This window comes from Maniola hyperantus, chromosome 2 (genome assembly GCF_902806685.2).
Source record: "Maniola hyperantus chromosome 2, iAphHyp1.2, whole genome shotgun sequence".
In the NCBI taxonomy this organism is placed as follows: Eukaryota; Metazoa; Arthropoda; class Insecta; order Lepidoptera; family Nymphalidae; genus Maniola; species Maniola hyperantus.
Window position 1 is genome coordinate 11419245 of NC_048537.1, and position 59092 is coordinate 11478336.

General features: G+C 35.8%; 2 protein-coding genes across 2 annotated transcripts; one reads left to right on the forward strand and one right to left on the reverse strand.

The window, feature by feature from the left end:
* Nucleotides 1-6592: 6592 nt before the first annotated feature.
* LOC117989721 (myrosinase 1-like) lies at nt 6593-25748 on the forward strand. The gene is made up of 7 exons (XM_034977136.2): nt 6593-6828; nt 15898-16016; nt 16938-17513; nt 19263-19357; nt 20597-20902; nt 22593-22834; nt 25477-25748. Exons 1-7 carry the CDS (start codon nt 6785-6787, stop codon nt 25682-25684), a joined length of 1590 nt encoding a protein of 529 aa, XP_034833027.1. The 5' UTR covers nt 6593-6784; the 3' UTR covers nt 25685-25748.
* On the reverse strand, nt 25419-55412 carry LOC117989741 (facilitated trehalose transporter Tret1-like). Its single transcript, XM_034977155.2, has 4 exons — nt 54940-55412; nt 29869-30266; nt 27781-28542; nt 25419-26810 (listed from the first exon to the last, which is right to left on the reverse strand). The coding sequence occupies exons 1-4, from the start codon at nt 54989-54991 to the stop codon at nt 26622-26624; spliced, it is 1401 nt and encodes a 466-aa protein (XP_034833046.1). The 5' UTR covers nt 54992-55412; the 3' UTR covers nt 25419-26621.
* Nucleotides 55413-59092: the final 3680 nt, after the last annotated feature.

Genomic DNA, 59092 nt, shown 5'->3' on the forward strand with positions numbered 1-59092 from the left:
TTGACATCTGTGAAGGTTGGCCAGCGATTTAGTTCAACAAAATCCACGCACAATTAAACAATAAAAGTAAATTAAAAATTCATAAATTTCTGATGGAAGGCTTTGACCGTGTCTTACATGGTTCCGGTACCGACAACGACATTTTAAGCGATGACAGCCTAGCAAGCGGTGATAGCCTAGTGGTTAAGACGTCGGCCTCTAATGAGAGTCCGAGGTTATATTCCGCGCACGCATCTCTAACTTTTCTGAACCATGTACGTTTATGTCAATCTTACTTGCTGAAGATGATACAATAATGAATCCCATCACATTTGCTCATCTTGTTCTATATTTTAGATGTAAGTTAACGTAGTGCCCGTAATGCCTCGGGTATGCCCATATAACCCCGGGCACGGGGCATTATGAGCAGAATCCCATTTTTTGATTAAGTTAACTTACTGAGAGAATTATTAAGTATGAGTTGATTATTCTTTTACACAATTGAAGTTTATAATATATCTGATATTTCACTTGAATCCGAAAATTATCACGTCGTATCCTCAAGGGGCCCGGGCTGCCCCGGGTTCCCCTACCTATTTAATTTCTTTTGGCATGACCCTCGTTTCGTGGCACCCGAGTTGGAACTTGGAATAAATATGTTGATTATAGTCTTTCTATTGTTTAAAAAAAGTTTGAGTCTCTAGGTGCCTTAGCTTATAAGATGGACACTATTTAAGATTAGGTATTTAGCTCTCAATGAAAAAAAAACCAGCCAAGTGCGAGGTAGGTACCTATACTTAAGGCAAACTTACCTACTTTGTAAGATGAAAATACTTAAATTATTTGTACATTTTAATTTGTGTTTACATTTTAATATTTTTGTGATCCTAACCACAAATTCACGGTTTTTGGATTTTTTCCTTTACTTGTGCAATAAGACCTACCTACCTGTCTTTCAAAATTCTAGGTCAACGGGAAGTACCATGAAGGTTTTCTTGACAGACACGACAGACAGACAGACAGACAACAAAGTATTCCTATAATCCATTTTCTAAAATGAGTCAAATTCTGACAATAAGCAGAGCATACCTTATACCTACCTATAAAATTTTGTTTTAGATTTCTTATCGTCCATAGACCTACTCGTAAGTTGTCCATAGACGGCCTTGTAGATAGAGACACTTTGTTATTGTAGGCAAGTTCTTAGGTATTGCCTAAGAACTTGTTTATTGGTATGCACCTAAAAACTTACTTAGCTAGGTAGAGTATTTTATCTTTACCCTACGTAAATTAAAACTAGAGCTAGCAAGATACACATTCCAATGTTTAGAGATCGACTAAGGCATCAAAGGGGAATTTACTTCGCGGCGCTGAAGAGCGCGCTAGACTAAGGTTGAGTTCTATAGAGCGCACTTTGAATTTGATATGCAACATCTGTCTCGTTTTAACTCTGTCTTAAGTCTAAGCTAAGTCTAAGTGGACTCTATTTAGAGTATGACTTGGCGGGATGCGATGGGACGCGACAGGAGGTAACGGCACGTTGCAACGGTACGTTTTGGGACGCGAAAGCATGCGACGGCATGCTGAGGGACGCCAACGCATACTACCTACCTATGCTCTGGAGTTCACTTACATAGGCAGCAAAATGCCCTGCCCTATCGTCCCTGGCGTGCACTGGCCCTCCGCAGTCCGCATGGCGCGGGATGTCTCGATACTCACTTAACTCAGTAGCTACCACAGAGTACTTTGTAATATATGAAGTAGCTACCGGCATGCCATACGGTAAATAGGCCGCTGACGACATCAGTGTGCGCTGGTCGGTGCTAAAATCTTCTACCCTGCCATCTCTAGTGTACGCTGGCCTAACTTATTCGTAATATTTAAATTGTATAGCGCACGTATGCTTAGCGTGTATAGGTACAAGATTACTATAATGATTTTATTACAGTTAAATAGCAATAAGGCAGCTGAGCCGGCGAGGATTGCGTCCACGTTTACGTATATAAGTTATGGAGGGGTTTTTTTTTTTTTTTTGGGGGCGGAAACGCCTCGCACACCCGCATAGCCCCCGCGCTAACCCGATGCGGGTGAGCGCGGGTGACGGGTGTGCGGGGCGTCCCCCTGCCTCATACCCCAATTGCTATCTCAACCTGTCGCGGACGTAGATACTAGGTACTTAAATATTCATATGTAAATACTGAAGCCGTGATAGCCTAGTCGTTAAGACGTGCGCCTCCTATTCTGGAAATCGGGGGTTCTAACTTTTCTTAGTTAGGTATTTATGCGTTATAACTTATATATATATTAAATATCACTTTCTTAATCGGTGAAGGAAAACGTCGTGAAGAAAACTGCATGTCTGAGAGTTCTCCATAATGTTTTCAAAGATTTGTGAAGTCTGCCGATCCGCATAATGATAGCGGGTAGACTATAACCGAAGCCTTCTCATTGTGAGAAGAGACCCGTGCACAGTAGTCGGCTGGTGATGATGATGATGATGATGACTTATTTATAAAAAAATATTAGTAGGTATTCTTTATTACATATTTATTATTACATATACCTACATATAAAACAGTACCGTGACTGACTGACTGACAAACTACGCACAGCCTAAATCAATGGACCAAGAGAATTTGGCTTCAGGCCAGGTCAAAGGATCCACTAAGGAAGGATTTTGAGAAGTGCCTTTATAAAACTTAAATCTACGCGGATAAAGTCGCGGAAATAAGCTAACAATAAATAATTATTGTTGTGAAACCGTGGAGTAAAACATTTAGAACCGATTTTACCTACTTGGCTCACTATAAAAGACAAATTGTTATGCAGCCATTAGGTTCAATATTAATGCGAGCTCGTAACATTTAATTGTCTGTTATACTAAGGTACAGCAGCTTTATATCTACAACAATTCATGTCCTGTATGTATTTTAAACATCCGGAACTCACGATAGAATTAATAAAAACTTAATTATACTAAATAAATAATTTATCTTATATGTGTCTGTTACGAACAATGTTCGCGGGGCGTGCAACGTTGATACTTCCCAGCTATGTCAATTTGTCCACTTTGCAAAGAACTATCAGACGCGATTCTGCGCTTGCAGAGAGCAGCGTAGATCTGTGTCTGGTAGCGGTAGCTAACGCTGGAAGCCTAACCGAACCGTACAAAAAATATAATTTTGATCGCTGTTTTTTATAAGTAAAAACAAATGACAATTTGTTTTTACTTATAAAAAGTTTAATCGTACCTGGTACTAGTTTAAAGGAATTCTGTCATGAAAGAAAGTAAAGGAATTTTTTAGCAATTATTTAGAACTAGCTTATGCTCGTGACTTCGTCCGCGTGGACTACAAAAATTTCAAACTCGTATTTCACCCCCTTAGGGGTTGAATTTTCAAAAATCCTTTCTCAGCGGATGCTTACGTCATAATAGCTATCTGCATGCCAAATTTCAGCCCGATCTGTCCAGTAGCTTGAGTTGTGCGTTGATAGATTAGTCAGTCATCTTTTTCTTCTATGTATTTAGACTAGCTTATGCTCGCGACTTCGTCCGCGTGGACTACACAAATTTCAAACCCCTATTTAACCCTCTTAGGGGTGGAATTTTCAAGCACCCTTTCTTAGCGGATGCCTGCGTCATAATAGCTAATTACATGCCGAATTTCAGCCCGATCCGTCCAGTAGTTTGAGCTGTGCGTTGATAGATCAATCTGTCAGTCAGTCAATCAATCACCTTTTCCTTTTATATATTTAGATGGAAGGAATCGAATTTGAAATTTCTGACTTTTCCTGCACAAAGGCGCCTTAGTCCGGGCAGTATCACCAATGCCCCATCCCGCAAACGAGGCCCGTAACATAATACCGATAGCTATAGGTTGCGTGCCATTGAAATACATGGTTGAGGTCGTTTGTTCGGAAGATTTAAATGTTCATTCATACCATAAAAATCACTGAAATGGATTACCTGCATAGCTATAGTAAATAAGTGCAGTAACACAAAAAATTGAGTTACTAGCTATCGATCGATCGTTCGCAGGTAGGTATTAAGGATTTAATGTAATTTGAATTCAAATAATTATGATAGTTACTTAATTTATGTAATAACAAAAATGTGAGAATTGAGAAATACTGTCACGTTACGAACCTAGCTCACATCTCGTGCGTTGCAACTGACTTGAATTTTTCAGTGAATTTATTTTCCATTAGCTAAGATTAGGTTGTTCTATCGGTTTTTACGAACTAGGTATGTATATGTACCCTGCCCATTGCCACTTCAGCTTCGCAACCCGATGAGCTAGGTAGGTATGTCGGTTATTCTAGTTCTCCTACGGATCTCCTCATTTCTGATTCGATCACCTAGAGAAACTCCAAGCATAGATAGGCTCTCTCCATCGCCCTCTAGACTTTTATAATTTATACAGCTAAACCGTTTCAAAGAATCTGTTAGGTACATTGATGAAAACCCTATGAAAATCCATAAAATAAGTAATTTCTGTTTTTGTTTTTTCTTTGTAATTATAATTATCAACTTATAAAATAAGTTAATAATGTAGTTTCGGAAGTTCAAAATACAGAAGGGAGATAATAAAATATATCTAGCAAACAGGTAGTATTAATTACGTTGATAGGTATGTTTGCGTTTGCACTTGACCAGATTTTTCTTATTATCAAGGTTGTAGTTATTATTCACGCAACCAATGAGTGGGCCATGAACATTATAACCTCAATTCTACATAGTGTAAGTTCAAAGAATCTTGCGTATTGCATTCTATAAATTTCATTATTCCAAATTAGTTTTTTTAAAGTTTTTTTCACATCCTTGGTTTTTGTTATTGATAGGTGCTCTACATGATCTACATGATCTCTAGCCAAACATACCTAAGTTCAAATAAACGATATACATAAGCAAAATTCTTAAATAATAAAAACTCATGTTCAATTGTTTAGATTCGTTTTATTAATTAAATTTAAATAATAAAATAAATAAGTGTTCCGGCTTTTCTGTCCCCTGTGCATGATATAAGAGAGCATAATTCTCAAATCAAATTTAGTTTCATTGACCTAAGTGCATACCACAGAGCTAGAGAGTTCAAAGGTCAGGTGTCCCAATGTCGACATCTCGAAGGAACGTAGGTACCTAACCCACAAATATTTTGGTATTTGCCATTGGATCAGCTGACATATTCGAATTTTCGTCCAAATCATACAAGTGACAGAGATCGTGCCCTGCTTCTATACCTGAAAGGGATTCTGGGTATTAGCTTCATGCCTTGTTATCAAAAAATCTCGGCACGCTTTTAGATGACGAAAGTTTTTGTGCGGCTCTAGGTTTCAGATTGGGAACACCACTGTTGTAAATGTGAAAAGAGGTTTTGATTGACTTTCTAGGCAAAGGAGCGCTGGTAGGGTATTTTGACATGGCCGTCTTAATGGCGTCATAATATGGTGACAGAAAGGCTGGCACAATTGGTACGCAAAGGATCAGCCTGGCTGTCCAGCGCGCAAATGCAGGCTGTATTATTGAGTCTTGACGCTATTCAATGCAAACATGATAAGTATTTTGTACAGTAGGTACCTAATTAGATAAGCTTTTCAATAAAAAAAAAACACTAACTAGGTACGTGATATAATATCGCACTATTACTATACGACTAGTAAAAACTACTACGAAACGAGAGTTTGTATGTGTGTGTGTGTGTCACGCTAAAACTAATGTCGTATTTGGCTAAAATTTGAAATGGAGATAGATGGATGGATTAACACATAGGTTACTTTTATCCCAGAAAGTCAAAAAGTTCCCACGGGATTTAGTAAAACCTAAATCCACGCGGACAAAGTCGCGGGCATCAGCTAGTAAAAAATAATTTACGAGGGACTATGACTATACCACAGAATACTAAGTATTCAGAATACATTCATGATGACTGATGAGTGATGGAGCTATTTAATAATAACTTTCCTGCACTATAGAATCGGGACTCCCAGAATACTTAGGCGATTGTTTCGTTTGAGGAAATTCCACAACCCCACAGCGTCATTATTTAGCTAGGACATTCATTTATCTTCTTAGAAATAAACCAAAAAAGTTGGTCGTGCACGGGCGCGGCATGAGCATACAACACTAGCAAACCCGCCCGCCCCGGATTCGCTCGGGAGCGGGAATTTACTTACGTTACCTATGGCTAAATTAAGTGTCAGAGCGGCTTGTACGTTGATGTCGGTCTGTCAGTTTATTTAATTAGGAACTTAAAAGTTAGAAGTGCTTGCCCAGAATCCCCGACTTCCCGAATAAGAGGCCGACGACGTCACCGAAGACGTCTTATCCATAAGCGCAATTAAATACTAATAGTATAGTATTCATTTAAAATAATATATAAATAATTTAGTAAGTAGATAGTTAATATTAAATAGTAGATACTACAGTAGGTTATAGCGTGAACACGGGAAGAAACTTAACCCCATGTAAAGGAAAAGTCGAAGGATATCCATCCGGTGACTATTTCAAGTGTGGATTCTGAAACAGCTCAACCGATGGAGAGTTCCCCATATTCATTGCTATTTACATTTTATGATAAATATACTAATCTAAAGGACTGCTGAACAAAGGCAACAGTGCGCGCATGTCTGGCGCGCGCATTGCACGTCAAGTCGACCATAAAAGAGATCAAATCAACGACTCTACAAACGAAAATTATAAAGCTACGTTTGTAGCGATGCGTCGATTGTAGTTCTTACTTAACTTATAACACATTCCATAAGTGATATTTTTATTTATTAAATAGGATATAGTGTAGAAATCAATATGTACAAATATTTACTTTGTTTTGCGGTTTTAATTTGCAATGGGTAAGTTTTTATTTTTACATAATATTATATTTTGCGATAAAAGCCAATAGGCTTTTATAATAATTATCTAGTGACCACAGCAGGGTGGAAAATCTAGCGACCCTTTACGGCTTCGCACGGGTAGCCAAAGTATTTAAATATTTTCAATTTTAATAGATCTTAGAGATTTTTAGAACTATTTTTAAGAGGAACATTTCCATAGTAGGTACATTGTTGTCATAAGTATATAACCTAAATCTAAAGTTTGAAGAAACTTTCGCTAAGAAAGCTCTCAGAAGCGCGATTTTCGTCAACTTATTCCAGAACTTATCATAGTTCTGCCAATTTACACTAATTAATTACACACTTTCACATATCTACGTGAGATATATCACCTTTTCGCTGAATCCGATTATTGGTAAAAACGTATGAAAATTCCAATAGTACATTCTGAGATTAGAGCGCACAGACGGACAAACTGGGCGAGCGCATTTGTTTTATTATAAGTAGGTATGTACTTGTAGTGTGTGAAAAATATACATTTAAACTCAGGATTTTTATTTAATACTAATGTTATTTCAGAGTTCTATTTTGCGTTCCATGGTGTGTTTTTAGAATGTTTGCTATTACCCATCTATTACCATGTTTCATAGATACTGCTGTCTGCAACATACTTTAACTGACTGACTGACTGATCGTTCAACGCACAGCTCAAACTAAGTACTGGATCGGGCTGAAATTTGGCGTGCAGATAGCTATTATGACGTGGGCATCCGCTAAGGAAGGATTTTTGAAAATTCAACCCAGAGGGTTTGAAATAATTTGTGTAGTCTACGCGCACGAAGTCGCGGGCATTAGCTAGTTACATTTATCATAAAAGTTAGTGTTAAGATAGTTTAAGATAAAATTCATAGCTGCACCTGCTTTTATAGGAACTGACTAAACTTAGCTGTAAAAATGTAATTTTAGACTCACGAATAAAAAAAAAATGCACTTTGCAAAGTATTTAAGACAGGTACTTAGGTAGGTACAGTATATTTGCCTCTCGGATCTGCATTTTGATGTGCAAATAAAACATGCAGGTAATAATGTTCTGATAAAGAACCGGCCAAGTGTGAGTTACATTCCGAGAAGTAGATGGTTCCGTAGCTAGGAATGAAACATAATTATTATAGTACTTAGTTATTTATTTAAATTAATCTACTGTCACGAACATTTGGGACAGCAAAACAAAGTTTGTAAAAGTTTATAATTACAGAGACTTAAGTTTTAGTATTCCCGTAATGTTTTCATAAACTTGTATCATTTGTCAATTAATTACGTCAGATTTTTCGCTTTGCAAACTTTGTATAGATAAGGGGTTGGAAAGGGGTGGGACCATGGATGTAGGAAGTAATAATTCTTATTGTACGAAGTTTTTGTAATTTTTCATCATATTATATAAGTCAAAAACTAAGTACGAGTAAGTAAAATATAAATAAAAATGTACCTATTTCAGAATGTGCAAATAAAACCCGATAGAAATATATAGGTAGGTACTTGTAAGAATTAAGGACAAAATTACTAAAATGTAAATATGTAACAATATTTTTCTCGACCAGGTAGGTCTGTAGGTAAGTCCCTTGAACGAAAAGAACGAAAATCTCTATTATATGTATAAAAATGAATCGCTGAATGTGTTGCTGATCGCATATCTCGAGAACAGCTGAACCGATTTCGCTAATTCTTTTTTCATAATATTCCTTGAAGTACGGGGATGGTTCTTACGGAAAGAAAAATTAAAAAAATCCTGAAAAAGAATCGGCTGTTGGGCGGTAAGCGGTACGAAGTTCGCCGGAGCAGCTAGTATTTTATAAAATCTCTAGTCGAACTTAATATTTTCCTCAACATACCTACCTACTTACGTAATGATTCATATCATGTGACTCTATGAACACTTTTCCTTTTAAAATCGATAAAGATTTATCTTTAGATATAAACATACCAATACATGTATTAGGTATCTATATTCATCTTTTAAACTTGCATTAAAAAATCGGCCAAGGGCGAGTCATGACCGCGTACCGAAGTGTTCTGTATCTGTACCTCGTACGTACAAATGGGGCTATTTTTTTACAATAACAGCAATGGATCAGCCTGGCTGGTCCAGCGTAGAAATGCAGCCAGTATTTTTGGCACCATTCCATTCCATTTTGAAATTTTCCTCCCTAAGGGTGCGAAGGGGGGGGGGGGGGGGGTGGGTCGAAGGCTGTATGAAAGTCCTATGTTTTTTAAGTTAGAGAAATAAAAATTGACATTTAGGTTATTAGCTTTAAATAATAAAAATCTGTATAAGTCAATTTGGGAAATTCCCCCCTCAAGGATAGTAAAATAGAGGGGGAATTTTTTTATAGAAAAGTTTTAACTATTGTTATTTTTACTTGAAATTTGAAACGTAGGTAGGTATAGGAAGGTAGGTATTTTGCGTTCCGTGCCTTAAGGTGAGGCTGAGTGAGTAGGAAAGTGAGACCTTTTGCAGCGGGAAAATTTCAGATCTCATGAGAAACCTGAAATGTTACGCTGACGAAGTCGCGGGAACTCCTAGTAAAACATTATATTGATTGTAGTTTACTCGATAATCTATATAGCCATTGCCCACATGCTAAGGTACCCAGGTAAGGACAGACAGACAGAGAGACGGACAGACAGATGGACGGACGGACAGACAGACAACGAAGTGATCCTGTAAGGGTTCCTTTTTTCCTTTCAAGGTGCGGAACCCTAAGAATGTGCTAGTAACCCTAAAAAAAGTAAAAATTGATAAGAAAAACGTCAAGTGTGAACTGTGCCAATAGTAGTGCTAATAGGTAATTTAAATTAAATGACCTTAAATTATAATGTTTTTTTTAATGAAAATATTACAATAAAACTTAATATTTAATTATAATGTAATTCATTAATTAATATTATAATGATAAATTGAACTAAGTAGATACATGTTATTTAATAATAATAAAAAATACAAAGTTATTCGAAATCTGCAGTTTGCAATAGTAAAATCGTGAAAGAAATCTCATAACCTACTTAAAGCTACAAGCGTACTTAAATTAATTATTTATATATAGCGAATTATATGTATATAATATTATATATATATTATAATAATATAATAACACCTCATTGTTTTACGACCAGTGCAAATTACTGGCTTTAGCCTGCGGATGTGCATCCGATGCTTCTTGATATAAGTAAAGGTGTAAATTACTGACTGACATAATCAACGTACCTATAGTCCGCGGCATGTCGAGATGGCTATCGGGGAGGTAACCCTAGGTAGCCCCCGCACTAACCCGGTGCGGGCGAGTGCGGGTTACGTATGCGTGTGCGGGGCGTCCCCCCGCCTCATACCCCTATTGCCATCTCGATCTGTCAAGTACTATATACGTACGTAATCAGATCTCGTCATCATCATCAACCCATTGCCTACATCATACTGAGCACGGGTTACCTCTCAGAATGAGAAGGGCCTTAGTTTACCACGCTGGCCAAGTGCGGATTAGCAGACCTTACACACCTTTGGGAAAATTATGGAGAACTTTCAGGCGTGCAGGTTTCCTGAGGATATTTCCGACCCCCTCGAATGCGTAGGTGGCCGAACGTCTTTACCATTAGTTAACTATCACCGCTACTAAATCTGTGACTACTGACTGTACCTTATTCATCATCAAGATCATCATGATCAACCCATCATCGCCGCGGCTCACTACAGAGCATGGGTCTACTCTCAGAGTAAGAACGGTTTCGGCGCTAGTCTACCACGCTGGCCATGTGCGGATTGGTAGACTTCACACACCTTATGCAGAACTCTCAGGCATGCAGGTTTCCTCGCGATGTTTTCTTAGCAACACATAACTCCGAAAAGTTAACAGGTGCGTGCCCGGGATCGAACCCCCGACCTCCGATTAGAAGGCGGACGTCCTAGCCACTAGGCTATCAGAGCTTTCGATTTGCCTTGCATTACCAATATTGTGCTCTAGGTACCTACCTACTTAATCTTTGCAAAGCGAATTTATTTATTTATATAATTTTATTTTACGTAGGTATAGCTACGTCATTTAAGGTCCTTAATTAAGTTTTTGTCAGTTTGAACTTTGAAGGTCTTTTTATAACAGGAAAAGATACAGACCTATGTTTATTTTACTTAAGTACCTAGGTAGTTGATCAAATACCTAAATAATATTAATTAATTTGTCTCCTTGTAGTCCGTCCGTGGGTAAATCTTAATGCTATTGTTATCATTATATTTGTGTTAGATTTTCGGTAACATTTTTGAACATAAAGGTACTGCCTCAAAGATTCATATTTTGAGGTGCGGAACCCTAAAAATAGAGCAACTATGTATCTACTATTGGTGCATAGGTAGATTATTTTTAAGTACATACCTAGAGATACGTGAGTCTGAAGTACTGTATAATGCACAGCCTTATCAGTATCACCAAGAAAATGATTTAAAGCCTTGTATTCCTTTAACAAATAACTTATTTGATCGCTGATAGCGAATGACGATTATCTATACATAGTAAAGAGCCAATTTTAATTACCTACACTACAGTAACTAAGTAGGTAGGTAACTGGTAAGGTGATTGATATGCGATTGTAACTTTCTCTCATAGATTATGTTCCACGCATAAATAATATTATCATAGACCTACACCACCTACTATAATTCAGGTTACAATCTTACAGCCGTACTCAGAGTCACTTAACCGTTACTTAAGTTTAGTTAAAACGAGACAGAGCTATATCTCTCACATAAATCTGTCTCGTTTTTACTCAATCTTAAGTAACGATTAGCGACTATGAGTAGATACGGCTGTTAGGGATTTTTTTTTAATTTTAATTAAATCGTAACGGTTCCGTTTTAGAAAAGATATTATGTAACCTATTATAATATAATAGATATTGTAATGGTTTTTTATAATTCACCTCAGAATGCTTAAAACTGCATCAGTATTATAATAATATGATTTAGGTATACCTAATTCATATTATTATAATATGAATATACTTAGTATACCTATAGGTAGATTACTAAGTATTTTCGGTATAATCACGCATCCTCAATCATTTTTCAGGTATCTTTTATATCGTTTTTTTCTGCTTCTTTTTTGCTCCTTATACCTAATATTATTCCAACTCGTGTAATATACCTTTACCTACCTATTTACATCTACATAATATACTTATCTATCTACTGTGTTACACTAACCGCGTAATGATTATAGCTAATAGGAACAATCGTAATCGATATAAAATTAACAGACAATATAACCTTAAGTTACGAACGTGTGTCATACGACATTTAGGTACCTACTCGTATTTTATTTCCCGCAAAAGTACGAGTAAGTCATGACAGCAGAAGGTTTTCCTCCCGGAAACGAGTTACAATTTCTCGTTCCAATGTCATTTTGCTCTGTATCTTATATTGTAGCCAAAATACTATGTTAAACTGTTAAATAATACCTAGACAATCGTATGACCTACATAAGTCTACTTCCATGGTAATCTATCGTACTGATAAGTTGTAATCAAGAATAGCAAAGAGATATTTATTCGTAGTGCACCCAAAACAAACTCAATGAAATTTTGTAGATACGTTCTAGGAGTAGGTACCTATGTCTGTGGTTTTCGTGGTTTTTCCGTTAAATATTTAAATTTCTTACAGCAGCAGGACTGAGAAGTTGGGTCTACGAGTTCAAAAAGTCTTTACTTGGTAGGTACCTCCAATATCAATTTATGTGTAACCGAGACAGTTTCTAAACCCGTTTTGGTGCTCAGGTCCCTTACAGCATCAGTAAATGTCTAAATATTGAGTTAAAATAATTAAAATGACTTCCAACAACGTTAATTAATTTATTAATTAAATAAAAAATATAACATTTTATTTTTAAAGTAGTTTATAGTGTCAACGATTTTCATAACGACTAAAAGACCGGCAATCAAAGTGCTTAAAAGTTAAAAGTACCGGTAATTAAACGCCAAGTCAATTAATATTACATAAGTCCCTATCTACCTAATGTAATTAATAAAGGACAAACGAGTAATTAATTACCTGCTACATTTTATGGCAACATAACCTATTTATCGTATCCATCGAGGATTTATTCAATTCTTATTATTACAGAGTTTATTGTTATTGATTGACTAAGTACCTAGTAGGTAGTACGTATGCAATAAAATCTTGATCTCCTTTAAAAAAAAAGTCTAGACCACAGACTTTAATATTGCAACTGCAAATTACATATTATTATAGATTATAGGTGCTTACTTCTTAGTGATAATAGACTAGACGTACTTATAATATAAGGCGTTTTTTTTGCGAAAATATTTAGCATCGACTTTTTTCATTAAGTCTAATATTAGTAAGGAACAGTGAATTACGAACATAATATCTTTGATTGAAGACACGTGCCCGTTATAACTACCTACTTAGTTTTAAAAGACTGACTGAAACTATTGTTATTATTTAGGGTAAACGATCTATTCACAATACAAAGCGGACGTGCTTATTGTCCAGTATCATTGAGAAATGGATTTATTAATGTTCAGAGACGTCCTTGCTAAAGGACACTAATGTCACATGAGTAGATACTCTGTGCTAATGTTACACGATACACTCTAGCTCAAATCTGAATAATATTAATATATTTTGCTGAGACTTTACATAGATTTTGCATTGTAAGGAAATAGTTTATTATAGGTAGGTAACTAGGTAGGTACCTATCGTTTTTATATCGATTCCATGCTGTCCAGAGCCGTGAAAAGTACGGATTTCCGATGTCTTTTTATGAGGACGCCGCCTTATCGAGTACCCTTATTATGAATGCAAAAGTGTGTTTGTTTGTTGGTTTATTGGTTTGTTGGTTTGTCCTTTAATCACGTCGCAAGGGTGCAACGGATTGACGTGATTTTTTGGATGTGGGGATAAATATCTGGAGAGTGACATAGGCTACTTTTTATCCCGGGAAATCAAAGAGTTCCCACGGGAATTAAAAAAACCTAAATCCACGCGAACGAAGTCGCGGACATCAGCTAGTTTGTAATAACTGAAATTTTAAGTAAATACTTATTTAATACGGTAAGCGCAGTATACATAGGTCTGTGGTAGGACGACCTCCAGCTCGCCGCGCTGGACCGATGCCCTGAAGAAGGTCGCAGGCCGCGGGTGGATGAGGAAGGCGGAGGACCGTGTTTGGTGACGCACTCTTGAAATAATCTAAATGACCAATTGTGGAATCAGCAGTCTTCAAGAAATATAACAGTAGATTTTACCCCCTCAGGGATTGAATTTTCAAAAATCCTTTCTTAGCGGATGTCTACGTCATAATAACTATCTGCATGCCTTTATGCCCAATCCGTCCAGTAGTTTGAGCTGTGCGTTGATAGACCAGTCAGTCAGTCAGTCGACTTTTCTTCTTATGTACTTAATATATTGCTTATTGTACCAACTTGTCAATGTTTTCCCAATAACACATTAAAAAATATAAACGACAAAGTGTTTATTTTGTGGTTTCTTGCAATGTAATTTGTTGGCATGATTGCGTCAATATCAGAGTAGGTAAGTAATAATCGTAGGTATTAACCATAATATTATCGAATCACACTTAACTTTTTCTGGTTCCGTAGTAAAACAAACAAGCCTTGTACTTAGGTTCGTCCAGTTTATCTGTCCGTCTTTCCGCTTATTTGCCACAGTCATTAATAAACTAAGAAACTAACAAAAAAAATTAAGCTGTAAAGTTGCTTAGCAATTTTAGGAACAGGTAACCGGTACTCAGAAGCATATTAAAATTTTGAAATAAAAAATATTTTTCCTACTGAACATAGTTTTGAACTAATGACCGCCAAAGTTTTTAGCAACTATAGTATGGACGCGGAACCCTATGCTGTATGTATGTTCTGACATGCACTTGACCATTTTTAGGGTTCCGTACCACAAAAGGAAAAAGGAACCCTTGTAGGATCACTTCTGTGATCTGTATGTCTGTCTGTCTGTCAGTCTGTCCGTCTGTCACGGTGTCAAGAAAACCTATAGCGTACTTCTTGTTGACCTAGAATCACGAAATTGGGCAGGTAGGTAAATCTTATAGTACACGTAAAGAAAAATATCCGAAAACTCCGAATTTGTGGTTACATCACAAAAAAAATTTAAATGTTCTTGAACAAATATTTTCAAATTTCGAAGTAAGACGCCTATGTCAAGTGGGGTCTCATATGAAAGGTACGAGTTTGACTCGCACTTGGCTGGGTTTTTTTTATTTTACGAGACAGAGACTTACACGGTATCTTTGACTCTTAAAAAGACAATATCTTACCTTACCTTAGCAAAAAATCCACGTTTACGTTCCAGAAGTCAATTTGCTTTTTTTAATTTTAAATACGCGGTTTATAATATAAGATGATTTATTATAAAAACGATTTTTAATAAATTATGTATACTTTTGATGGTGTCCATAAGAATATTCTAACCTTGAACATATGGACGTATAAACTACGTCCATGTTTGATAAGAAATCAAAAAAAAAATAAGAATAGCGACAAACGAGCAGGCGGGTCGGGTCACCTAATGATAAGTGATTACAGCCGCCCATGAACATTTGCAGTACCAGAGGAACCACCAAGCGTTGCCAGCTTTTCAGGAATTTGTTGGTTGAACATACTCCCCTTGAATAACACATAAATTATATTTTTTGTCCATTTACATAGGTACCTATACTTATTATTTTTAGGTAGGTACCTATATGAACCAAGCTTGGACGATCTAACCTAAGGAACCAAGTGAATTATTGTGGTGACGCATGATCACTTTTTTATTAAACTGCTCGCAAACTCGAAATTTATAAAATAAAGCCTATTTTAGCAAACAAGCAAGCAAGCTTTTTATATTGCCTTTTCTCACACGTTCTAGGAGATAAATCTTTAAGCGTAGCGCCTTTAAATATTTATTATACCTTGGTCTACTTAATTTAATTTACTGGTAAAGGATAAGCCTTTGAATGCTCAGAATGTGTGTGGTATTTACTAATGAATGAAATATTTGTCGTTTCACAGATATGCCGAAATATTAAATTTGGCGGGTGGCTCGAAGTCCAATTATACATTCCCGAAAGACTTCCTCTTTGGAGTCTCTACCGCTGCTGTACAAATCGAAGGGGCATGGAACGTAGATGGTAACATATTTTTATTTTTTATGTAATTTTCATCCGGGTTCCGTACCACAAAAGCAAAATGGAACCCTTATAGGATCACTTCGTTGTCTGCCTGTCAATTTGGGGGAATCAAAACCTATAAGGTACTTCCCGTTGACCTAGAATCATGAAATTTGCCAGGTAGGTAAGTCTTATAGCACAAGTAAATAATAGTTTAACTAAATCACATCAAGATCTGTAGCCGCATACTGGTTTGAAATTTTTGTACGATGCATGGTGCGTGTGCGAGTCCGATTCGCACTTAACCGGTATTTATTTTGTATTGTTGTATTGGACACTAGCAAATAACTAATGCTATAAAATACGCTGCTGTGGTAGCCTAGTGGTTAGGACGTCCGCCTTCCAATCGGAGGTCAGGGGTTCGATCCTGGGCACGCACCTCTAACTTTTCGGAGTTATGTGCGTTTTTAAGTAATTAAAATATCACTTGCTTTAACGGTGAAGGAAAACATCGTGAGGAAACCTGCATACCTGAGAGTTCTCCATAATGTTCTCAAAGGTGTGTGAAGTCTGCCAATCCGCATTTGGCCAGCGTGGTAGACTATAATGGCCAAAACCTTTCTCACTGTGAGAGGAGACCCGTGCTCTGTAGTGAGCCGGCGATGGGTTGATCATGATGATGATGATGATGATGATAAAATACGAATGTGTCCACCTGTTACCTGGGATATGTACCTATTATATTTGATCTTAAGAAAACACATGCTTCAACGACATTTTAAAAACAGCTAAATCTAGTTTTAAACAAGTAATAAAGAGGCTGTTTAAGGTAGCCGGTTTTATAGAAAAAGGATTCACTTAACCCCAGAATGAATTTTATAAACTTCACAACACAATAGGTACTATAATATTATACTTAAAAGGTTTTTTTTTAATTTGCAGGAAAAACTGAAAGCATATGGGATCGTTTAGTGCGTGTAGATAAAAATTTTACCAAAGACGGTTCCACGCCTGATGTGGCAGCTGACTCTTACCACTTGTACAAAAGGGATGCTGAGATGATCCACGAGCTCGGCGTGGACATCTACAGGTTCTCGATATCCTGGCCGAGGATACTACCAAGCGGTTTAGCCAACTCAGTGAACCCGCTCGGTATAAAGTATTATAAAAACCTAATAAGTGAACTCGAGAGGTATAACATAACTCCGATGGTGACTATATACCACTGGGACTTGCCTCAGAAACTTCAGGATATCGGTGGCTGGACGAACGCTCACATAGCCGATTATTACACTGATTATGCTAACGTGCTGTTTGAGAACTTTGCTGATAAAGTAAAGTACTGGATCACCTTCAACGAGCCGATGCAGACTTGCCTTGAGGGCTACGGGAGTACGTACAGAGCTCCTGCTTTGAACCGCCATGGTGTTGCCGAATACCTGTGTACTCACAATCTACTGAAAGCGCATGCAAGCGTGTACCATTTGTTTGACAAGCAGTATCGTCCACTGTACGGAGGTAAGTTTTTTTTAGTATAAGGTAAATAGTTAAAAACTTTACTCATCATAATCAACCCTTTTACATGGGTATCTTTTCAGAATGAAAAGGGTTTGGCTATAGTCCACCACGCAGGCCCAGTGTGGATTGGCGGACTTTACATACATCTGAGAACATTATGGAGAACTCTCAGGCATGCAGGTTTCCTCAACATGTTTTACTTCACCGTTAAAGAAAGTGATAGTATAAGTAAGAGGTGTGCCTCACACCACACACTATACAAGTGTATTCGTAGTGTGTGAGGACGAATCCCGGACGCTCGGATACGAGGCCGACGTTTTAACCACTAGGCTATCACCGCTTATCTTTACTATGCCTTAGAATATGTTAGATACCCATGATTGATGGAATGCTAATACCAAGTACCTAGAGTTCCCATGTTGTAAACAACTTGTTTGTTGTTTTGATGAATTATTAATTTAATGTGTACACTCTACTTCTATTCATTTTTCAAATGGTTATTATAATATCTTAATGATTATTATAATAATAATAAATGCATGAAATTTGCGCTATGATAATTGTACTTACTTAATAATACAAACTAGGTACACCAAGGAAAATATTACTCTCTGTTACAAACATTGCGCAAATTATTATGATTTTTATTATTGACATTAAATAAAAAGCCACTTTAGATTATAAAAATATAGATAACTAGCTTATGCTCGCGACTTCGTCCGCGTGGACTACACAAATTTCAAATCCCTATTTCACCCCTTTAGGGGTTTAATTTTCAAAAATCCATTCTTAGCGGATACCTACGTCATAATAGCTATCTGCATGCCAAATTTCAGCCCGATCCGTCCAGTAGTTTGAGCTGTGCGTTGATAGATCAGTCAGTCAGTCAGTCAGTCAGTCAGTTACCTTTTCGTTTTATATATTTAGATAAAAAATAAATAAATAAGTAAAGGGTAGGTTTGCGTATCTTAACCTAATAAAATATATTTTATTAGGTGTAAGATACGCAAATCATTAATTTTATTCGTATTTATTTCATACTCCAATGCAATCGTTTGAAGTCATAATATCATATACTTACTTATATCATAATGTTCACAATAGATAAGTAGGTCAGTAGTAGGTAAGGTAGGTAGGTAGGTAGGTAAGGTAAGTAGTAGTACATGGACTGGTAAAATTTGAAAGTGTTACTAAGTAATTTGTGTGTTACCAACTTGATGATCAAAACCACTTTTAAAAATTTCTGAATGCCCATTATCCTCGTTACTCATGTTCGCCTTACGGGGACAGCGGTAGTTGAATTTACCTACCTACTCATTCAAAATTCTTCGTGTGGTCCCGATACTCTGTCCCCTTGATATAGATACGTATTTTTATAATAAAATATTCAAAATTATAAATGGGTGCAATGAACGTTTCACATCGGCAGCTTAAAGAAATCATCATCATTCAATGTCTAGCTTTTCAACTTGAAAACATACACTTAAAAACTTTTACAGACCATGAAAAGGCACGCCCAGTTTTTGTTAAGATTAATTTTGTCTTACAACCACAAGATATTGTAAACACAGATTTAAAAATCCTAAATGAATTTTTGCTCAGGGGAACATTTCCATTTTTTACGAAACATATGCAAGTTTCTTCACTATCTATGCCTTCAGCGAGGAGTGAACTCTGAAAGTTCAAAGTTATTAATATTATACTTGCCTAAGTACTTAGCTAATAGAAAAAATGTGTTTGTTGTTCCAGGTAAAATCGGCCTGTCATTAGACTCAAATTGGGCAGAACCCAAAACGAATTCTTCGAGTGACAAAGAAGCGGCAGAACTTTACCTAAGGACCCATGTGAGTATATAATTACTGATATTTTAATATAAAAATATGATTATCCATACCAATATTATAAATGCAAAAGTGTGTCTGTATATGTCTGTCTGTCTGTGTCTGCTAGCCTTTGACGGCCCAACCGTTAAACCGATTTTGATAAAATTTGGTACAGAGTTAGCTTACACCCCGTGGATGGACATTGGCTACTTTTCATCCCGGAAAATAAAGAATTCCCGCGGGATTTTAAAAACCTAAATCCACGCGGGTGAAGTCGCGGTCATCATCTAGTATTCTATAAATGTTCCTACCTTATATCTACTGCCTACCCATTTTGCGTAGGTGTACTAACTAAAAAAAAATTAAGAGCGCCTAGCTCTTGTAATAAGTACTAAGATAATGGTGTAGTATAACTTGTAATTAAAAGTTAGCTTTTGAATTAGCGACTTTCTCTGCGATATACCTATAATTTATAGCCATAACTCTGTTTTTTTGTGTTTCTGTGTTTTTTTACAATGTACCTAGCTTATCTATCTATCAGTGAAATAATTATCAAAATCGGATCGTTAGTTCTTGAGATTGCCACCTACATCCAAACTTAAAAGTGTACCTCTTTATAATTATTAGTGTTTTAGCTATCCTCTCTTATGAGATCCAGTAGTTCCTTGTTGACATGACCTTTTAAGACCTAAGTACTATTAAGAGGATTTTTATCTTCTAACGTCGTCATAATTAAATAATTATCTTAATAATTATCGCCGTTTTTATTTTCGAGTAATTATTTTATCTACAAAGTATCACGAGGCATGAACCCGCTTTACCCACCTATTTAACGTAGAGTATGTATGTGCAACAGTCAAGCTGAAAACTTAGTAGGTACAAGCACCTAAATACCTAAATATGTATAATCCGATCTTATTTATCAGTTCTTTAATCATTATTGATAGAGTTCGATAGCCACGTACGACCAAGTCTACTATTACATTGGCTTGTATTATTTGTAAATCGCAAATTTTTTGAAAATTTATACTAAAATACTATATAGCTAAGTATACACAACAAAAATCATTAGGCACTGTTTCTGACTGAAATAATAAGTCATGATTTTGTAAAGTAGGTAAGTACCTCTTACATACAATATTTTCAATTGATGTAAGGTAGGTAACTTATTTGTCCAAAGAGTTTTTAAATTATGGACTACCAAAGTAGTATAATCCGATGATAGTCGCATCCTTAAAATATTAAATTTGCTATTTACAGCTGGGATGGTACGCACATCCGGTATATTCAGCAGAAGGGAACTATCCACCTGAATTGATAAAGCTCGTAGACGAGAAGAGTCGCCTGCAGAACTACAGCCGTTCCCGCTTGCCCAAGTTCACCCCTGAAGAGGTCACATACATCCGCGGTACCGCAGATTTCTTCGGTCTCAACCACTACACCACTTACATGCTCAGTATGGCCGATCGTGAAGTAGGAAAAATACCCTCACATGAAAATGACGTTGGTATCGTCCGAGTTCAAGACCCGAAGTGGCCTTCGAAGAGTTCATCGTCTTGGCTTAAGGTAAATATATGTATCTATAATATGTATGTGATATAGGAGGCTAGTATAAGCTGTGATAGCCTTCTAATCGGAGATCGGGGGTTCGATCCTGGGCACGCACCACTAACTTTTCTCAGTTATATCTGCGTTTTAAGTAATAGATATCACTTGCTTTAACGGTGAATGAAAACATCGTGAGGAAACCTGCATGCCTGAGAGTTCTCCATAATGTTCTCAAAAGTGTGTGAAGTCTATCAATCCGCACATGGCCAGCGTGGTAGACTATGGCCAAACCCTTTTCACTCTGAGAGGAGACCCGTGGTCTACAGTGAGCCGGCGATGGGTTGATCATGATGATGATGATGAGGCCAAGGAAATTGTTTTGTGATTAAGACGATAGAATGGCATCAATGCTCACATTGCTGACATGAATTACCATAGGAATTGATAAGTACGTAGGTATAGAAGGACGTTGAACTATGCGGATAAATAGTGCAAGTTGACCCGGCGAAGGCTATTTATAGCCTTATCGGACGATAAGTATGGTCTAGCAGACAGTTGTACTTCGGATTTTGTTCGTCCAGACCTAGGATGGAACTAGGATGCACATACACATATTATCGTAAATATAGCAATTTTCTTAGTTCAGACAGAGTAATCAACGTCAAAGGCTGCTTTTCCATTAGGCCTCAGGGATTTGCCTGATACGTAGCGTGGAGTTTCATAGTATTTCATTTAACTCATTGTATAGTAATGTTAGGATTTATAAACTAAGCTATGAAAATGCAATCCCATTGGTGAATCTCACAGATAGCCCATCTGCACATACAAACCCATAGACCATAGATTAATTATTGGTCTCGCTATGCCATAGACTTAATATCACTGTACAAACCAGATAAAAGGCTGCCAGCTGCAGGTACTACGTACGCTGTCACTTAAGTCGCTCCTAAAGACTACATCACTATTCACTACCCCTATTATAATTGCGTAAGTGTGTTTTTTTGGTTTGTTGGTTTGTCCTTCAATCATGTCACAACGGAGCAACGGATAGACGTGATTTTTTGCATGGATATAGTTTAAGACCTGGAAAGAGACATAGGCTACTTTTATCCCGGAAAATCAAAACGTTCCCACGGGATTTCAAAATCCACGCGAATGGAGTCGCGGGCATCAGCTAGTACTTAATATATTATACTCAAAGACAATGGCCATCGCTAACCAAGCTACAAGAAACATAATCAGTCATCTAAATATACTTATAAAAGGTGACTGACTGACCTACCAACACACAGCTCAAACTACTGGACGGATCGGGCTGAAATTTGGCATCCACATCGCTATTATGACGTAGACGTAGAAAGGATTTTTGAAAATTCAACCCATAAGGCTGTAAAATAGGGGTTGGACATTTATGTAGTCCACGCGGACGAAGTCGCGGGCAATAGCTAGTGTTTTAAAATCACACTAATATTATAAAGGCGGAAGTTTGTCAGTAGGTATGTTTGTTATTCTTCCAAGCAAAAACTACTGAACGGATTTGGTTGAAATTTGGAATGGAGATAGATTATATCGTGGATTAACACAGACTATTTTTTATCCCGGAAAATCAAAGAGTTCCCATGGAATTTTGAAAAACCTAAACACACGCGGACGAAGTTGCGGGCATCAGTTAGTTAACGTACTACAAACAGTAGACATTGTTCTCCAGGTGGTACCATTCGGCTTTCGTCGCCTTCTCCAATGGATAACCAGAACCTACGACAAAGTGCCAATCATCGTGACAGAGAACGGCTATGCTGACTTCAGCGGCGTGGATGATGACGCGCGCGTGTCGTATTACTCGCACTATCTAAACTCCTTGCTTCACGCGATACACGAGGACAAGAGTAATGTGCAAGGTTACTTCGCGTGGAGTTTGATGGACAATTGGGAGTGGGACGACGGTTTTGTGTAAGTACCTAGTTTTATATTGATATTTTTCGTTTTTCGTCTTTTTAGGGTTCCGTACCTCAAAAGGAAAAACGGAACCCTTATAGGATCACTTTGTTGTCTGTCTGTCTGTCTGTCTGTCTGTCTGTCTGTCTGTCTGTCTGTCTGTCCGTCTGTCTGTCCGTCTGTCTGACAAGAAACCTACAGGGTACTTCCCGTTGACCTAGAATCATGAAATTTGGCAGGTAGGTAGATCTTATAGCTGACATTTGGGGAAAAATCTGAAAACCGTGAATTTAGGGTTAGATCACACAAAAAAATCAAATTGTGGTCATGAACTAATAATTAGTATTTTCAACTTTCGAAGTGAGTGACTATATCAAGTGGGGTATCATATGAAAGGTATTCACCTGTACATTCTAAAACAGATTTTTATTTATTTTTATGCATCATAGTTTTTTAATTATCGTGCAAAATGTCGAAAAAATACGACTGTAGTACGGAACCCTCATTGCGCGAGCCTGACTCGCATTTGGCCGGATTTTTTTTAAAGATGTACCTAATCATCTAACAAGACGAAAAAGCAGTGATAGCCTAGTAGTAAAACGAGCCTACTATCCGGGAGCTCGGGGGATCGATTCTGAGTACGCACCTCTAACTTCGTAGATATGTGCGTTTTAAGAAATTAAATATCACTTGCTCTAACGGTGAAGAAAAAAAAACCCTGAGGAAACCTGCATGCCTGAGAATTTCTTTAAGAAAAGAAAAGGAAATGTTCCCCATTTTGAAAGGAGAAAATCAGAAGGAAACTCTTCAGTGTACCACTACATTCTGTCGCACTATATTAGGACGGCGATGACGCCGTGATGTTAATTGTGTTCTAGATATTAGTATCAACCCATTGTAGGTCCACTACTGAGGACGGGACCCTGTCTGAATAAAAAGGGGTTAGGCAATAGTCCACCACGCTGGCCAATGCGGATTGGCAGACTTCACAGTTTGACAGCATTACGAGGAAAACCCAGGCAAGCAGGTTTCCTCACGATGATACCGTTAAAGGGAGTGATGTTTAATTTCTTAAAACGCACATAACTCCGAAAAGTTAGAGGTGCGTGTCCGGGATCGAACCTCCAACCTGCCGAATAGGAGGCGGACGTCATAGCCACTATAGGCTATCATGGCTTGTAGTAGTAGATATACCTACTTACCTGTTATATAATATTATATTATGTCACGCAAACAAAGCACGTTCCTTAAAACGCAACGACGATTAGCCAAGGGCGTTCATTAGACTTTTACCTTTAATCGTTGATTTAATTTAAGATTTTCTGAGAAAAGAAGTCAAAGTATTAGGTTTTTATACATTTTACGAATTTAGAATCTAATATTAGGGTGCTCATACTTCACTAACGTTATTATGAAACGTTTTTATCAGTTTATATCAAACAGATAATAATAATATCTACGCTATTATAGTATTATACGCTATATCTATCTGTTTTAAATAAAAATCTACGATAAAAATCATATCAAATGACTATTGTTGTGTTAACACGTATTTTTACAAGCTCATATGCCACATAATATTATATCGAAAATAATTTTAATTTTTATCCTACTCATATCTGGTTCGTTAGCATATATTAATTCTATCTCGATCTTGGCTACGTAAAAAAAATATAGTTTTTTAGAAAGAGTTTAATTAGATAGATTCTTGTCAAGACTAAAATTAAAATTAAAATTTGATATTGGGGCCGATTCTCTAGTACACAATCTCTAAACTAAACTAAATTAACAGGTCTAAATTTAGTGCTTTCCTTTGTCGCAAGCAACATTATGAAAGGGATAGCAATAGATTTAGACGTGATATTTTAGTTTAGTTTAGAGATTGTGTACAAATGAATTAGCCACAATGTCAAGATAATTTATTGCACTTATTAATTAATGTTATAGAACAGTGATCTTATAATTTCTTTGTGTTATGTTAGTAGGAGTGAATCCCATGTACGCTTACCCTTTCCAACGTACGTGTTCCATCTTAAATGACAAATTATTGTGTGTTTCATGTCTTAAATTATAAGACATTAAAATACAACCAACGGCGTCCAAACGGCGTGTTATACTTATGCGAAGCACGCAGAGGTGCCGCGCTTCTGTGTGACATCCTTCATTCAATTCCTAAGTATAAATAGATTATCACGTTCTATACCTACATATATCTACGGTTCAGTAGGTAATCCTAGTCATACATGCTGCATGCCCTATGGGGGTGGCTGTTGTCTAATGCGTCTTTCCGCCGCTCTTTGTCCCAGCGTGGACCGATGAGTTGCAAAAAAGGCTTTGGTCTGTAGCCTCCAAAGATATTATATTAAACTACTATTAGCATTGGGTGGTCTTTCTTCCCTCATACTCATATTGGTATAGTACGAATCGAGGTATGAGAGGGGGGGCGGATGATACGCACATCCGCACGTCACCCGCGCTCGCCCGTATCGGGTTAGCGCGGGAGCTGTGCGGGTTTGCGGGGCATTCCCACCCCGTTTGCCATCTCAACCTGTCGCGTACTATACAAGTAAGTACTGAATGAAATGGAAAATAAAACACATTTGGTACTCTCAAATCATGTTTAATTCCACTCTTCATGTTTGTAAATGCAATTGCAGGTCCCGCTTCGGTCTTTACTTGGTCGATTTCAACAGTCCCAACAAGACTCGGACACCGAAGCGTTCGGCGAAGTTGTACGCTAGGGTCGTCTCCTCGCGAGGCCTGCCTCCGGACTACGACCCTGAGGACTTTACCGCCTTCTCCGGCGCCTCGATGCTCGTCCCCACGATACTACCCATGTTACCTCTCTATAGGCTACTTGTATGACATGTTACATAACTAAGTACGTATGTAAAACTATTATTACAATAATAATTATTCAACATCTTAATTTTCATTTTAACTTGATCTCTGATAGATAGAGAGACGGGGAAGTTTTCCTATGGATCACATACATACAATGAAACTGTTGTTGTGACTTAGTAGTGGCAGGTAAGAAATGATATTATTGTACCAACCTAGCTATTATTTATTGAGTTTTAATTTGTTTTATGAAATTTGTAAATTCTTAACAAAAAAAAATAACTCTCCGTAGTCTGATGGAAAGAGTGATCAGTGTGCAACTTTAATTTTGAAAATCTCTATTTATTATATTATTGAAATCTCTATTTAATATACATACGAAATAAATTAAATAACGGTTTTATTATTCATTGTTTTACTTAATCAAATCGAAATTTAAAAAAATAATAGAAGTATTTTAATTTCTAGATATAAAAGATTGTTAAATACCTAGAAATTTAATTATACCTACCTATCACGCAAGGTAAAATTTTATAAATAAAATTTTGCTAACAACTTAATATTTTATTTAATATTCAAAACTTAAATACTTCTTAGTAATAATAAACGTATATAAAGTAAGTACTATTTATAAAGTTCAGTCCTTTGTACAAACTATTTTATTTTCACACCCTAGTTCATAATAATATCATCATAATAATAAATTATGTTTAAAACAAAGTCGCAATCCGCGATTTTTTGCGTTGGGTTTGCTTATAACTTCTAAACGTCGTAACTGATTTTCATGCAGTTTTCATCATTACACGAGAAAAGTTTATAATTTATATGTAGGCACATTCACATTTAGTCTAATTAAGAGCGTCCTTCGTGTTAGTACTAAGATCTGAGCCACACCGAACATTAAGTATTCAATGTATGCCATCCATTAGAAATCTTTCACCGGTCTCTGAGGCTAAAGTACCTAATACTCGACAGTTATAAGTTTCCTAGCATTGTCTTTCGCGACGTCCCTTCTGAGCTGCGCTTGGATGCAGGCAAAAGACTTGCCCTTGGTTTCTGGGAGTACGATCAGCATAAACATCAGACCCAGTAGTGAGAATATGGAGAAGCCCCAGAATACTGTGTAAATACCCCAGGCGTCCTTGACGACCTGAAACCAAAAATGAATCGTATGAATAACACTATCAATTAAATAACATGCTTCACTCGACTAAGGGAGAGTTATGCGTTTAGCGGTCTGTACGTGTTTATTAGTTCATCGGTTCACCTATAGTACGCGACAGGTTGAAATGGCAATCGGGGAGGGAACGCCGCGCACAGCCCCAGCTCAATAGATTTTGATAAGTGAGGTGTCGTTGGCTTTGTCTTATGCAACTGTTTATGTCGGCGACAACCGCCTTAACTTCGTAAACATGGCATAAAACACACAGACCTCTAAACTTGTCGCAGTAATTTGATGAATCTTATTTTGATCCCAACTATAGGATTTTGATCGAAAGCCAAAGTATGAGTTCTCTTTTTGACTCGATTTGAATTTTCATCATAATCTTGAGCAGACCGAGGACTTTTATCAAATACCTGAATCTTTTTAGGATTATGATGAATTGAACGAAAATTTACCTACGTCGCAGGTGTATGATAAACTGGTCATCCTAAGATTCCAAGCAGTCTTGTCTGCTGTACTCTGTTAGATTGTTTTTATAAAGCGCGAAGCCAAAAGCTCGCGAAGTAGGTAGGTCCTGAATGAAGTGTTATTTGATGTGATATTTGTTTACAAAACCTTGTAAGTATTTACCCATTGTTAATGAATCATTTTGTTAAATTGCAAGCAACCTCTCTTTTTGATAGAATTGAACATTTGGGGCTGGGCTTGAACAATTTGGGACTGGGCTTGAACAAAAAAAGTTATTCGTGTCATTTACAAGATCTTTATGGTCTTGTAAATGTCACGACAATCAAGCACAACTTTTTTGTGCTAGTTCCGCAACTCGCAATAGCTCCAAGAAGCGCATTTCTTGGTGTCGAAAATACCCATTTTCATTATTGAAAAAAAGCGTCTATTGCGCCTGTTGTGGTTTTGCAGGTCGTTTCATGGCAAATAAAATAAAAAATTCAATTACCTGGAACAGCTTTTGGACCGTGAACATAGAGATTCCGGTATAAATATGGGCGACACAAGATGCGTACAGTTTGACATTGGTCGGGAACATTTCTCCAATAATCACGTAAGGCACTGTCGACAAACCAATAGCATAGCATACGATGTAGATCAGAATGGCTGTTATTGGCAGCCAGTGAAGGTGCGCTACATCTTCTTTATTCTGGGCGTAGAAATAGAAGTAGGTGCCAATTGTTCCGTTCATCAATCCCACCCCGAGTGATGATAGTACTAAGAGCGGCTTTCTGCCGAGGCGATCTACGAGGACAACTGATAGACAACATGTAGCTACTTGTACACATCCTAGGATAATAGATTCTTTGTAATCCTCTATTTTACTTCCTGTAACCGAGAAGATGTCTTGAGCATATGCAACGACTGCAGCGCTGCCGCAAAGCTGCTGAATGGTAAACACACCCAAAGTTATCCATAACGCTTTCCTATTAGTAGCCTCGCGGATCAGATCACTCCACGTCCCTTTATTTTTCATATCTTCTTGCACACTTACTTCTATGTTTTTCAATTCAAGTCTTATATCACCACTCCTCAAATGTCGTAACGATCTTTCTGCTCTTTCGCTGCGTTCAAATTTTAAGTAGTAGTATGGTGATTCAGGTACAAAGATGAATGTGATTACGAAGGAAATTGGCAGGATCAAGTTGATGGCTGCTAAGGTACGCATCGAAACGAAGGGGCCGATGCAGTACTGGGCAAGAATACCGACCTGAAATTGAAACATAAGTTACGTTACTTTAAGAACGGAATTTATAGCATTCGTAAGGTTTATGTTATTTGTATATTACCTACGTAATTTTAAAGAATCATTTAACATGTCTAATCTATGATCTTATCAACGAACGTAGCTGTACTAAAAATGATAAGTATGATAATATACGTACAAACTATTAACGATACTTCTAAGACATAATATTGGGATGATGAAAACGTGTTATTATTTTCATTTTAAAATGTAAATGACTAAATTAATACCTACTGGCGAAGGAAGCTCATTAATGTTTGTACATTGTACATTTGAAACTGGAAACTACATGTTTTCATTTATGCAATTGCGTGTAAAGTCTAATTATGACTCTGAATCATGATCATAATAATAGATTCATAGAGCCCTTTGTTAGCTTAAATTGCAGGTCACAGTAAGGTATTTTAAAAGCGATGAAATACCTATTTAATGGTAAAAAAGCAAGTTTTTTTTGCTACTGTATTATAGACGTGCTGATGTTCGCGACTTCGTGCGCGTGGAATTAGGTTTTTTAAAAATCCCGCGGGAACTCTTTGATTTTCCGGGATAAAAAGTAGCCTATGTCACTATGCAGGTCTTTATCTAATATATACCTAAGCAAAAAATCACGTCAATCCATTGCACCGTTGCGACGTGATTGAAGGACAAACCAACAAACAAACACACTTTTGCATTTATAATAAGGGTACTGATAAATCGCTGACTCGATTTTGATTTTTGATACGTTAGGTTTGAAGAAGGACCAAGTACTATTTATTTCTGCGGGAAAAGGTATTAGTCAGATACGAAAACTAGTAAAATAAAAATAAGTACATGAAGACATATTATAAAAACGCGGTGATAGCCAGCCTAGTGGTTTAGACATCCGCCTCCTAGTCGGGAGATCGTGGGTTCGACCTCGTGCACACACCTCTAACTTTACGTAGTTATGTGCGTTTTAAAGCAATTAAATAAGACTTTTTTTAAAAAAATCTTACACGGTGAAGGAAAACATCGTGAGGAAATCTGCGTGCCTGTGAGTTCTCCATAACGTATTCAAAGGTCTGTAAAGTCTGCCAATCCGCACTTGGCCATAGGTCTATGACACTGGCCAAGTGCGGATTGGCGTAGCCAAACTCTTCTCATTCTGATAGGAAACCCATGCCCAATGAGCTGGCGATGGGTTGATGATGCATATAAAAACGTATTATATGTACCTAATACATATACCTATATCGGTGCTACAGCTTTAAAAAAAAATGTTGAGGTGTGGTATCTTTAGCCTGAATATGTACAGCGATAAAGCCTCACCTTGTTCATTAATGTAATGAGGGTAGAGAGTGCGCCCCTGACTTCGTTCGTGGCAATTTCTCCTGTGTACATTGGGGCGACTGTGTATACTATGCCATATCCGAGGCCGGAGAACATGCGAGCGACGTATAGCACGGCCACCGACTTGGCTACAATGACCAACACCCAGCCGATTATAAAGGGTATTGCTCCAAGAAGAAGGCAGGTTTTTCTCCCAAAGCGGTCGGCGAAGTATGCAGAAGGAATAGGCGTTAGGGCTGAACACAGGATCATTATTGAGACAATCCATGATGCTTCATCTGCCGATGTCTTTATATCGCTTTCCTTTGATTTTAGATAAGGTAAAGTGGGCGATGGCCAACCGTAGCAGGTTCCCGCTGTTGCAGTGATGAGTGTCGCTGAAACAGAGAAAAATGCAAGTTAATAATATAATGCGTTCCCGGACTCCAATAACGCAGATATATTTAAAACTGGTGATGCCCGTGACTCCATCCGCGTGGATTTAGGTTTTTAAAAATCCTACGGGAACTCTTCGATTTTCTGCGATGAAACTTATGTCCATCCCCGCGGTGTAACTTATCTCTCTGCTTTTGTCAAAATTGGTTAAGGGTGAGGCCAAACGAGCGTAGTTTTGTGAGTTGTCAGTCGCGTAATTTCTGCTGCATTCGGTTTCATACAAAAGTCCAGTTCGTGCCACACGGCGACGCAAAATGAGTTTGAAGCAATGATAATTTCTCCTAGGCAGAATTTCTGCGACCGAAATTACGCGACTTACAACTCAAAAAATTACGTACGTTTGACCTCACCCTTAATGGATGGGCCGTGAAAGGCTAGCAAACAGACAGACACACTTTGTATAGATTTATTATTATTGGTATGGATAAGAATTGATTGGCATCTTTTAGCCGCATCCCATCTTAGACAACATCGCCTCGTCATCGTTTGGTTAGATAGAGCTTGGGACAAATGCATGCCAATACAATTTTGAAATAATACCTACCATTTTACTTTGCTTACTGGTTTTCGACTTAACGAAGTTAGTAAGAAGACTAAGCATAAAACTTTGAGTTAGCGAATTGTAAAAATAATAATATTATGATATAAGTGCTATGTAAAATCACAAAGTGTTCTGAATTGTATTATCTAGATCTAGAAGGCTATAAGAGATACGTTATTACTTATTACCTAATTTATTACCATTAGGTACACATTTATTTAATCATTTTGACACCAGTTTTGGCTATAATACATCAATGAAACTCTAAGGAAAACAATTTTGTGTCATAGGTTTTCCTATAGTTTAAATTACCTACCTATCTAATTTACAGGTAAACACACACAGTGTAGTCATAATACGTAAATAGATTTGTTATGCGAAGGGACATTGATCCAAGCGTTCCACAAAGACATGGTCGTATTTACGTAGGAAAGTTGCGTTAGAAAATAAACGTTGCGTCGTGAAAATGTTTACATAGATAACGACGTTATAAAATCGAAAGTAGATAGGGAGTGAAATGTTGTTACGCCTGTAAATTGTCTATTTAATGCAGTTATTCAAGTTAATCTTTATATCAGTCAGTGTTGAGGGACGAATCGTTTTAAGTTTAACGGTGACGGTAAAGTAACTTCAACCATAATTTTTTATTGATTTTTATTTATTCAGATATAAGTTACCTAACTGCATCATCACTTACCTCACATGGAGGTTAGTGATGATGCAGTTTTTATTAAACCCATACCCCTTTGGTTTCTACACAGCATCGTACCGGAATGCTAAATCGCTTGGCGGTACGGCTTTGTCGGTAGGGTGGTAACTAGCCACGGCCGATGCCTCCCACCAGAGTCAAGACCAGACCAGAGGAAATTTGCAGATTCTCTGCAGGGAAATTTGGAAATTTTTGCTGGTGAATTGATATTTTAGGAACCAAGCAATGATTACTTACACTAGACTAGCTTAAAATAAAAAAAATATATTTAACTTGAAAAAATATAATTTACTTTGTAGTGGTTTTGGAAGTCGGTTTTTTTATTTTTATTTTTTATTTTTTATCTTTCTTTTAATGAATAAGTTCTTTGAGTTTAAGTTGAGCTTGAACAAAAAGATGCCGAGGACTCATCCTAGTCTGAGCATGCCCTTATTACTAGTGATCTATGTTATCATTCGCTGCTAATAAGTTTAATTTTTCAATAACCCAACCTAACGATCTGACTGTCACTTTTTATCGATAACTATATTTTGTACATAGTTGATTGGTGGTTGAGTTTGTCGGTTTTAAGGTATGATTCCGAACCACCTTCATATCATACCTTCGTTCCGGTCTTTTATCTCCACCTACAGGTACCTACTTACGGAAGTTTTCGACTGACTTTGTATTTAATAGCTACTAGCTACCGATTTGACTTATCTTAAAAAATACGCGGAAATCGTAATTATTATTCTGATAAACATTTTGCGAGAAGACCAAAAACAAAGCAAAAAAAAGTTTTTTTAATTTAATTTAAAGTTCTGTTTACCTAAATTCCTAATTAATTATTTTCCGTGATTCAACTTGATTAGTTGGAATCGTAAGTAGTCTGTTTTAAATGCTGCGTAATACACTTTTATAAAGATCGATTGATTGAATGAAGTACAAAAACTTAGTAAACCATCGATTAATAAGTTTATGTAGTAAACAAGTGTGTGTTTTTTTAATAATAATATGCCTACCTATGTTGAGAGTGGAGGTAGCTCAGGTAAGCATAGTTGAGCTTATATTCTAAAGAAAAAATAATAATGAATGTGTTGTATTTACCTACTTACTTATTATACCCTATGCTAATACCATAAAACCTTCCTCGTGAAATGATCTAAGCAGGTAAGTGGTAATTAAAAACCTCTAAGAGGTTAAAGTTTTAAAAGACTACGAATACACAGACAAACGCGTATTGCAACTTTGTTTTATATAGGTAACTACTCGTACTACGAAGGTACTAGACGATGCCCACGACTTCGTCCGCTTGGATTTAGGGTTTTAAAAAATCGCGTTCTTTGATTTTCCGGCATTAAAAGTAGCTAGGCCCAGTAGTTATAAGCCAATCTCCGGGATGCAAGCAATTGTACCCCTAGAAATCGGTTTATTAAGTAAATGAATGGGCCTTAGAATCCCGTAGGAACTCATCGATTTTCCGGGACCAAAAGTAGCCTATGCCCAAGATGCAATAATAAGCCATCTGTAGTCTGTACCCGCCAAAATCGATGAATCCATACTAATATTATAAATGCGAAAGTGTGTCTGTTTGTCTGTCTGCTAGCTTTTCACGGCTTAACCGTTCAACCGATTTTGACGAAATTCGGTACAGAGGTAGCTTGCAACCCGGGGAAGGACATAGGCTACTTTTTATCCCGGAAAATTTAAGAGTTCCCACAGGATTTTTAAAAACCTAAATCCACGCGTACGAAGTCGTGGGCTTCAGCTAGTAATCGATAAACGGATGAATGAACCGTGAAAAGCTAGCAAGCAGACATAGACAGACACATTTTCGCATTTATAATATTAGTAAGCATGGAAGTATGGATTCAGATGTGGATAAAAAACTATAAAGTATCTATTGGCTAGCCAAGATCCCCTCATAATATTTAGAATTTAGATTGAAGCAAGGCATTATTGATTTGCATAATATTATTATTCGGGGAGTGCCTATACCTAGATAATTCTATATTGCTGATTCAAAGAGCATATTGTGAGCAACTACATCAATTTTAAGCTCCGAGAGGATGAAAGCTATTGAACATAACTATTAAATCGCTGACAAGAGCGGAAGCGAATCAAGTAGGCAAAGAAAGGGGCCAATGAGGACGTCATGTGTTATTTTTGATTTACAAACCGTTTCAAAGCAGATATTCATTTTGAATTGTTCGTTCATTGATCTAGGGCAATTAGAACGTATCAATGAAGCCTAACGTAGTCGAATGCATATTTTGTCTGAGAATACCCGAATTTTATCGGGCAACGGTCCAGTCCGGTGTCAGTCAAAAATCGGATCGGGTCGAAGAGTTGGTCTTTCTTGCTCCGATTTTGTAAGATCATTATTCATAGTACAATAAATAAAATGTACACAGTAGTGTTTTATTGTGGTCAACTTTTATCGGATTGTACGTTATAGAACTCAGATTTTCGTAGGAGCATTTTTATGAAATGTCTGCGTTGTTACTGGCGACCTATCAACGCAAGTTCGTAACATGTTCAGAACATTGGTATTGAGATTGCCATAATTTTGGGGACACTCACTGATTGCCAGTTGGCACAATTTGGATTTACGCTGATATATAAATGGACGAATGGAATTACAGACGAAAGACCGAGGATAGTATGCTTTGTTTCACACAAGCTACTATCGCATATGTTACAAGACTAACAACTGTTGTTAACCTTTTTAACTAATTGTTTTCTCGAACATTCTTTCTGTTAATTTTTCGGAAGATTTGTAGACAAATTGCGTTGTTTCTTATTTGAAAGATAGATAATTATGTTTGGATGTAGCTAAAAGTACTCATGGTTGGAACTTGGAATGATAATAATAGGTACCCAATTGATAAATGTACCTAATAGTGACGAGAACGAGACGGAACTGACGATTTATCAAATTTTCCGAGGGCGGAAGCTAATGCGTGTTAACCTAATTTGTTTTGTAGACAGTTCGACTTCGTAACGTATTTTTCTAAATTACACGTAGGTATCTTTTTCCATTTTTTTAACATTTTTTTAAAGATCAGTTTAAATATAAAAAAAAGAGTAGGGATTTTAACTGATGAAAATAACTACCTACCTATATTTAATGGATTCAGTTTTTTTTAAAATCTTTTATTAACAGGCTTTGTTTCATATTATATTAATAACCTACCTATTTCTATAACATTAATAATAATTGAACTATGTCGATTAAAAAATTAAATGAAATGCATAGGTACCTACTTACCTACTGAATTTTTATTTGGTGATGTGATGAAACGCCAATTTAATATGCAATTGTTGTCGTTTAATGCGGTAGGTACTTACACATTTTGCCAAATTCTGATTTTTTTGGCGGTGATGGTTTCGGTAAAATTGCTAGTAGGTACGGTTAAATCGCTCAATAATTATAGATTAGATTATTAAAGTAAGTACCTATAGATTAATTTGGTACTGCATACCTACCTACACGTGGAAACATGGAAAGTTTCCATTATCCGTTTCCACTTGAGATCTGTAATACTCAAGTGAAGTACTAGGTAGAACATTGGGTAATTCAGAAGTTATTATCAATTTTATTTACTGATGAGAGGAAATTTTATTTAAGTACCTACCTACCTTTTTGACACATACATTTTATTCTTTGAAACCATTCTTATACCTATTATTAACCTAGTAAATAATAAGTGTAAATAAGTAGTAAATTGTAAACATGATCTAAAAATATACTGGTAGGTACCTACCTACTGAATTTGAAAACTTATGCGGTGTTAAAAAAAATGGAATTTGGCGCGATTTGTGAGACAGTACAAGAAACTTTGGTAAGAATAGAATGTTTTATAATGACCCGTTGAGTGAATTAATGTCACTAGACGGTTTTTAAATTTACCTATCTAGTATCTACCTATCCGAAGTATGTTTACTTGTCACCTTCTTACTCCTGAATAACCTATACCTACCTCACCGATTTCGGGCTTTACCACTACCAGGGAAAAGACAAAGGATACGTTTTTTCTCGAAAAATAACGTAATCTTACAGAATTTTATAAATCCACACGTTCAAAGTCACAGATAAAAACTGGTTCAACATCGTTCATCGTTCAGAGATGATCAGATAAATAATTATCGTGTAAGATGATACATATCTAGCATTTATTGAATAGATATTGAGATAAGATATTTTAATGTTGATATCATAATATTATGTTCTTACTTGTGATAAATCATGATGAACATGATATAAAAATGTGAATTATCGTTAAATGAATCTTCTGATCGGTTCCCAAAAGAATAATGGCCGGTTGTTTTATTATTATTCTCGAAATTTCGAACCGCTTCTCTTGGACCTCGGCATTCGTTATCAATCATCATTTACTTAGTGTCACTGACCGCTACTAATGCAGTAAGTAGGTACTTGTAGAGTTAGTTGATTAGTGTTTAGTTTCGCTGGCAAGTTTTCTTGTAGAAATTAGCTATCAATTGGCAATTTTTTCAAGTTTTTGCATCTTAGTTTTTCCCTCAAATGTAACTTCTGCAATTTTTTAGTAGGAATGAAATAACTTCAGCCATAGAAAACTTGCCAGTGGATACTTGACATTAAAGTAAAACTTTTTCGTTAAATTAATGTTGTTTTGATCTTCAAATTCACGTAATAGCTACGCTAGAAGTAGGTAGACTTTGTATTTGAACAACCCCTACTGAGTTATGTTTTATCACGTAAAAGCTTGGGCATTTAGGTTAAGAGCAACTGCTGAGTGTCTTGCCGGCTCTTCTCAGCAGAACTGCTTTCCGAACCAGGTGTTCTACATGAATGAATGTGTCAACAAAATAACTGCTTACGCTACACTTATACAATTTTTATCAATTAGTATGATTAGTAGGTATTAAGGAACATTATTATCATCTATCTATATGTATGTCAAATAGGTACAACATACCTATTTTAATTATGGATACCTATTTAAACGGCTAGAAAATGCGAGAATAACTTTTATCGCTGGATATCGATGGTTTATTTTTTAAATTTAATTACTTTACATACTTAAGTAAATTATGGCAGTAAAAACTGAAACGATAGCACAGAATATATTATAATAGAGGATAGACAGATATGAGATATAAATTAGTAATCTCTTCAATAAAAAAATGTGTAATCTACAGAAGCAGCTAGACGGTTGGATACTACTTGAGAATTTGTATAATATAATTCAGATATAACTAGATGTACCCGGCATGCGTTGCAATTCCACGTAAAGTAAAAAAAAACAGCCGAGCCTTTTACATGATACCCCACTTTTTTTTTGTGATGTGACCACAAAGAGTTTTCAGATTTTTCCCCTAATGTCTGCTATAGGACCTACCTACCTGCCAAATTTCATGATTCTAGGTCAACGGCAAGTACCCTGTTTCTTGACAGAGAGACAGACAGACAGACAACAAAGTGATCCTATAAGGGCTCCTTTTTTCCTTTTGAGGTACGGAACCCTAAAAAACTGGCCAAGTGCGCCTCAGACTCGCGCACCACGGGTTCCGTACTACAGAAGAAGTAAAACGGTAAGAATCACTTTTGCTAACGAACCGCCACCGGGTAAATGAGGGGAAGATGGGGAAGCCGGAGAAAGATGGGGTAGAGGTGGAGGAGTAGTAGGTAATTGCGCCTTACTTTTGGTGCATCAGGATTAAAGAGTTGGATCCAAAAAATTCACGTGCCTAATAGAGAATCACCTCTTTTTTAAAATTCGGTTAAGAATATAACTCATTGAAACAGAAAGTTTCATTAAAAACGAAAAACATAGAACTTTCGAAAAACATACGAACTTTTTTTTTTCTCTCGGGCGTCCTCGGAACACCCTACTAAAGTTTCATCACAGTCTGATCAATGGTTTAGCGACGCATAGAACACAAACATGCAAACATTGATTTTTATTTATATACAGATGCGGTTGTCATTTGTCATTTGTCATTCAATTTATTTGAAAAATAAGTAAGTAGATCCCTGATACTGATAGTATGAATGAAATCGACCATCCACTGATCTTTACAAACACAATACATTGGTAGAGGTCAGTGCAACGATTTCTATAGGTATGTAACTATGTAGTGTACATCTAACCTATCAAACGAAAATTTTTTGCGGCTGCAAGTTGCAACTCGCTTGTGATAAAACTTGTTGAAAACTTGATGCCCTTGACACTATTGTTGATACATATTTTAAGTTTGACAGCTTCATAGAACATGATTTTTGTTAGGAATAGCTGTTCTATAGGTACTGAGTATAGGTACAATGTAGAGCGGAGTGAGACCAATAATTATTGATCTATGGGTACAATGTTTGCTTTTTATTGTTATTGCAATTCTGCATATTAATTATATTAGGTGTTACAGTAGGTAGGTAAAGTAAACATTCTCAAGAAGCAAAAATAAATAAATAAATAGTAAGTAATATAAAGTCGTTCTAATGCGACTTTACTAATAAACAAAATAGGTATACCTATAGATATTTAATATCCAATTATATTTATACATCGATGTACATTTACATAATATTATAGTGGAACAGGCATAACAAGTTTTTTGAGCAGTGCTCAGATTTTCATCGTGCGCGCTATTGCGGATGGGATGTGAACTGCTCAGTCTACAGAACACTATCTCTCTTCGAAGTAATCTTTTGCTGCAGGTCATGCCCTTTTCCATCTCTATATATAAAAATGAATCGCTAAATGTGTTGCTGATCGCAAATCTCGAGAACAGCTGTACCGATTTCGCTAATTCTTTTTTTATAATATTCCTTAAAGTAGGTACGAGGATGGTTCTTACGGAGAGAAAAATTTAAAAAATTGTAAGTATTAAATTAAAAAAAATGAAAGAATCGACTATTAGGCGGTACGAAGTTCGCCGGGTCATCTAATTAATCATATAAAAGTGGCGGTTCCTTACAAAAATAATGCAATGGGCTTCCCATCCATTTTTCCGCTCGTGACTTGACTAAGTACTTAGGTAGTTACAATCTGTTTTGTGATAAAACCATGATGCACTATTAGATATTATCTACTCGGATATTATGCTAAGCTCAGCCTACAAAGTTGAAAATTCAGTCTTTGGAGTCAGCTTGGGTCAAGCACAATCACTGTTTTGCGCTGTCGCATATGGTTAGGTACACTCACACAGCAATGAAAATATTTACTTTACAGAGTGTGATAAATATATACCTTAAAATCGAGGGGTTAAACCGATTTTTTTCGACTCACGCTTTTCATGTTCCGATTCAGGTAGGTACTATGAAATATTAGATTGTAAGTACAACAAGGGCATAAAACAAGCCATTTTATCCGAGACGTTTATCTACCCGAGCCAACGACGGCGAGGGCAGATATTTAAGTTGAGGATAAAGTGGGTTTTATGACCGAATAATACACTCTGCTTTGCACTTTGATTGCAAGGAAATGAAACAATAATAATATTATAAGTAGGTAGGTGCATGTCTAAAATAAAACTCAAGCAATTTTGTAATGAGGGTGTACTTATAGGTCGGGAGACCTATACAACCCAAAATACAACCTCATCGTAGTGCCAAATGTTACTGGCACTATAGAAATTACATACTTTATAATTTTTTTTTGTCATCCATGTGTCATCAGATACATTCTTGTTTACCTATAAACACTTTATGCACAAGAGCATGAAAAGCAGTTTAAGGCTGCTTACAGCCAGCATAAAGAAGAACTTTACGAGCATGTGAAGTGATTTTTTCTCTAATTTTAAACATTCTTCTGCTTAGCTGTAATAGATTTCTATAACGGTAAGTTAAATTTCAACCTATCAGTTCTTATAAGTTGTACTATGGTTGTACTTAGTTCTTTTTAAAATGGCTATGAGACACAGATCGACGGACAGAAGGACTGCATGAGGGTTTTTTGTCTCTTACAGACATTTTACTACAGAATCCTAAAAAACTGTCATGACTCATGTTGCTCACCCCGTACTACGTATATGTAACTGTTGCAATAAATGTTTTTACGTGACCTGTGTACGAGGTCGCCTGGGGAGGGGAAGGGGGAGAGGCGGTCTGGTACGGTGACGCAAGCAAGCCGGCACATTTGCGACCGTATACGTATATGTCGTTGATATTTTCAATTTTACTTTGTCACGTGATAACTTCATTAATTATTAATAATGAGCCGCAGATATTGATAACACGGCGTGACATACTGACATGGACATATACCTTCTTACCTACAAGGTCGCTGGAAAAGGTGTTCCATACAAAATTACAGTACTCTGTGCCAATTCAAGGGCGGGTATCGGGAAATAAAATAGACACTTTGTGTCAAATGGTCTGTCTTCGTATTGACACTATATTGACAGAATAGATGTCTCATCACTAACATATAGTTCTGAGCACGCTTGATGATTCACTGCTGCTTGTCAGGCTAAAATCAAGTTGCTTCAAAAACAAATCGGCAATCACAAGTCCAGCGTACTTGTATTAGTAGAGGTCTGTGGTCTGACAAACATTCCCCTTGATGCTAATCTCGTAAATATTTCCCAACCTATGTTCCCAACTAACACTTTTAATTAGGTATTTATTTTTAAAAGCTCTACAGTCTCTCTAATAAATCGATTTAAATCTACTTCTAATACTCGGAATAGTTCGAAGCTATCAAAGTTTTGCAGGTCTGTTTTAAGCCTTTTAGTGTTGACAATATTAAGCTTCAAAGATCACTATTTAATAACAGCTGTTTATATAGCTACTACACGACCACCCAGAGAATGCAGTTACCTCGACTGCACCGCACACCCTCGAGTAGCGTTAGCATAAACGCTCTCAGACCTTTGTTTATTTAAAAAACCGACTTCCAAAACCACTACAAAGTAAAAAATAACTTTTGTTTCTACATGTGTACTTTTATTTAAAAAGAGAATAGTCTTAAATAATGAACTATTTTCTGATTATTTCTTTCTCGTTTATAGATTGAAAGAAGAAGTCCTTGAATGACAATTAAAACCGTTCAATAAAATGCTAGCAAACTAATCAGTATCTACCTACCTACTTATAAAGGCATCTCGTATTTCTCAAACTAATTATAAGGTAATAGCTATAATACTATCTATTGCAAAGGACAAATGCATAAGTACCTATTGCAGATCAGGAAACAATCTGATGGTTTTAGAAACTGTTATTTTCCAAGCGAGGTTAAGCGTGAAGTAATTCCAAAATACTCTGGCTCTACGCCTATTATTCCTAGTCCTACACACATTCAACACGTGAAGAAATGCATCAAGTACATTGAGCAACGATTAGATTTGGCATCAACAAAATATTATGTAGGCAGGTATTTCACGTATTAAATTAAAACCTGGTGGAGGTTAAATGGATACCTATTCATAATTAAGGAAAATTTTAACGCGTATTATGCTTATAAAGCATATTCAACATTAAAATTATCTGGTTTCAAAAGCATACTCGTATAGATAGGTACCTAAAAAGAAAACAAGGAAGGACCTAATAGAGTCGAGTTTGAGACATATTGGTAAAAACGAGCCCAATATAAAAAGACAAAAATAATTAACAGAAGAAGTCGAGAAAAAACAGCCAGCCTTGGACTATAAATAAGTAAGTAATAATAATAAACCTAATATAAAGGTTTATATAATTGAGTAAACAAATAGAAAATTACTTTGGTCTCCGTGCCGGTAGAGGGGTAGAGCTCGATAAGGATTAAGGAACTGGGAAAACGCTGTCTATGGACCATGCTAGTTCGAAAGTATGTAGTTTCTACCAAGTCTAAGCATAAAGAAGTTCGTGGCGAAGGGTGACATCTAGTCTATAAATAACTTTGCGCATGTGCCAAGCCAGACGCACGTGATGCCAAAGCTTCCCGCTTAGCAATTTTGTTTCTTTCGTGTCATTGCTCAGCGTTGCTCAGCTAAATTTTAACACTAAAACTTTCAGGGCAGTTCATTGACCTATACTGAACTTTCATTTTACTGCGTTACTACTTTCCTTGCTAAGACATATTCGGCGGTTGTTTTGGTTTCTTTTTGAATGCCGTATCAATGAATCACCATGCAGCATCTGAATATTTAATTCATGTTTTATTTCTGACTAGCGACCCGCCCCGGTTTCGCACTTGTGCAATGTAGTTGTGGTGTCACAATTCCATCATACATAACTTTATTCTAATTATTTTAAGAGACGAAAGCTCTAGTCGGCTTGATATCTTCCGACATCTTGAACAACTATCGTCATATTTCAACAAATGAACACGAAACAATATTTAACTATACATACCTATAAACCTTCCTATTCAACCAAATCAATCACTCTATCTATTGATGAAAACAGCATTAAAATCCGGTGCGTATTTTGAAAGATCTAAGAGTATAGTATTGTTTTATACGTAGGTACTATGTAGAGATGTTTCACCATATTATTTGATCGTCTTTTACGGAACGTCTCAATGCGATCTAATACTACCTACGTACCTACCTACATAATAAGAAAAGCATTGAATATCGTTATACTTTCGTGAAAAGTATCACAAAGAATATTCTTAAGACCAGGATCAAGATCAAGATCTACCTAACCTATATAGGAATGGAGTAACTTGAGTAAGGATTACTCTTTGGAAACCTCTACTAGTACCTCTCCCAAGTTAGTGCGTATAGAAAGAAGTTCATCATCATTATTGATCGTGAAGTGAGAACTGAAAGTTATGTGGAACATATGAGTTTCCTATAGTATACTTTACATTCGGCATTTCATAGATAGTAATTTCCATACGCTACGTCTGTTTTTGGTGAATTCTGTTTCTTATTAAAGTTTGTGGTGTTGGAAGAGAGTTTCCAACTGCAAGAAATTATTTACGGAATATTATTTTGCATTGAAACAAACTTTCAGAATTGAAAGCAGAAATAATTATTATTGTCTTGGAGGTAGTTAAGTGAAAATAAGCAAGTAATTTGCATAATAATTTATGCTTCATCAACAGAAATTTAACTTTAGAGTGGTCGTGGAATGGATAGATGGACCACCAGACGATATGGAGAGAAGAAGTGGTATTTTGATAGGTAGAGCTTATGTGCTTATTTACATGAGTACGAAGTAGTTTCCTACTTTGCCGATGGTCAATTGAAACGCCATACTTTTACTATGCTATGCTTTGCATTGTATAATTTTTTACTCTAGTACTTTTTTGTCCATTTGGTGTTTTTTACTCAGTTGTTTGTCCAAAGTATACAAAAAAATACGGTTTTGGTAACATTGTAAAACCAGACAATTAAATGCAGGTGCCGCATTGTGCACCTGTTTTATTCATTGCATTAAAGGAAGCTTATTGAATGTAATATTCTATATCTATAATTTTTTTTGCATTCACTGAGAAAAAATCCTTCTGATTTTCTCCTTCCAAAAGCGTTTCATTTCAAAGGGTAGAACTTTTTCTTTATTCATCACCAACCGAATCGAAAAACTGGAAAATTCCTACCGAAATGGGAAAAGCTAAATTTATTCTCCCTTTTGAAAAGAAATGCTTTTGGAAGGAGAAAATCAGAAGGAACGGCGGGAAATTACTCTCGAGTCTCGATGAGTTTAGAATATTTATTTCACTACATCCTATGTATTAGGTACCTAGTCTACCTACCTATGCCTGAAATTAAATTTTATAAACACCTCTTTACCTATGCGTTCGCGCACCATTCATCCTATAGTTATAACTTTGAAATGTTTTGTTGGCACTTGCGTGATTATTTTGTGACGTCAACCATCAACGTATAGCTATAGCTGGTCTGCGACAGGTCGAGATGGCAATCGGGCAAATGGCGAGGGGGACGCCCAGCACACCGGATTAGCGCGGGGGCTGTGCGAGTGTGTGGCGAAAATGGCGAGGATGCTAGATCCTTTTCTAAGGACCTTTCATCCCGTCTCGCGGAATCCACGGGGGACCGGAGGGCTGGCAGTTACCTCGGTCAGCATATTAGTCTAGACATTCAACGAGGTAACGCTGCCAGCGTTCTGGGCGCCCTGCCTCATTGCGGTGGTTTAGATGCTATTTTCGATCTGTAGTTTTTATGTTCAATTGTTTAGATTCGTTTTATTAATTAAAATTTTAGAATTATGTTCAAAGATTATTAATATAGAAAATGTTATTCTACCCAATTTACAGCTACAGAAATTTAGCTGTTGTAAAGGCTTTAGCCTACTGTTACGACTCTAGATTCATCAATAACAATGTCCTAATGCCTGTATTGTTATTTAAACACGTGTGTCCAGGAAGTATGGCCAAATATCCATAGTACAAGGTTATCGAGATTTTGATTGTTAGGTATGTTATCACTTGTCCTATCAGCGACTAACATTTTGGACAAGGTTAGGTATGGGTACCTACGTAGCTAGGTAGATGTCTCTTCACGATTTTGGTTAGTTAAAACAACTATCACAATAATTATTATCTATTCGAAATAAAGCATTAAATAAAACTAGCTGATCTGTTAAAAAAACACGTGTACAGTACGCGGAAGAAGGAAATGTACATCGGCCTTTAGAATTTGGCTTTGTAGAGCGTTGTCTCTGTCACTCATACCTATTTGACATTTTGTCGGTCTCAACGACAGAGACAATGCTCTACTAATCTGCTATTTCCTTCTAAATGTCGATTTCACAGTTCACACACTTCCTTTATTACAATGAAAGACTGCCTCAAAGTTAAAAATATTTGTTCAAGTAATCTAGGCATAGACTTTTACTATCTTAGTACGTTGTTATCTAATTGCGAGAAACAAGACAGTAGGTATTAGAACCAAAACCTATATCTTTTATTCAGTAGATATAACTATTAAGTATTAGTAACAGTAAAGAACTATTAAAATCTAAAGCTTATCTTCTGTGCTAGATTAACAAGCAACCATTTATTTACTCGCAGTTATCTTAATCGTTTATTTAATATATTGAATCACCCGTGGTGGCAGCTTGGCACATCTTGACGTCAATGGCACTTGTTTGACTTTACAGTGTTTTGCTAAGGCGCAAGGCACACAGGCAGAATGGAGTGGCTGGCAGACAGGCAGTTAATGTTACGTTAGGCACGGTTCCGATTAAACTTTGACCATCAAAAAAAAAACTTATGCAACCTACTTTGCTTTTTATTGGTGGTTTAACTTAAACACCTTTCATTCAACTGGACTTTTGCAGCTCTGGTGCTGCTTGTTAATATTTTTGTACTAGATGATACATTCGCCCGCGTGGATTTAGATCTTTGAAAATCCCGTGGGAACTCTTTTAATTTCCGGGATGAAAAGCATATATCCGTCCCCGGAACAAAAGCTATCTCTGTATCAAATTTCGTCAAAACTGATGGGTCGTGAAAAGGTAGTAGACACACAGACAGACACAATTTCGCATTTAGAATATTAGTATGGAATATGTATATTAAAAATTTAGTTTAGATACATACCTACTTACTAGAATCTATAAAACTAAATGGCATTATTGAAAAAATATATAGAAAAGGAAAACCAATACAAGAGTTATTTACAGTTTAATAATAATTGAAACGTGCCAATAAATTTGATTGAGTTACAACTGAAAACAAGTAGGTAGGGATTTAGTTTACCTACGTGTAAATGTATTTACGGACTACGGTACGGAGTAGTGTATATTAGAAGTAGTATATTGGATTAGAGTATTAGATATTCAGACAGACAGTACAGCAACAAATAGCAATGTGCTAGTTTCCGCGAAGATCAGACGAAGCATAAGATATTATGCAGGCATTGTTTATAAACAGCACATCGAGCCTACTCTCACCGTGCAAGTGCAGAGGAAAACTAAACAGTCAATCACTGTAAAGTGTAAACCATTTGATGTCATTGACATGTTGATACTGGTGTGGTACGATACAGTAAATTCCTCTATTGTTTGTAATATAGAAATAGGTATATTACTATAAACAGTGCTATTGGAAAGTAAACTAAACGTAGGTATCTTAAGAACTCAAAATGAGGCACTGGACAATACGCAGAGAAACTTTCAGCTTTTATAAAATAACAAAGATCTGGCACACGCTGGCTCTCTCTTAAATTGCTTTTCAAAAATGGAGACGTTGGAGAACATTTTCGACTATTTATTCGAACTAGAAAGATTTTATAGAAAAAAATTCTGGTTTGTCTATACGTGGTTTATATGGTCATTTTAATTAATAATACATAATCTAAAATGCGCAAAATTTGCAGTAGGTATAAAATAAAATAGATAGGAACGGCATTCCGAACCAGTGGTAAATTAAACTAGTTGACGATTCAAAAGCACTTGTAAAAGTTTACTTGAATAAAAATATATTCTATTCTATTCTATAGATACAGAACAATATGGAAGTAGATATTAATCATTTCAACCAATGATCATTAAGTAGAGCTCGCCTTTGCGTGACTGCTTAAATCAGCCAAGTCGGCAGTCGGCTATTCTTAGATGACTTAGTGATGCTACTTACCTGTTATATTTGTTACAAAAATGTATGGTTTTTTACTAATAATAAATATTATGATTATTTATTAGGTACTAGGTAGGTATTTCAAAATACGCATTCTAATATACCTAATGCTTATTTATTATACTTTGTACCAATATATTAATTAATATAATATAAATCATCTCTTAATTAACATTTAACTTTTTAGTTAAATGTTAATGTAGTGTTCTCACCAAAACTAAATATTATGGTTAACTCTTAAATTAAGGAATATGGTTGACTATCGGTATGATAGGTTGAAAGCCCCAAAAAGTGCATTACAAAGCCCCAAGCCTGATTTTAATATTATGTTAACAGGACAGATAAGTTTTTACGTACCTACCTATTTACCAAAGATGATATTACATACCTATATATAGAAATTGGCTAAAATTGTGTGTTGACGACATGAGCTATCTTAAAGACATAAATTACCTTTTTATGATCAAAACTCAATACCTACTATGCTTTGATGTAAATGATTTGAATTATCAATTTATGGTTCAATAAGGATTATATTAGATCTAATTTAATTGGAAGGTATAAAGTGGCGCGTGTTTTCGTTAGATAAACAACGGTCATAGCACCTACAATGGTAAACTTTCCTGCTATTTACTTATTTACTGACGCAGGTGTATTGGGGAATGACCATTTCGATCACACGAGATCATAAAAATTATCCATAAAACTTGATTACGCAAAATCGAATGAACAATAGACTCATTATAATCTTGATTTAGTTCCCTAACTAATGTAATTCTGACGTGAATAAAACTCTGATTTTGAAAACTAGGCAATAGCGACAACCCTGGATTTAAAACAATAGGTACAAATTAGAAAAGATTTAAAATGAAACAATACTCTGACATCACAATCGATTTTGATATGGTTATTTCAGGGTTATTTTTAGATCATCAGATTTAACAATCATTTTGTTAATAGCGAATAGTTTCACATTTTACTATACTCGTGGAAATTAATATAAATAATGGAAAAAATAATAGGTGAGTACGTTTGGAAATATTCCACTAACAAGAAGTAATATAATATTTAAGATTTTTATAGAGGTATATTAAATATTATTATCAAAGACGTCATAATTCAAGGGAACTTAGGGCACGTGCTAAAGATATAATATCAAGATAAATTTTATATAAAAATATAAAATATATATTATATTTTTATCTAATTTTTATAGTAAGTATAAATGATAAGTTATTACACACAACCAACCTAAATAAAACATTTACAAAAATAATATTTACAAAAATATATTATACACGAGTATCTAGCTATACAGGGGCATAGCATGACCCCCAAGACACTCTATTGCCTCACTGGAATACCAGGCTTAGCCGTCGGGCTAAATAAACGCCAGCTCTTATTCAAGATCTGTAGTAAAACAAAGAACCTTAGTTTCGCTCAGTTCGTCTCCGTCTGCCCGGTCGTCTGTATATCACAGCTATTTTAAATAAAATGAAACTAAGTAAGACCTAGAACCTAGAATCATGAAATTTGGCAGGTAGGTAGATCTTATAGCTGACATTTGGGGAAAAATCTGAAAACCGTGAATTTAGGGTTAGATCACACAAAAAAAAAAAAAATTGTGGTCATGAACTAATAATTAGTATTTTCAACTTTCGAATTGAGTGACTATATCAAGTGGGGTATCATATGAAAGGTCTTCACCTGTACATTCTAAAACATATTTTCATTATTTTTATGCATCATAGTTTTTGAATTATCGTGCAAAATGTCGAAAAAATACGATTGTAGTACGGAACCCTCATTGCGCGAGCCTGACTCTCACTTGGCCGGTTTTTGATGTGCGGTAACACAATTTTTTTGTAGGTATGACTACAATAACCTCTACCTTATGCGTGATCTGATCGGTAGAGTAGGTACCTACGTACTTGATCAGTTCAAAATATACCTAAGCTTAATTATTATTCACCTAAGTATTATTAGCTTGATCACCAAAAAACTAAGCCACGTGAACTGATTTTCAGTTTATATCTATTTATTAAAACGCTCTTAGCTCTTTAGTGATTAGTGATAGTAATTTTCAGGAATTTGTGCTTTGATGGTTAACTTTGTTTTCTTAGCAAGAACTAAATTGAAATGTTAGCTATAAGTCCATTTTATATACCTACGTGTGGTACCTACATTTAGAACTAGGGTTGACAAAAAAGAAGCAGGAAGTTGCATTTCAAATAGTGACTGTAGTGATAATGGTATTGCAAAAAAATATCCTTGAGCAATAGTTACTTATAAAACTTTTTTAACTTCTAACCTACAGTTTTCACAGTAGGTAGGTAGGTACAATAATATTATAATCAGATAAAATGTTGGTCGGAAAACAGATTGATTCTACTCAGCAGATAATTCCGGGATTACGTAGGAAATTATTACTTTCGGTTTTCATAATGAAATCATCAAAGTAATACAATCGATATACTTATGTACATATTATATTTCTTAAATAAATATGTACTTGTAGGTATATAGGTACTTATTACTATTACTGTTAATAACATATACATTATCTTTGCTTTCTTGTTATATATAAGCTGCATTCAAGGTAAGTGTCTTTCTAAAGGCTTTCTACGTCAAGTACTTATCAATTAACGTTCACAAGGGTAGGTAATGTATTGTATGCAAAAGTTTACCTAGTCTAGATACATGACAGTTGAAACATACTGTATGTTACATATCGTTTCAGCACTATTTGTATAATATCAACTGTGTGCACCTGCTATGTCATATCATAATCTAATCACGTCAGTGTATTCACTACCTAGCAATGTATGTTATAAAAATCAGAATATTATTAATCCTACATCTATTTTAAAATCTCTACATATGAAAACATTAATAGGTAGAATGCATAGAATTATTGTATTTGACGTCTCAGATATACTTGATAAATTTTAATCTATAGGTACTTAACTACTAAAAAGAGAGAAAAGTTGGTTTTCTGTATACTTCATTAATTAATGATATGCTATTACAAGAATGTACATTATAGTAATACATATGCTGCAGATATCTAATACTCGTTCCAATGTTTAATGTTATTTATTAATTTATTATTTTGTGTAAAATGTTAGACATGTTTGCAGCCGAAATTAACAATCATATATTTTGTAATCTTTTAACGCATTTCTGCGACATTGTTAAATTGTATGATCTTTTATATTTAGGTGATATCTACCTACTCTCTTTTAACAAATATCAATGTTGTTAAGTAACTTATCGACAGATTGCAGCTGTAGATTGATTAATTTTATTATTAGGTAATTTTATTATTAGGTTAGTTTAATAAATTTGTTTGCTAGCATAACGTAATTATATATAGTTATAGTTTGCTTTTCACTGTGTTCTTTTAATTTTAATCTTGTATCTACCTGTGAGAACCTATTATTAGCTTCTAGTTATTTAATTTTTAAGATTATAATATGTAAATTTAAGCTGTTGGTTTTCCAAATAAAATAAAATAAAATAATTTGGGCCGTAACCGACTCATGTTGGGCCAGCGTGTATGACAAGTTAATATTTTGTAGTAGTTAATAATATGTACTTACCTAACTCTCTAACCTGCGTCACTTTGGCTCTAAACAGTAATTGTATGTACCGGAATGTTAAATCGTTTGGCAGACGACATTACATGACTGGCCTAAGCAAAACCTGTGTCTACGCTTAGGTATCTAGGTATTTCCTCATTACATATTTTTAGTCAAAACAAACCTGCTCTTGAAACTGATGTGGGCTGAAGTGTGTAATTGCTTTCATTAATATTATTAAGTTTAGTTCGTTATAACATGTTTACACGTTGTGATTTGTGTACAAAGTAGTTTATTAGTTGCCTAAATATAGTACGCATGTGCTTCTAATTAATGTCTGTACCTATGAAGTATGTTTAGAAGTAAAATTTCCTGAATCAAAGTGAGAGAACATCTAGACTTGTAGAGTCATACTATACAATAATTAGGTAGCTTCTAGCTTCTGTTAGTCAATCTAAATAGATTTACAAAAGATGATGCCCACGCCTTCGTCCGGGTGGATTTTTAACAGAGATTTTTAACTATTCAGCACAGACAGAACAGTACAGAATCTATACTTATAATAAAACTGTAACTGAAAATATTAAAAAAGAATTAATCGGGGGAAACATTATTATCGATATAGACCCCAAACATTTTTTTTTAATTTTTGTCTGTCTGTCTGTGTCCATATCACGCGAAAACACTGAACGGATTTTAATGAAATGGTAGGTATAGTGGTAGCTGATAGTCCGGGTTAACATATAGGGTAGGTACTTTTTATCCCAAAAAATTAGGGATTCTTCGGGATCGAGACCAAATTTTTAATCGATTTTACTCCATAACTCAAAATTCAAGTCCAATTTGAACTGATTTTCACTATCCTTTTTTCTTTATAAAAGTTGTACTGTCAGCCCTTAGTACCATCACCATGTAAGTATTGGTAAAGATTTGATGATCAGTTTGGGAAATAGAGGACGGAACTGCTCAACGGGCAACAGCAAATCGATCGCGATCACTATTATGTCGCAACGGATCGACGTGATTTTTTGCATGGGTGTAATTAAATTTTTATCCCGGAAAATCAAAGAATTCCCATAGGATTTTTTACCTTAAAACCTTTAAACCTTAATCCACGCGAACGAGGTCGCGGGCATCAGCTAGTATATTATAGGGGTAGTAGGTAGAGAAATCAAAATTCAAAGGAATAAGTTTTGACTAAATTATCAATTCTACTCGTACATTACAATATTATTATGACGGTTAGCTTCCTACATTATTATAAGTATCATGATGGTTTGAATATTATACGTTTATGGTACAAAATTGCTGCAAGATTGATTGAGAAAACTGTGATTGTATGCTGCGTAACTAAAGCTTCATTCACAAATCACACCAGAACAACATAGTGCGACGAGTGCGAAATTGCGGCATGCCACAGGGCCGAATGGTAGGTACAATAATTTGAAATGGTACCAATTAAATCGTCGTCAGCGTAATAAGTACCTATTCCAATTCTAGTATAGCACGATGTTTTCTCGGCATACAGTTCTGCCGCTCGCTGTTTTGTTTTGTTGTTTCCATTATTGTAGTAAGCCGAATTGACGCATGTTATTGTTCTGGCGTAAAACAACGATACAGCAAAACATATCACACCGTTGAGTTAGCTGTTAGATGAACGAGCACACCTTAAAAGTGAGTCTTCAAAAAACCCGCCTAATGATTATACAAAGATGTGGAAGTAATAATTATTATTATTGTTCTTAAGCAAAACATATATCTTTTCCTCTTGTAACTTTATCGTGAGAATTGCGTCATATTATACCTACAATAATCTAAATATATAAAAGGAAAAGGTAACTGACTGACTGACTGATCTATGAACGCACAGCTCAAACTACTGGACCGCTCGGGCTGAAATTTGGCATGCAGATAGCTATTATGACGTAAGCATAAGCTAAAAAAGGGTTTTTGAAAATTCAACCCCTAAGGGAGTGAAATAGGGGTTTGAAATTTGTGTAGTCCACGCGGACGAAGGCGCGAGCATAAGCTAGTTAATAATAAAGATAGTTATATTATTGTCAGGCAGAGTGAAGGTTCAGTACCCATTACTGAATAACATAAAGCGCAACTGGTGCACTAACTTATAGTTCAGTTCTAACTCCACTCAGGTTGTGTGACGTAACTGCTTACAACTGCCCTAGTACCTACGTTATAAAGAAGATCCCTCTGTGTGGCTCTAGCCTATAACAACTCTGCACAATCCCATGATAGATTAGTCATGATTTTTCGGAACAGCGTAGTTCATAATTATTACTTACCTACCTACTACGACGTTAACAAGAGGGGCACAAGGGTTGTAAATGTTTGGGAACTTCTACTAACAAAATGTAAGATTTGATTCTTCTTCTTTGCGTGCGTCTCCGACTAGCGAAGGATGGCAGTCAGCTTAGCGTATTCTACTCTGTTCTCGTTGATTTAATTGAAAATATGTAATAATAATGAAAGTTACCATTTAGACATAATAATCAACGTTTGTAAAAGAATAGCCGTACAAAATGATGACAAAAATGTTACAATTAACGTTTGTCTTTTGTAACAAAGGTCCCTTTGGCCTCAATTGAACAATGTAAAATGTCGAAAGAATTGTATTCTTTAACAATTACCTATTTATGTGATATTATTTATTATCTACTTACACTAAGATTTTTATTCTTCGTTCCCACTAGATGAAGACTTAAAAAAACTGTTTCAACTGGTAATGGTGTCTTGAACCTTATTGACTTGGTTAAATAAAAGTGGTGATAAGTTTTGGAACTGTAAATGTTTTTGGTCCTTTTTAGATACAATTTTGAACCATACAAAATTTTTGGTGAGCCAAATCTTGTTCAGCAATATAACAATTATAATTACTGTTACAGTTGGCAGAACAGGCCAATACAGCGAATGAACATCACCCGAACTTCCAAAAATCTAGATGCTAGACCAACACTTTCCTGGCATCTACCAGGAAAGTGTTGGTCGGACAAAAATTTGGTGAGTAAATGGGGTTAACCAGTGGCCCTACCGCGGTTGTTTGACAGCTACAATGTCACGATCGCAATCATCTCTGATTGGTTAATGCTCGCTCACTATTAGCCACAATGCATTGTTGCAACAAGAATAAGTAGCACAAATTCAGCCAATCAGAACTATTGAGTTTTTTTTTAATTGATCACGTAAATTTCAAAAAATACATTTTAAAATAAACAGTTCACCATCCCCTAGAAACTGTTGGAGTTTATGTGAGGATGGCGAGTACGCGTTATACAAATTTAATAAAATATAGGTAAAGACCTATTATATAAATAAAAGCTGTTAATTAATGCATATTTGTACATATAAATATCGTTACATGAAACACTAGTTTCTAGCCCTAGACTAGGCATCCAAAGAGGCACCTCGATCCAGGAAGTGCCTCTTACAATTTCTTATACAAAAACACAAGCCGGTCGGTTGGTACGGTCAAGCCTGCACACCGCTCCCGTACAGGGCCGATTCTCTAGCACACAATCTCTAAACTAAACTAAATTAATAGGTCTAAATCTAGTGCTCTCCTTTTCCGCAAGCAACATTATGAAAGGGATAGCAATAGATTTAGACGTGCCATTTTAGTTTAGTTTAGAGATTGTGTACAACGGAATTAGCCACACTGATCGCCATAATATTACTTAATAAGATTTTTTAAGCTAATAAAGTGGCTGTATTGTAATGCGGCGGCGTAAAAACCAAATATCAAGAATCAGGTTACCCCAAAATACCTGAGTGAGGCGCTTCTCAGAAAACGGGATTGCCTTTTGAAAGAGCACCTAACCGTCAAATAATGTAATCTGGAGAATTTTTATTTGTTTAGGAAAACCTAATCAGAATATACGCTATAATCAGGAATAATATTATAAAGAGGTTATGTTTTCAGTATTAACTATGTAGTATGTTATTGCCTGTGGTATTAATTTAAAACAGCAAAAACATTTTCGATTAGATGAAGTGCAATTTAGATTAACTAATTAGGCTTATATCACTCAATCTGTTATGTTGCAACTAAATGTGTAACATTTTGAAAAATGTACCTACTACTGTAAAATTGCGTGCCATTGCATGGCAGTTTGTAAATGGACTTTTATAATTTCTAAGACCCTATTGTACCTACATAAAATTTTATAAAAATTGTATAAAATGCCCCTGAGATTGATTTATCACAAAACAGTTATTTCGTCACATATCTAATTCAAACAAAAAACTTGACGTTATGAATGAAATTATTAATGTACTTAATTCCAGAATAACAGTTCCGTTTGAGTAGTGCATAAGCATTCTAGAAATAATAACGGCATTGTTTGAGAATTGGGATTTGTTTATTAAATTGCAAAGGAACTTAATAAGATCAAGGACTTAAGTAACGGTTATCAGACGAAGTTGATTATATTAATGAAGTAGGTATAAAACATAGTTTCTGTAGAATGAAATATAGACTGTAGGTATTAAGTAGCACCACTTTCACGTATATAAAACTTGAATGTCGTTGGAATGCGTTAGTCTTACTTAAAATTACTTACTTAATGAATTAGCATTTCACATAGTTTTGAGAAAATTTTATAACCAAGTTTTATAGCAAATAACTGAAAGTTAATAACGTGTCTCTATCGCGAAATTTAGTCATAATCTTTCGGCTTTAAACGCAATCATGCATAGGTATTGCATATTAAAATTTTATGTGTACGTTTTCGATTAAAATTTCCTCATGACGTTGAATAAAAAAATTCCTGTCTAAATGAGAACTTCGAATAGATAACATTATAAAAGAATATTGATAACGTTTGTGGAAATTATTTAAGTAGAGCAACGTATGGCGTGGAACAACTCAAATAATGTCGATAGATATTTTCGGCGCAGCCGACGACGCTGATGAAGCGACGATTTCTGCTTTTGACAGTATTGTAATGTAGGTACATGTTATGTTAGGATTGTATGATAAAGGGGATGACATTACTTATTTACATTTGCATTGCCACGAAGAGTCGTTGCGTATAGAGCGAAGGTATAGAGCTCGACACGTTTCATTTAAATGTCGTGCGCCTCGCAGGCGAGGAATGAGGTTTGCGATAAACGTAACCACACTATTATTATTGCCATATTCTTGCTCTTTGACTCACAAAATACTATACTATATTAAAAATAGATGTATTAAACGAAACGAATGGTAAGGAAATGAATTGTTTGCTAAACACATGGGATGGGTGATTACGTATATAGAAATAGGTTAGTAAATAAACTTACCACAGAATGCTGTTCCATATTCCTTCCAATGTGAACGAGTTTTTGCTGTCATTGTAATTTTATTATTTAACGAACTATCAGACTAAATTTGATTTACTGGGCGTTTTGGAATGAGATTTTCTTGAGCACTATTTCTAATTAAGTAAAAAATATATATTATTTAAGATAATAACCCATGGTAATGATATAAATAAAACAGAAGATACTAACTAAATATCACAAAAATAAAATATTCGATCTAAATATAATGGGTTTTAAGAAACGTTATAACCGATTTGGCTTCATTTTGGAAGTTTTATGTGTTGTTGTTCTGCTGGAACATAGTGCGAGGAATCACGCTGAGTATGTTAACGCGACGGAGGCGAGTGAACAACTGAACGTAATAGCGAGAGGGGCGAACGAACTGATCCAATCGCGCGTAGTGGAATGGAATGAAGCAGATCTGCGCGGGCGCACGTTTTTGCTCCTTGTTTATCGGCTGGGCTGATGCCGGCGTGTCAAACAGTTCTTATACTGATAAGAAGAAGGTCGATACAGTGAGAACGCGGGGTGCGACGCGCTGGTAGGTACCGCCACTACGCGCTCACTAGCGAACTGGTCAAATTGCCGAATATTTGTCGAGACAAGCTATTTTTAATCGATACGATTTAAAAATAAAACTGCACATTTGTCACACGGTGACGAGTACGAAACAATGGTTTATTGGCACATAGTCAGACTATATAACATAGCAAACAATGATGAAAACTTAACTAGGTATCACATATAAAATATAAAAATCAATTTTTTATTATTACGCCGATGAAAATCGATAAAACGGATAAGGCGCGAAAAGCTAGCGAACACAAAGACAGACACACTTTTGCATTTAAAAAGTGAAAAGCTATAAAAAGCTACAAATATATAAAATGAAAAGTTGACTAACTGACTGATTGACTGACCTGCCCCCCAATTGTGTAAGAATAACCATTTCATGGCTATCGCAATCGTCAAAAAATTCTGCCATTTGATTGGTTGATTCGCTGTTTACATTTTTTCACAGCCAATCAAAGGGCCGAATTCTTGACGATTGCGATAGCCATGAAATGGTTATTCTTACACAATTGGGGGGCTGATCTATCAACGCACAGCTCAAACTACTAGACGGATCGGGCTGAGGCATACAATGGTACCTATATGACGTAGATATCCGTTAAGAAAGGATTTTTAAAAATTCAATCCCTTAATGGGGTAAAATAGGTGTTTAGAATAATAATAATAATAATAATATAATAATGTTTATAGTAGAATACTATTCATAAGGATTCGCGATAATTTTCGTATATTTATTGGTTCCACTAATCTTTATACAGCTATTTAATAATAATAGCATCTTATGGTATTTAACAATAATATTTGCATACCGATAGGTATTAAAATAAATATATTGGGTGTTTGATTTATTTTCGATGTTTAATGGTAATCAAACTTTAAATATTGAAAATCGAACCCATGGACTAGAATAATAAAGGTATGGGTACCTATGGGGTACCTAAGTAAACACTAATAAGTTCTCTTAGTATAGCTGTAATGCATTCAAATATATCATAAATATTGTAGTAAACAAAATATCATAAGTGAATACACAGATCAGCAGATAATGCAGTAGGTATCATAAGTAAAGATGCAAATACAAATTTCAGGTCCCATAAATCTGTAAATGGGAGGTATATATTACACATTTAGAATAATATAGAGACCTAAAAAATAGAGATCCATTAGCGACAAAATTTGTCTCTTTCTATGGATCTCTTTTATTATGAGTCGATGAATATGGTCATCCAAAGTCATTTTATCGCTTAAACTCGAAATCCTTCAATTTAGAATTAAGTAGGTCTCTATAATTCTAAAGGTGCGTTTGATGATTCGTGGAATCAATGTGTAAACATTGACTTCGGAAAGCTTGTTCCGCTAGCTATTGCAGCTACTTGATTTTGTTTATTTACTTTGCTTAGTTTGCTCTATGTAGATACGAGATGAATGATGTATCTAGGTTCCATATAGGTAGGTGCTTATCTATAAATGGAAGGTACCTACTGAATATTGATGATACATAGAATCAACGTGTAAACACTGACTTTGGGAAGCTTGTTAATCCGTAGTTTCCGCTGGTTACACGATTTTGCTTGTTCATTTACTTTGTAATGTAGCTATTACGAGATGAATGTTGTATCTAGGTCCCACATAGATATCTATAAATGGAAGGTACTGAATATTGATGATTCTCAGAATCAATGTGTAAACACTGACTTTGGGAAGCTTGTAGCCGTAGTTTCCGCTATGTAGTTAGTAGTTACCCACGAGATGTATGTTGTTAAAAATAAGCCTACGTTCCTAAATGGGCCGGTGCACAAGTATCTATTATACCAACCCAATAGCATGGCCTATGGTATTAGGTAAGAGGAACATAGGTAGAGTCCCAAGCTATTCGTGTCTTATGTCCACGATGTAATTTTGGATCGTGACTTCCTTTCGATAACACTTTTATGATGTTTCTCCAATTTCCTCTGTAAAATATAGCATCGTAGACAAATGTGTAGTTGTGTAACTGTCAACTTACCGTTTAGTCGGTCCAACATTTTTAGATTACTGTCTGCGAGGTCTCTTTCCTTCGATCTTACCAGTGACTTGCCATTTGTAAATATTTTATAGGTAGGTATGGCTGGCGTTTTGAGAACAATATACCTACCTAATATGTATGCATATTATGATTTATGAGATATTCAATATACGACACTTCGGAAATGCCAATATATTAGGTATATATGTAGTAGGTAGGTATAACATTATTTATTACATTTATTTATACAAACAATTAATGTTGCCTTTCCTATAGATGTATGAAACATATTCACACTCTTTACCTATTGAACCCTGCTATTGACATCATTTATAAATCACGAGAACGTTTTTAACTGTTCCAATTGCGCAAATGTTTCGCGCTCTTTGATAAAGTAAATTATAAAGTAAGGATAGATACCTAGGTATTTAGGCATGCGCTTGACTGCAAGCACACCAAATACTAGGTGATGATGCAGCTTCAGGTGGAGCGCACCTGCCTAGAAAGTGCCTATATTCACTTTTCCTTTCTTGAAATGCGTGAGTAAATAGATGGCTTAGGTACCGCCCTAGTTTGATAGCTAGATACATTGCGTTTATCGCAATTACTTCTGATTGGCCGAGACTCTCTTACTATTGCCTGAAATATACTGTTCAAGCAAATAATACCATAAGTTCAACAAATCACAATGTTAAAGTCAAATCTTCTTTGCAAGCAAAAGTTGACCTACCGGCAAAGTCCACGCTTGGCCTACCGGCAAAGTCCAAGTACCGGCAATATATTTGAGCCAATATCACTAAGTATTGGCTGAAATATTTTGTTCCAGCAAAGAACACCATAAGTTCAATCAATCACGATTTCAAAGTCAAACGTTTGCAAGCAAAAGTTGGTCCACCGGCAAATCGACCGACATCTATTGTACCTGCGGGCAAATCCCAATAAAAATGCAGTGTTTACGAGTAAGAGAATGCGAACATGAAATCACGTGAATCACGCGTGAAGTGGTTGCATGCTCACACAATGACACATGATTTTTACACTAATGTCTACTCACACATTAACGCGCTACTAAACTGTTTATATGTGTCATATTATTTCGATGTGTTCCGTGTGCTTTACAGTTGTGTCTGTGAGTGATTTTAAAATAACCCACACAAACATACGAGGCCTTATTCAGTGCCTACCCATTATACTGTTGCTATAGTTAAATTCTGATGACAGCTATCAACTTATCAATGCAAATTTTGTCACGTATAATTATCATCTCATGGACGCAAGTATTGTGGTTTTCATTCAAATCATCGTGTATGAGAAAGTTATCTGTGAGTTATAGCCACGTAGCCACGTTTCAACTAAGTTTTGCATCCAGCGGTGTATGCGCAATAGCAAATAATGATACGATAGCTGGTATTAAAAATATTCTACTACAGTCGTAGTCCAGCATATTGTTTTCTTTACAATAAGTAGGTAGCAATAATACCTACATATCTATTACTTTTAATGGTATAATTACTAATTTGTACTTATTCAATTGTTACAACTTGTTTACGATAA

Bases quoted from the DNA above. Each gene is read 5' to 3' on its own strand.
- LOC117989741 (XM_034977155.2), bottom strand. From the start codon at position 54,991: ATGACAGCAAAAACTCGTTCACATTGGAAGGAATATGGAACAGCATTC. The intron at 30,267-54,939 runs GTAAGTTTATTT...TCTCTGTTTCAG, and splicing joins ATATGGAACAGCATTCTGTG to CGACACTCATCACTGCAACA. The intron at 26,811-27,780 runs GTAATTGAATTT...TTTTGGTTTCAG, and splicing joins CGGTCCAAAAGCTGTTCCAG to GTCGTCAAGGACGCCTGGGG.
- LOC117989721 (XM_034977136.2), top strand. From the start codon at position 6,785: ATGTACAAATATTTACTTTGTTTTGCGGTTTTAATTTGCAATGG. The intron at 6,829-15,897 runs GTAAGTTTTTAT...GTCGTTTCACAG, and splicing joins GCGGTTTTAATTTGCAATGG to ATATGCCGAAATATTAAATT. The intron at 19,358-20,596 runs GTGAGTATATAA...TGCTATTTACAG, and splicing joins AACTTTACCTAAGGACCCAT to CTGGGATGGTACGCACATCC.